A 63722-nucleotide genomic window follows, 5' to 3' on the forward strand; every position below is an offset into this window, starting at 1 on the left:
ATTTAAATGTTTTGATCATGTCCCCACTTTCCCTTCTGTCCTCCAGACCAGTGTTTCCCAACCTTGGCAACTTGAAGATATTTGGACTTCAACTCCCAGAATTCACAGAGAAAATTGGGGAATTCTGGGAATTGAAGTCCAAATATCTTCAAGTTGCCAAGGTTGGGAAACACTATACAGATGGAGTTGATGAAGTCTTTCCTGATCACTTTTATGCTTAAGACCTTCCACCATTCTTGTAGCCCGTCTTTGGACCCGTTCAATTTGATCAATCTTTCTTTGTAGGTGAGGTCTCCAGAACTGAACACAGTATTCCAAACGGGATCTCAGATAGGCCGTGGTATCAAATTCCACTCCCCCTTTTTAGATGAAAACATGTCCCCTTTACAGAGAGAATTGAGCACCTGACATGGGTCCAGACCTGCGCTCCGAGGCGTGCAACCTAATGCTGATGCTTCTCTTAAACTTTGCTCCGCGTCCCAAGAAATATAATCCTTACCTCCTCCGCGTCCCCCTCCCCTCCTCTTCACCCAGTTGACCTGGTGCCCCCTCTCATGTTTTAAATGCTCTCCTCCCCTCGCTTTCTACTTTCTTCCCAAATGGCTCTCCAAGACGTTGTCAGCAAGAGGGACTCTTCGCAGGCGCCTCCTTGGCTTCAGCCATCACCCGCTGGGATCGAGGTGCCCCGTCCCTTCCTGCTGTCCCACGGCACCACCACGCTAGCCTTCCGCTGCAACCACGGGGTGGTGGTGGCCGCAGACACTCGCTCTTCCTGCGGAGGTCTGGTGGCCGACCCATCTTCCCGCAAAGTCATCACCCTGCACCCACATCTTCTGGCCACCACGTCGGGGACTTCCGCGGACTGTGCTACCTGGCTGCGTCTCCTGCGTTGTGCGCTCCGCCTAAGGCACCTTTCGGAAGGGCGGCAGCCCAGCGTCGCCGGGGCAGCCAAGCTGCTCGCTTTCATGCTGCGGGGATGCGCCCAGAAGGATCTCTGCGTGGCCACTTTGCTCTGCGGTTGGGACCGCCAAGGGCCCGGCTTGCATTACGTCTACAGCGACGGGACCCGTTTCTCCGGGAATGTATTGGCTGTGGGGTCTGGATCGACTTACGCCTACGGTGTGCTGGATGGAACCTACCGGTACGATCTTCCCCAGGCGGAGGCGTTCTGGCTGGCTCGCCAAGCGGTGGCTCATGCCACCCACCGAGACGCCTATTCCGGCGGCAATGTGGATCTCTACCACGTCCGGCCCAACGGGTGGGTCTGCGTGTCGCGGGAAGATCTGAGCCAGGTTTTCCGTGGCTTGGTGTTCCGAGCTCAAGAGGATGGAGATGGTGGAGAGGACCCCCACGAAGAGACCAATTAGCACCCATTTTTCCTATTTGAGATGGGGGGTTGGGCTAGGTCTCCTCCAATTGTTATTCTGTAACCCTTTTAACAATCTGCAATCTATTTCGATCGAGAAACCCGCCGTTCTGCACGATTTTGAGCACGGAGAATTGCCACAGATTGATTGTCCGGTGGGAAAGGGAATTCGGGGTGCAAAATAAACCAGCTTGAGTGATATCCACCTGGTCTCTTTTGTTCGGTTCAAGATCAAAGCAGGATTCATTCAAAGGAATTGTGGAGGCCTCCAAAAAAATGAAATCATTAAGCAGCATGGTGGGGAATAATCGACAGGAGCCTCCGGCTTGAGCCAACGTAAACCAGCATGACCTCACATCAGCTAGACAATGTGTGAAAAGAACAGATAGAATTTCCATTACAGCAGTGGTTCTAAACTTGGGGGTCGGGACCCCTTTAGAGGGTTGAACAACCATTTCACAGGGGTCGCCTAAGGCCGCGGGAAAAGACCACTTTCCCCTATTAGGAATTAAAGCTTCTATTCTGGCGCCTTGGGACAAAAACAATGTCGGTTGGCGGGCCCCAGGGGAAGAGCCTTCTCTGTGGCGGCCCCGACTCTCTGGAACCAGCTCCCCCCAGAGATTAGAACTACTCCTACCCTCCTTGCCTTTCGTAAACTCCTTAAAACCCACCTTTGTCGTCAGGCATGGGGAAACTGAGATATCTCCCCCGGGCCTATACAATTTATGTATGGTATGCTTGTATGTATATCTGTTTAATAATGGGGTTTTTTTAAATATTTTAAATTGTAAATTATTAGATTTGTCATGAACGGTTTTTATTGTGTTGTGAGCCGCCCCAAGTCTACGGAAAGGGGCGGCATACAAATCTAATTAATAATAATAATAATAATAATAATAATAATAATAATAATAATAATAATAATAATATTTTTACCATCCGACCAATCAAGTATTTACAACGGGGTTGTCCCTCTGACCTTCCTGCCAATCAGCTTAAAGCTCTGTTGGGAGAACTGGCGGTAGTCTTAGGGTTGGGGGGGTCACCACAACAGGAGAAACTGTATTAAGGGGTCACAGCATTAGAAAGGTTGAGACCCACTGGTGGTGCAGTGGGTAGAGTACAGGCCACTAAAGCTGACTGTTAGATCTGCAGGTCAGCGGTTCAAATCTCATCACCGGCTCAAGGTTGACTCAGCCTTCCATCCTTCCGAGGTGGGTAAAATGAGGACCCGGATTGTGGGGGCAATAGGCTGGGTCTGTTCAAAAGTGCTGTTGCTAACATGTTTGTAAGCCGCCCTGAGTCTAAGGAGAAGGGCGGCATAAAAATCGAATTAATAAATATATAAAATTACAGGAAGCTGGATGCCAGTACAAACCAGGATGGAGGACTGGCCATGCTGCTTCCGAGTCCTTGTCATAAACTAAGGAAACTGAGTTGGGAGTGGGAGGCACTGTTCTTCAGTGGTTCTCCTTTTACCTCTCCAGTCAGTCACAGTCGGTGTTAGTGGGGGGTCATCTTTCAGCTGTGGCGAGGGGGGCGTTTGCCCAGGTTTGGACCGGGAGTCACTGCTCACAGTCACTCATGCCCTCATCACCTCGAGGCTTGACTACTGTAATGCTCTCTACATGGGGCTACCTTTGAAAAGTGTTTGGAAACTTCACATCGTGCAGAATGCAGTTGCGAGAGCAATCATGGGCTTTCCCAAAAATGCCCATGTAACACCAACACTCCGCAGTCTGCATTGGTTGCCGATCAGTTTCCAGTCACAATTCAAAGTGTTGGTCATCACCTATAAAGCCCTTCATGGCACCGGACCAGGGTATCTACGAGACCGCCTTCTGCCGCATGAATCCCAGCGACCGGTTAGGTCCCACAGAGTGGGCCTCCTCTGGGTCCCGTCAACAAAACAATGTCATTTGGCGGGACCCAGGGGAAAAACCTTCTCTGTGGCGGCCCCGGCCCTCTGGAACCAACTCCCCCCCGGAGATTAGAATTTCCCCCACCCTCCTTGCCTTTCGTAAACTCCTTAAAACCCACCTCTGCCGTCAGGCATGGGGGAACTGAGATATTCTTTCCCCCTAGGCCTTTGCAATTCATGTATGGTATGTTTGCATGTATGTTTGGTTTTACAATAATGGTTTTTAGTTGTTTTAGTATTGGATTTACATGCTGTTTTTTGTTACTGTTGTTAGCCGCCCAGAGTCTACAGAGAGGGGCAGCATACAAATCCAATAAATAAATAAATAAATAAACTTGGGACAAGCTCAGTCAGCCAAACCAGGTTATACAGTGCAAGTAAATCAGCTACCTCTGGATGCTGGTTGGAAAAGGATGGGCTCACGGGCGCTTCGTTTTGTACGAACCGGAGATGTTTTTAGATGCCCTCTGGCAAGGAACGTAAGATGCTGAGTGCTGCCACTCCAGACCATCGGCTGACTAACCAGCCCGGTTAGATTCACACAGTCAGTTCAGTTTTTGCTCATTATTTAGGAAGCTTGCACAAACTCAGACCTGTGCGTTGCAGGAATCGTGCAAATGTGACAAAACCGAAACCAGCCCTATGTTGGGGGGAGGGAGAGAAAAGAATGCTGTCCTATCCACCCACCCACCCCCGATGGGCTGGGCTTGGAGTGTTGTTGGGGGGGGGAGTTGTCTAACCTCGCCTGCCTGGAACTTATTGCTATTCTGGGTACACACCGCGTTTCAAGGCTGGCGCGCCACGGTCTGCCGCTATCTTAATTGGCATCTCTCGTGTGCAGCCAGGCTGGCTTTTTGGGGGGGGACCGGGGAGGTGGGGGTGGGTGACTCATCTGCCAACCTGACTGGCTTTTTCTCTAGCCCACCCACCCCTTCCCCCTTGTCCTGTGCCCCTTCTCTCCACTGCCCATCCGCTGCTGGCTTTGCAGCTCGCTCCTTTTTTCTTTTCATTCTTTCTTTCCTTTCTTTCTGTCTTCTCTTCCTTCTTCCTGTTTCTTCTTTCCTTTTCTCTCTTTCTATCTCTCTTCCTTTCCTTTCTTTTACTTCTCTTTCCTCCCACTTTCTTATCTTTCCTTCTTCTTTTCCTTCCCTTCCCTTTATCATAATTTTTCCTTTCCTTTTTTCTTTCCTCTTTTTCTCTCTTCCTTTCTTCCTTTCCTTCCCTTCCCCTTTCCTCTCTTCCTTACTTCCTTTTTCCTTTCCTTTCTTTTTCTCTCTTCCTTTCTTCCTTCCCTTCCCTTTTTCTCTCTTCCTTCCTTCCTTTTTCCTTTCCTTTTCTCTCTTCCTTTTTTCCTTTCCTTCCCTTTTTCTCTCTTCCTTTCTTCCTTCCCTTCCCTTTTTCTCCCTCCCTCCCTCCCTCCCTTTCCTTTTTTTCTCTCTGTTTATCCTCAAGTCCACCCACTGCATCTTATTTATGCCTCTCCCTGCCACAGGACAGGGGGTGTATATGCCTGCCGCCAAAACTGTCAATCAATACTGCAGAACAGCGGGAGGTCAGTCCATTAGCTTACGTGGCATGGGGGAGGAGGAGAGGCAGTTATTGGCTTTTTGGACATTTCACCTGGAGGCAGAGGGAGGGGGAGTGAAGAGCAAGTGAGGCCAACACAGGGGAGGCGGGGCAGAGAATGGAGCCAGTTGGCTTTTTAGGTCAGGGATGGAAGACTACCAGGAGATCCCAAGGATGGAGAAAAGCCTTGACAGGGAAGAAGCGAGCTGGTTGGGGTGTTGGTTTTTTAAATTTAAGCCAAGAATGAGAGACCACAAGGAGATGATGCAGGCAGGTCGGGACAGGGAAGCTGCAAGTTGGCCAGGGATGGGAGACCACAAGGAGATCTGAGAGAGGTAGGAATGTCTGGCAAGCTATCCCCCAAAACTGTCACATCTCTCCTCCCAAAAGAAAACCTCTAGTCCTCTCACCCAGCATTTCTCAACCTCGGCCAGTTCAAAACGCATTCCCAACGCCTTCAACCAGCCAAGATTGAGAAGCAGTGATCTAACCCTCCATCATCCCATCTCCAAAAGAGATGGGGAACCACGAGGAGAGCCCAAGACTGGTACTTGAGAATGGGAAATGGGAAGACAAAAGAAATCAGGAGAAAGGAAGGAAGGAAGAAGGAGGGAGAGGAGAGAGGGAGGGAGAGGGAGGAAGGAATGAGGAAAGGAAGGGGAAGGAGGAAATAAGGAGAAAGGAAATAGGGAGGGAGAAAGGAAAGAGGAAGGGAGGAAGGAAGGAAAGAGGGCAGGGAAGGGGGAGAGAGGAAGGAAAGAGGGCAGGGAAGGAGGAAGGGAGGAAAGAAAGAAGGAGGGCAGGGAGGTGAGAGAGAGGAAGGAAGGAAAGAAGGAAGAGGGAAGGAGGGAGGGAGGAAAGAAGGAAAGAAAGAGAGGAAGGAGGGGGGAGAGAGGAAGGAAGGGGAGAGGGATAGGAAGGAAGGAAGGAAGGAAGAAGGAGGGCAGGGAAGGAGGGAGGGGTAGGAAGGAAGAAAAGAAGGAAGGAGGAGGAAGATTGGGGAAAAGAGGATGGAAGGTTGTCGCACCTTCCTCTCCAGAGACCAAGTCGATCCCTGCATCTCCTGATCCCCAAAGCACTAGCAGAATAGGGATACAAGCCGGGGGAAGGGGAAGTTGCACAATCCCGAGAAACGGGCGCACGTGGGAACGCGACTCCCGGGACGCCCCCTCCCCCTCTCCCCTCCCCCGCAGAAAGGGAAAGTCCGCATTCATATGCCGGCCGAGGACCAGCAGCCCCGCCCTCCTCATTTGCATCTAAATTAAAACTCCAGACAAAGCCGCCGCAGCCGTCGGCCAGAAAAAGGCGCCGCAAAATGCCAGGCTTTCCAATTGCAGACCCACACACACACACACATACATACACACGCCGCCCCAGGCACCTTTACGCAATCCCCCCCCCTCCTCGGGCACCGTCTGAACCCAGACCGAAGCGGAGAATTTCCAGCCCGTGACGCGTGTCGAGCTGCAGGAAACCGAGGCTGGGATGCGAACTCCGTGGAAGACGCGCCTCCCTCCGCGAAAGCTCGGCTGGGTCGTCTGGAGGGGCGAAGGTCAGCGACGTTTCCTCAACGGGCCCGTGAAGAGAAGCTTCGTCCACTGGAAACTTTTCGAGGAGAGACCGGGCTGTCCCCTCCCCCCAGACAGGCTCTCTCCTGCTTGAGGTTGGGTGGGGCTGGACTAGATGGCCTCCAAGGTCCCCTCCAGTCTCTGTCTATTCTATTTTCTATTCTATTCCATATTTTCTAATTTATTCTATTCTATCTCCTCTCCTCCCCTCTCCTCCTCTTCCCTTCTTTCTTCTCTTCTATCTCCTATTCCTTCTCTTCCCTTCCCTGCTCTCTCCTCTCCTATTCTGTGCCATTATCCTATTCCTCCTCTTCTTTTCTTTTCTCTCTTCTATTCCCCTCTTCTCTTCTCTAATTTTCTCTTTTCTTTTCTCTTCTTTTCTCTTCTCTTCCCTTCCCTGCTCTCTCCTCTCCTATTCTCTTCCATTATCCTATTCCTCTTCTTCTTTTCTTTTCTCTCTTCTATTCCCCTCTTCTCTTCTCTTCTCTAATTTTCTCTTTTCTTTTCTCTTCTTTTCTCTTCCCTTCCCTGCTCTCTCCTCTCCTATTCTCTTCCATTATCCTATTCCTCTTCTTCTTTTCTTTTCTCTCTTCTATTCCCCTCTTCTCTTCTCTAATTTTCTCTTTTCTTTTCTCTTCTTTTCTCTTCTCTTCCCTTCCCTGCTCTCTCCTCTCCTATTCTCTTCCATTATCCTATTCCTCTTCTTCTTTTCTTTTCTACCTTCTATTCCCCTCTTCTCTTCTCTTCTCTAATTTTCTCTTTTCTTTTCTCTTCTTTTCTCTTCTCTTCCCTTCCCTGCTCTCTCCTCTCCTATTCTCTTCCATTATCCTATTCCTCTTCTTCTTTTCTTTTCTATCTTCTATTCCCCTCGTCTCTTCTCTTCTCTAATTTTCTCTTTTCTTTTCTCTTCTTTTCTCTTCTCTTCTCCAACACTCCCCTCCTTTCTATTCCATTATTTCCCATTGTCCCCTTCTCTTCTCTCCCCTCCCCTCCCTTTCATTTTATTCCTGATTCGAATTTACAATGGTTGCACATGATCCCCTTTTGTGGCCTTCTGACAAGCGAAGTCAATGGTGCAACTCATTTAACAACTTCAGTGATTCACTTAACAACTGAGGCAAGACACATCATAAAAACGGGGCAAATGTCACTTCACAAATGTCACATTAACAACAGAAACACTGGGCTCACTTGTGGTCGTAAATCAAGGACCAGCCATATATTAATTGCCATGTTTTCCCAGCCTGGGTAATTGGTAATGAAAGGATATTCTGTTGTTCTGTTGTGAACCGCTCTGAGTCCTTGGAGAGGGGCGGCATGCAAATCTAATAAATAATAATAATAATAATAATAATAATAATAATAACAACAACAATGACGACGACGATGATGATAATAATAGTAATAATAATAATAATAATGATAATAATAATAATAATAATAATAATAATAATAATAATAATAATAATTCAATCTTGTGTTTTCCAAGAAAACAGCATCGACATAGCAGAAATTTAAGAACTATATAACTGGGCTGGAAAATCAGGGATGGGAGACCATGAGGAAATCTCATGGTTTCAGATTAGACAGGGAAACTGGAAAGTGGCGTTCCCCAAGGCAGCGTACGAGGACCTACTCTTTTCATTCTCTACATCAACGACCTCTTTTCGCCAACGATATAAAACTTTTCAATACCATAGACAACACAGCTATTCTCCAAAAACACCTTGACTTCGTCTCAGATTGGTCTAACACTTGACAACTTCAAATATCATCTAGCAAATGCTCTGTTCTCCACACCGGCAAAAAGAATCCGAAACTTGTATACAAACTAAATAAACAAAATCTCACAAACAACCCCCGCTCAGTAAAAGACCTTGGAATACTAATATCAAATGACTTAAGTGCCAAAGCCCACTGCAACAATATCGCCAAAAAGGCTTCTAGAATTGTCAACCTGATCCTACGTAGCTTCTGCTCCGGCAATCTCACGCTACTCACCAGAGCTTACAAAACTTTTGCCAGACCCATCCTCAAATATAGCTCATCTGTCTGGAACCCACACCGCATTTTGGACATTAGCACCCTCAAAAATGTCCAACGATACTTCACCAGAAAAGTCCTTCATTCCACCACTTGAAACAGAATACCCTAAGAAACTAGATTTACAATCCTGGGTCTAGAAAGCCTAGAACTACGACGCCTTAAACATGATCTAAGTATTGCCCACAAGATCATATGCTGCAACATCCTGCCTGTCAAGGACTACTTCAGCTTCAACTGCAGTAACACAAGAGCACGCAACAGGTTCAAACTTAATATCAACCGCTCCAAACTTGACTGTAAAAAATATGACTTTAGCAATCAAACTTTAGTTGTTGAAGCATAGAACTCATTACCAGACTCCGTGGGGTCAACCCCCAATCCCCAACATTTTTCCCTTAGACTTTCCACTGTTGACCTCTCCAGATTCCTTAGAGGTCAGTAAGGGGCGAGGATGTGCACTAGTGTGCCTTCCGTCCCCTGTCCAATTGTCTCTCCTATATTTTATATATCTTTTATTCCATTCATCTATCCTTTCCTCTACTCTTCATTGACGTATTCTATTCTCATATCTTCTATCCTTTCCCTGATATTTACTACTACATGTTTTTATTCTCTTTGTTCAATTTGTATTGGACAAAATGAATGAATGAATGAATGAATGCCGAAGGAGGATTCAGAAAATCTTGGACTTTGCAGAGATGAATAGAATGACAATGAAAATTAAAGACAAGGAAGATTATTGCAATGTATGAGTGAAACTTTATGATTGGATAGAAAGTAAATAGATAAAAAAATTAAATTAGAATGACTGAAAGGTAAGAAAATGGAGAATAAATGGTGGTAGTGACAAAAATTAGATTTTTGAGGAGGCAGCGTTAGATTAACAATATATACCTAGAATAAAGAGTTACATGCATAGACAGCGTATGAAAAACAATGAGTTTAGAAGGACACTGATAATTTAAAGATGCACGGGAATATGTTATCAGTTGGTTAAATATAAAATGAATTAGGATTAGAATCACTGAGGGAAAGATTAAAGAGGGAGGAGGAGGAAGTACGAAGGAGAAGGGAGAACATGTGTGCTCTTGTGTTGTTGTGGTTGAAGCTGAAGTAGTCACCGGCAGGCAGAACGTTGCAGCATATAACCTGCCCTAGCTCAGCTCCAACGTGCATGTGTGTGCTGGCCAGCTGATTTTTGGGTTGCACAGAGGCTCTGAGAGGGCATTTTTGGCTTCCAGAACCATGGGGGGGGGGGGTGAGGGAGGGCGTTTTTATCCCCCTCGAGCTCTAGGGAAGCCTTTGGAGCCCAGGGAGGGTAAAACACAAGCCTACTAGGCCCACCAGAAGTTGGGAAACACTAAACAAACTGTTGTAAGTCAAGAGTTTACAGGGAGGAGTAGGAGATTTGATGTTTAATAAGGACTGGAGACTTAAACCAGTCGGTCTGGGGAATTCTGGGAGTTGAAGTCCACGCTACCTCTTCAACATGCCAAGAAACGGCACTCTGGATAATTCTGTGTTTGCCAGGGTAGCCTTGCCAGGAAAGCTGTTAGCGAGGAATTAGGGGGACACAAACCTTCATGTGTGAATGCGGTGTTTTTGGGTCGATGGCTGTAATGAACAACTGCTGTTGGGAGGGCACACACGGTTTGAGCGTTCAAGCGGACGGCGAAAAGGGCATTTTTTTTCTGGCTGATCAGCAGGCTGTGCAACACTGGATAAGGCTCAGCTATGCTGTTATAAGAGAGAGAGGGGAGAAATATTTAATTTCTTCCCTGATGGGCATGGGTTGTTGTTTTTTTGCATGATCTTTTAGATTTCCTTCTTTGTGTGCAAGCGAAAAAGAAAAAGAGAGAGAGAGAAAGAGAGGGAGAGAGAGGGAGAAGGGAGGGAAGCATTGAGTAAGGAAAAGAGAGAATGAGGAAAGTTGAAGAAGGGAGGGATGAAGGAAGGAAAGAATTGAGTAAGGGAGGGAGAGAAGGATGAAGGAAGGAAGGAAGGGAGATAGGAAAGGGAGGGGGATTGATGAGAGAGAGGATGGAAGAAAGGAAGGGATTGAGGAAGAGATTGTGAGAGGGAGAGAGGAAGACGGAAGGAAGGGATTGAGGAAGAAGGGAGGGATTGAGAAAGGATGAAGGAAAGAGTTGAGAAAAGAAGGAAGGAAAAGTAGGAAGAGAAGAAAGGTAGGGAACTATTGAGGAATGGAAGGCGAAGGAAGGGAGAGAGGGAGGGGAGAAGAAAGGGAGGGAGAGATGAGGGAAGGAAGGAAGATAGAAGGAAAGGGGGGAGGATTGTTGAGAGAAGATAAAAAAGGAAGGGATTGAGGAAGGAGAGATTAAGGAAGGGAGGGAGGAATTGAGGAAGGAAAGGGAGGGAGGGAAGAGTTGAGAAAAGAAGGAAGGAAAAGAAAAAAGGTAGGGAGCTATTGAGGAATGGAAGGCAAAGGAAGGCAGAGAGAGAGGGAGGGATGAAGAAAGGAAGGAAGGAAGAAATTGAGTAAGGAAGGAAGGGAAGGGAGATGGAAGGAAAGGGAGAAAGATTGACAAGAGAGAGGAGGGATCGAGGATGGGAGGGAAGAAAGAGGGAGGGAGGGATTAAGGAAGGAGGGAGAAAAGAAAGGGTTAAGAAAGGAAGGAAGGAAAGGAAGGAAGATAGGGAAGTATTGAGGAAGGAATGGCAAAGGGAGAAAGAGGGAAGGAAGGAAGGAAGGAACCCTACATCCCACTACCCCTGTTTTAAATACCGTTCCTCCTAAGGAGAGAGACAGAATGGTTTTGTCCAAAGGCCCCTTGGTCATGTGGTATTATTAGGCCTTGTCACTCTGCCAACCAGCCAACCATTCTTGAGTTTGGTGGGGTTGGGGCAGCCAAGCACAAGGAAGGGCTATGTCAGCGCTCCACATAGCATCTGAGAAATAAACAGGCCAAAGTCTCTAACTCCAAATGGTGGCTTCGGCCTGACAGGCTTTGAATTCCCCCTGGCCTAAAAAATTGAATTTGAGGAAAACAGTGTTGTGTTCCTACCAGGACGGTCCACTCTGCGGTTCCTGTAGCAACCCGCTGATTACGTCACTTGCTTCACGAATCCCAGCAGCCAATTAGGTCCCTCAGAGTCAGCCTTCTCCAGGTCCCGTCGACTAAACAATGTCGTCTGCTGGGACCTAGGGGAAGAGCCTTCTCTGTGGTGGCCCTGGCCCCCTGGAATCAACTCCCCCGGAGATTCGAATTGCCCACACCCTCTCCGTCTTCCGCAAGATGTTAAAGACTCACCTATGCCGCCAGGCATGGGGGGATTAACTCTCACCTCTGACTATAGTACTTGAGAATGGTATGATTGTGTCGCATTGATTGTTTTTAATATTAAGGGGTTTTAATTCTATTTTTATTAATTGGATTTGTATTATTGTTTACTGTATTTATTGTTGTTGTGAGCTGCCCCGAGTCTTCGGAGAGGGACGGCATACAAATCTAATAAATTAAATTAAATTCCTGCAGATGCGCAGAAGGAAAATCCCAGATTTTGGCGATTGTCACAATTGCCCCCCCCCCCCAAATCGGCAAAATCTCAAGTGTGTGAATGTCCCCGCAAGAGATTTTGCTTCCGCACATGCGCAGGAAGCAAAGTCACACGAGATGACGCACAAATGTGGGCATGCATAGCGAGCATGCGCACGCGAGGTAAGAGGAGCCAATCGCTAGAGAAAACCATGTGGCTGGTTACGATGGGGGCTGGAGGTGGGAGGAGTGAAGCAAGGAAATTGAACCGTGACTTTGAATCCCCTCAGAAATCGTTTCCCCCAGGAGCGTCTTCGTATTTCGGACTCATCTTTTCCCCACGGGATGCGCTACAACCAGCACAACAACACAAGAGCACACAACAGATTTAAATTTAATATTAACTACTCCAAACTTGAATGTAAAAAATATGACTTCAGTAACCGAGTTGTCGAAGCGTGGAACTCATTTATTTATTTATTTATTTATTCATTCATTCATTCATTCATCAATTTGATTCGATTCGATTCGATTTGATTTGATTTGATTTGTATGCCGCCCCTCTCCATAGACTCGGGGTGGCTAGCAACAATAATAAAAACAGCATATAACAAATCTAATATTTAAATTACTGGACTCCATAGTGTCATTCTCAAACCCCCAACACTTTACCCTTAGATTATCCACGGTTGACCTCTCCAGATTCCTAAGAGGTCAGTAAGGGGCGAGTACAAGTGCACTAAAGTGCCTTCCATCCCCTGTCCTATTGCTCTCCTATATCTCCTATACCTTTCTTCTATTCCTATATCTCTTCTTCTATTCTTTCATTGATATGTTCTATTACTATACCTTCTTTTCTATTTTTTCATAGATATATTTTACTATGAGTATCTCCTCTATAACCTTCATCATGTATTTTACTATGTGTATATATATATATATATATATATATATACACATCGGGCTACACAGCTGCACATCCATCCCAAAAATTGCTATCAGAACATAGCACCTAACCATTATGGTAGCAGGCCATCACTGCGTTAGTTTGATGCAATTGTTTGGGGTGCAACTAGGAAATATTGGGCATGAGCCATTGCTGTTTACAAAGATGGAGCCACATGTTTTTGCTTCGGCACATGCGCATGAAGGGAAATATTGTGAGGGGATGCGCCTACAATTTTTTTGCTTCGGCGCATGTGTGTGTGTGGGGAAAAAATCAGCAAAATCTCTTGTGCGAACACATCCCCACGCAAAATTTTACTTCCTGTGCACGCGCAGAAGCAAATACACACTGGGATGTATGTGTACACAAGACACCGGAAGCTGCACACGCAGTGCACAGTTAGCAGCAGTAGGAGCAATCTGCCCCTGGTTATGACTACAACCACCGTCCTGGAGGAAGGATGGGACTCATCCGCCCTTTGTATCTGGAGGTTGATTTGAAGCCAGGAGGCTCCAGAAAGACTCACCCCACCCTCACCCCACCTCCTTTTCTATCTCTGCAAAAAAAAATAATCAACGATTGACCTCTCCAGGTTCCCAAGAGGTCAGTAAGGGACGTGCATAAGTGCACTAGTGTGCCTTCCGTCCCCTGTCCAATTGTCTCCTATATCTTTTCTTCCTTTCATATATCTGCTCCTCTATTTTTATATCTTTTCTCCTATCCTTATATATATATATTATATCACTACTTGTCTATCTCTTCAATGTGTATTGTGTATTGGACAAAATAACTAAATAAAAATAAATAAATAAATAAATATTTCTGCAAATTTCATGTCAATTCTCCTGCTTCCATTTAACCCAGCAGTCGGGAGGAAGAGAGGGAGCCTTCCATGTCCCCCCCCCACTCCTTTTATTTGCCCAAAGTTAACTCTCTTTCCAAAGCTATTCTGGCCTTCCTGATTTGCAGGCTGCAGAGGAACGGCACGAATGCAGCCTCCGTGTTCACGCAAGCGTTTTTCCAGGCTGTTTAATATTGCATGCTGTTTTTAGGTGGGTTTTTTTCGGGGGTTGGCTGAGTGGAAAAACAATGATCTGTGTCTTTTCGGTGCCAGATTTCAACCTGTATGTGTTGCAATAAAACTCTGGAAAATCGATAGATGATAGAAATGGATGGAGGGAGGGAGGACAGAGGGAGGGAGAGAGAGAGAGAGAGAGAGAGAGAGAGAGAGAGAGAGAGAGAGAGAGAGAGAGATAGATGATAGATGATAGATGATAGATGATAGATGATATCGAGACAGAGATGGATAGATGATAAATAGAAATAGATAGATGATAGATAGATAGATAGATAGATAGATGATAGATGATAGATGATAGATAGATAGGATAGATAGATAGATAGATAGATAGATAGATAGATTGATAGATGATAGATGATATCGAGACAGAGATGGATAGATGATAAATAGAAATAGATAGATGATAGATAGATAGATAGATAGATAGATAGATAGATAGATGATAGATGATAGATGATAGGTGATATTGAGAGAGAGACAGAGATGGATAGATGATAAATAGGAATAGATAGATATAGATAGATTGATAGATGATAGATGATAGATGATATCGAGAGAGAGAAACAGAGATGGATAGATGATAAATAGAAATAGATAGATAGATAGATAGATAGATAGATGATAGATGATAGATGATATTGAGAGAGAGAGACAGAGATGGATAGATGACAAATAAAAATAGATAGATAGATAGATAGATAGATGATATATAATATTGAGAGAGAGAGACAGAGATGGATAGACGATAAATAAAAATAGATAGATAGATAGATAGATAGAGATAATATCGAAAGAGAGAAAGATGGATAGATGATAAACAGAAATAGATGATAGATATAGATAGATGATATCGAGAGAGAGAGAGACAGAGATGGATAGATGATAAATAGAAATAGATAGATAGGTAGGTAGGTAGGTGGGTAGGTAGATAGGTATATAGGTAGATATAGCTTTTCAGAGAAAGAAACATAGATATAAAATATATAGATTTATAGATATAGATATAAATAGTTATAGATATAAGCTCCAATGAGCAGAGAGGAAACCAATTTTGCCAATTTCCTGGAGAGGGAATGTGGTTAATTTTAAATGGCAGGAGGAAGAAATTAAGAATTTGGCATAGTGTGTGAGTGTGTGTGTGTGTGTTTGTGCATGCTCACGCTTCAGGTCACGGCGAGCAGGCGAGGGAATAAGAAAAATTGCACGGATATTTTTGGCAGCTGTTTTGCATGCCCCTTTGAAAGAGCCCGAGGAAGAACAAAGTGGAAAATAAAAAAGGATTTTTGTTTTTAAAAAGCAAAAATAATGCAGGGAGTCCTTGACTTACAACCTCAGCCGATCCCTAACATTTCTGTCGATAAGCAAGGCCTTTGTGAAGCGAGCTGGGCTCTGTTTTACTGCCTTTCTTTCTTGCCATGGTTGTTAAACAAATCATAGTGATCATTAAATCAATCATGTGGGTGTTAAGCGAATCTGGGCTTCCCCATTGGAATTGAGTTACTAGAAGGTCGCAAAAGGGGACAATATGACGGCAGGGATGCCTTGACCGTCATAAATTGGAGTCGGCAGCCATTTTGAATTTTGATCACGTGAAACGGTTGTAAGTGTGAAAAATGGATATACAGTGATCTCTCGATTAGCGCGGGGGTTACGTTCCAAGACCTCCCGCGCTAATCGATTTCCGCGTTATAGTGGTGCGGAAGTAAAAAGCACCATCTACGCATGCGCGCCATTTTTTTCATGGCCGCACATGCGCAGATGGTGGAGTTTGCGTGTGGGCGGCAGGGAAGACCAAGGGAAGGTTCCTTCAGCCGCCCAACAGCTGATCTGCTCCGCAGCGCGGAAGCAGCGAGGAGCCGAAGATGGGGTAAAGGCAAAGGGGAAACCCCATCTTCGGCTCCTCGCTGCTGCCGCGCTGCGGAGCAGATCAGGTGTTGGGCGGCTGAAGGAACCTTCCCTTGGTCTTCCCGCCGCCCAGGCAAAGGGGAAACCCCAAGATCGCTTGCCGCTTGCCGTATTGCAGCTTGGAGCCTTGCTTCGCCTCCTTCGCTGCAATACGGCAAGCGGCAAGCGATCTTGGGGTTTCCCCTTTGCCTGGGCGGCGCTGGGGCCATGCGGAGCCGCTCATCTAGGGGGGCGTGGACCGGCAAGGTGCCCTCCGCTCTCTCTCTTTCTCTCCCTGTTACCGGTGTGGTATAAGAGAGAGAAAGAAAGAGAAAGGAGGGCGACTTGCCAGTCCACGCCCCCCTGGATGAGCGGCCCCCATGGCCCCAGCGCCGGACTCCGCCGTTGCCTCCGCCCTTGTTCGGCTCTGCAGCTGAGAGGCCACGTCCACCCCCTCCTCGGTGTCCCCGGCACCCAGCGTCCCCACGCCGCCTCCACCTCCCGGTAATGCGCCCGACCTCTGCCTCTCTCTTTCTCTCTCATATACCACGCCGGCAACAGGGAAAGAAAGAGAGAGAGAACTAGCGCGGACTTATTTTTTAATTAATATTTTTTGAAAAACCGCGTTGCAGCGTTTCGCGCTAATCGAGACCGTGCTAATCGAGGGATCACTGTAAGTCACTTTTTTCAGCGCTGTTGTCATTCCAGTCGGACACTAAATGAAGTATTGTGAATTGAGGACTACCTGTATAAGATTTATAAGAGCCGGGGTGGCGCAGCAGGTAGAGTGCTGTACTGCAGGCCACTGAAGCTGACTTGTAGATCTGAAGGTCAGCGGTTCAAATCTCATCACCGGCTCAAGGTTGACTCAGCCTTCCATCCTTCCGAGGTGGGTAAAATGAGGACCCAGATTGTGGGGGCAATAGCCAAGCTGTGTTTAAAAAGTGCTATTGCTAACATGTTGTAAGCCCTCCTGAGTCTAAGGAGAAGGGCGGCATAAAAATAAATAAATAAATAAATTAATTAAATTAAATTAAATTAAATTAAATAAATAAATAAATAAATAAATAAATAAATAAATAAATAAATAAATAAATAAATTTGCCCTTTGAATAGGGGGTTGGACTAGAAGACCTTCAAAGTGCAGGCATGACCGAGTTAAACACCTCGCTTTATACAATGGAAATTCTGGACCCAATTGTGGCCATAAGTTGAGGACTTCCTCATATTGTAGGAAGGAGCTACCGATTTTTTGCTTTAAACCAAATTCCGCAGCTTTGAGTGGAAACGTTTTTTTCAGTTTCAACTTCTAAAAAAAATGTTCTTTTTTTTCTTCTTGACTATCCATTTTAATCAATCGCTTCTGCTTGCAATTATAAAGATCCTTGAGGGACCAGTATATTAGAAACCACTTATGTCCACTTTCTGGGAATTTCTGCAGCCTGATCAAATAAAACTCCTTACTCCAATTAGTTATGTCGGTGACAGATGTTTCTGTGCAAGGGGGGGATCTCCAGAAAATGCAGCCAACCGGAATGCTTTTTTTTGGACTGTAGCCGTATTTTTGGTAATAAGCCCTTCTTCTTAAAAGAGAATTTTAAAAAAACATTTTATTCCACGTGTATAAATCAGTAGGAGCCATTTAAATTTAATGAGCTGGTTGTAGTTAGCTGGATTTTTATTGGTGTGATATCTACATTATGGAAAGGAAGTTTTCATGTACTTTTTGAGTTTGCAAAGCGGCTTTGTTGTTCCCGCCTTTCTATATAAAATGCTTGAGTAACTTTTAAAAGTTGTAAAGTACTAACCAAAGCGAATTGTTAAAGCACATGTGTTAAGAGGAAGTTTTATTCCTTTTTAAAAAAAAGCAAAGTAAAAAAAAGAGATGTTTTAAAATATCAATTTTAGAAATGGTTTCCAAAAAAAAATTGGTTTTAAAATTTAGAAAAGGTGTTTCCCCCCACTTTTAGGGTTTAAAAATGGAATTTTATTAATATAAATTATGATAGTCTACAAAGATTAATGAGGAAACATAAATATATATTCTTTCCCACAGCAGAGATTGTTAAATTGATTCCTTTATCCAAATGAGAGGATATGGAGAGGGGCGGCATACAAATCTAATAAATTTAAAAAAAAAAATTATTTCTCTTTGGAAATTGCTTCTGGACCAGTGATGGTCTCCTACAAACTGCTAAAAGAAAATTGATTTTCCCCCCCCTTCTGGGTTCTGGGTATGTTTTCCTATCGCAGTAAATGAGGTTGAATGTGTATAATTTTAGAAAAGCTGTGCGTGTGTGTGTGTATATATACACATACAGTTTATATAGTAGACAATGTATATTTTTGTGTGCCTGCGTGTAACATGTATGTACACATATAGCATATATACAGAGAATTAAATAGTATTGTAAATAGATGGGGAAATTGTATCTCATTGAGGCGAGGAGAGGCCAGGCACCCCAACCCAAACCCTTGACGTGACCTTTAAGCCACTCCCCGTCTCATGATCATCAAGCCACTCCCACCTGGTCACATTAATGGCAAGCCACACCCACAAAATAAGCCATTCCCACCGTTCTGGACTTTATGGTTGTAGTGGGGAGAATAAAAAGTAAATTTTCATTATTTTTTATTGGTGATTTGTGGTTATGAAAATGGCTCGTATATACTATTGTATAAAAGGAAAACATTACATGAATCAGAATAGAGCTGGAAGGGGCCTTGGAGGTCTTCTAGTCCAGCCCCCTGCGCAAGCAGGCGACCCTTGACCAGTGATGGTGAACCATTGCTTGGGTGCTAAAAGAGGGCACTTATGTGAGATAGTGTGCACGTGTGTACCACACCCATAATGCAATGCCCTCCCCCCTGGGCATGTGTGCTGCCCCCTCCATGTGCACAATCCCTCCATGCTCCTCCCACCCCATGGATGCACACAGGCCTCACTGAAGCCTTCTGGAGTTCCGGTAGGCCTGCTGGGCTGTTTTTCACTCTCCCCAAGGTTCAGGAAAGCCTCCTGAAGCCTGGGGAGAGCAAAAAATAGCCCAACAGGCCAACCGGAAGTTTGGAAATAAACTTCCGGTTCGGCCATCGGGCTGTTTATCACTGTCCTCAGGCTTCAGGAAGCTTTCCTGAATCCTGGGGATGGTTAAAAACGGCCGACAAGGAGGCCAAAAATCAGCTGATATAGGGCAGTGCCTCACGTGCCTGCAGATACAGCTCCGTGTTCCACCTGTGTCACGCGTGCCATAAGTTCGCCATCACTGCAACCATCATAAATCGGAGTTGATTGTCCAGCATCGAAATATAAATGTAGGGAGGGGTAGTGTCTCCTGTTCAAGCAGGGGGTTGGACTAGAAGACCTCCAAGGTCCCTTCCAACTGTTGTTGTTGTTGTTGTTGTTGTTGTTGTTGTTAAATCATGAGAACGCAGCAACCGTCATAAGTTTGAAAAAGTCACATTATTCCATGCCGTTGTAACTTTGAACGGTTACTAAGTGAAGTATTGTAAATCAAGGGCTACCTGGACTTTTTATATTATTTTTTGTTTTATCATAATCTTCTTTTAAAGACCCCGTAATCCCTTGCGGGTGGAGTCTTGGGCAACTGAGTGTTTACAGGATGCCTTTCCTGTTGTCAATGTGGATTTCCATTCCGTAGATATATTTTTATTGTGCTTAAGAGAGAGAGAAATATCTGCCTCTATCTAGGATCGAACTGGGCAGCCTCCTGATTGTGAGGCTAGAGCACCACTTCTAGGCCACTGCACCATGCCTCTTTTTCCTATCATGTACAGTGGTACCTCATCTTACAAACGCCTCTTCTAACAAACTTTTTGAGATACGAAGCCGGTGTTTAAGATTTTTTTGCCTCTTCTTCCGAACTATTTTCACCTTACGAACCCAAGCCGCTGCTGCTGGGAAAGAGGGGTTTCTTTTTTTCCCCTTTTTTGAAGAAAGAAAAGGGAGGGGCGGCTTGGAGGGGGAAAGAGTTTGCATTAACAAAAGTAGGAGAACAGCGTGCTTGCACAGGCACTGAAAGAGTGTCTTTTGAAGAAAGAAAAGGGAGGGGCGCCCCCCTTGCCTTTCTTCCTTCCCACTCACCCTTTAGCCTAGCCTTGCTTCTTCCACCTGCCCCCTTTAGCTGCTCCTCCCTGCCCTCTGTTCGCCTCCCTTCTAAAGTTTGGGATTTTCCTGAAGGATTTGCACGCATTATTTGCTTTTACATTGATTCCTATGGGAAACATTGTTTCGTCTTACGAACTTTTCACCTTGCGAACCTCCTCCTAGAACCAATTAAGTTCGTATCATGAGGTACCACTCTATTTTGATAAATTAATGGATAAATTTTATACATTTGAAACTGGGAATTAAAAATAAGCCGGTTACAAGACGAAGGCTTTCCACCTCTCGTGCACACACAACTCAACCTGGCCATCATTTTTTTTTATTATATTTTTTTTTTTAGAAAATAAATCGTTTATTACGAAATTATAACATGGATGTTCCCACCTGACACCGATTTCGCCTGAACTCCCTATAGATTGTAGAACAATAGAGTCTCTGGAGACACGGCGTTTTCGCCACCCCCTCCCTTTGGTGTCAGAAAGGAGGAGGGGCACCCCCCCAAAAAAGATCCACATTTTTTTTTAGTCCTTCCACGGGGGCTGCAAAAACTCCACTCCAATGGTCATCCCGAGAGTGGGTTTGGTTCTGCTGTCAGGGCTTGGGCGATGCACTTTGAATGATAAGAGGTCAATCCATGCTGGCAAGACTGGATAAGTATAGGATCCAGGAAGGGGGGAGGGGTAATCTGGAACCGAGGGAATTTTTTTAAGGAGGGGGGAAAGATGAATGCATAGAATATTTTAGATAGGGATTGGGGAGGGGGGGAGGGGGGAGGAGACGTAAGAAAAACACAGTACGAATCGTGTCGGAAACGAAAAAGGGGGGACAGGACGGAACGAGAAAATTAGTCAAGACTGCGAGTTGGGGAAGGGGGGGAAAGAGGAGTTGAGCAATTGAAAAGAGGAAGAAGAGGCAAAGAAATGAGGATAAAGCAGACGGTGGACAGAGGAAGGACGAGAACCCTAAATAGTACAGGAAAGAAAAGAAAAAAAGGGAAGAAGGAAAAATAGGAAAGGAAAGGAGGAAAGGATAGGAAAGGAAGATAGAAAAAGGGAAGGAAGGAAAGGAAGATTGAAAAAGAAAAAGGAAAGACAGGGAAGGAAAAGAAAGGAGAAAGGAAAGGAAGATAGAAAAAGGAAAGGAAGTCAGAAGAAGAAAAGGGACAAAAGGAAAAGAAGATAGAAAAAGGAAAAGAAAGGAAGATAGAAAAAGGAAAGGAAAGGAAAATAAGAAAAGGAAAAGAGAAAAGAAAGGAACAGGATATACAGACATAAGAAATGGGAAAAAAACATTGGTGGTTAACAAACACAGCAAAACAAGAAGAGGTCAACAGGAAGGATTTGGGAATCCATGAGATGATGGTGCTTGTCATGGACAAATCCAAAACTGAGAACAAGGAAGCAGGTGGACGGAACGGAGAACAAGCAACCGAAAACAAAGGAAGGGGTTCGAGGTCCACACTCTTCCATGAGGCACCGGGCCCGAGAGGGCTCAGGTTGGAGGAGGGCCCTCTGGTGCACCATACAACTCGGCCAGCGTTCGGAAGAGGGGCCCCCATTCTTCCAGATACTCATAACCGCCAGCATCACTATCCCCAGCGCAGGAAGAGCCGGGGGAACTAAGAGAGCCGGCGGTGGAGCCCTGGCCTTCATAGCCGTACACCTGGATGGAGTCGTACGGAGGCACAGAAGGATCGGCGTCCACCTCGCTCAAGCGGACTGTCAGGAAACTGGCCACGTCATGAGGCTGCGGTGGCACCCGGGTGGACAGGGATGGTGGGAAGTGTGGACGGGGCAGGACGTCCCGCCGGAGGAGGCGCCGTTGCTGCGAGGGTGGGGGGGCAGCGTCCGGGTTCTGCAGGGCGGCCATGTCGAAGGCCTCGGTGTCTTCCTCTCCGCCGCCTTCATCGTCATATGTGATGATGTTCTCACGGACGTCTTCCTCCTCAAACGGCAACAACGCAGCCTGTTTCTGCCTCCGGAGGGCGACGAAAAGCAGCACCAGAGCTAGAAGCGAGCGGGAAGTTGATGCATTGGTGAAGTTGGATGGACCAAAGGAAGGAAAAGGCGAGAGGTTAATCACAATAACAATCCATTGCAAACACCCTGAATTGCTTCTTTCTGCATGTGGGAATGGCCTTGGAAAACAGGGAGAAGAGGGAACAACCGGATAAAATGTAGCTGAGCCTGCAGCGTATAGTGGGCAGGATAATTGGCTCAGAAGACACTCTCCCTTGTTTCATGGGCTGAAAAGGCGACGGGGACGAAATGTATTTTCAGACTTGCAAGATGATGTTGTGAGGTCGACCAGATAGGAAGCAAAGCCGCCCAAGCTAATTCTGCTTTATTTTAAGATCATATTATCAGAGGGTGGCGGTGGCTCAACGGTTAAGGCACTCAGCTTGTTGGTTGGAAAACCATCAGCCCAGGTTTGAGACCCAACCTCCGTGTCACAGGGTGAGTTCCCATCCTCACGCCAGCTCCTGTACCCTAGCAGTCAAAAGTGGCACGCAAAGCCATTGCGCCCAGCACACATGCCTGTTTGTCTTCTGAGTTTCTGGGGTGCATGTTTGCCCAACTATCAGCTGTCCTTTGCGAGCGGGGCAGTGCCGAAAACATGAGCTCCGGTCAGCTGATTGTCGTGTGTGCAGGCGTGTGAGAACCCGCAAGTTCAGCTTTTCCAGAGGACGATCCCTTTGTGCGTGTGGCAGTGATGAAAACTAGTGTGCGCATGCGCACACCAGCCAGCTGTCAGGCATGCATGTGGACTAGAACCTAGAAGTTTGGCTTTTCTGAACCGTGGCCCTAACGAGCGCATGTGATATTTTCACGTGAAGGTTCGCCATCACTGACCTAGAACATTGTTAGTTTGAAGGGACTTTTCTCCCACACTCTTGTCTCCTTTACAACCCATGAAACTTGTGGGGGGGGGGTCCCTCCTGAGATGCTTCCCCTGCCGTCATTCCTTCAGTAGACTCAGCTGCCTCTTATCCAACTCTTATCCGCCTCTTACCTGGTTTGCAGCTCTTCCTCCTGTTTCCAAGGTCGTTCGCACACACCATTGCACTGCTCACCCTCCTGGAGAAACCCAGCACAATGAGACGAACATCTCCCCCCCAAATTTCAGTGAATGTTTTCCCCATTGCAATGTTGATCCTCCTCCCTGCCCCCCGCGTACTGTTGGGTCACTTCTAGCGTCTTGTCTTCTCCACCAGAAGTTCTCCAGAGTTATTTCTAGAGCCTTACTTAGGATAAGTAGCCTTAACTTGCCCTGGCTGGAATTTTATTTATTTATTTACTTATTAATCAGATTTGTATGCTGCCCCTCTCCGCAGACTCGGGGCGGCTCACGGCAATAATAGTACAATGTAAACAAATCTAATATTTAAGTTTAAGTTAATTTAAAATCCCAATTTAGAAACCAATCATACATACTAGCATACCATGCATAAATTTTATAAGCTTAGGGGGAGGGAAAGTATCAATTCCCCCATGCATGACGACAGAGGTGAGTTTTAAGGAGCTTACAAAAGGCTAGGAGGGTGGGGGCAACTCTGATATCCGGGAGGAGTTGGTTCCAAAGGGTCGGGGCCACCACAGAAAAGTCTCTTCCCCTGGGTCCCGCCAAACGACATTGTTTAGTTGACGGGACCCGGAGAAGGCCAACTCTGTGGGACCTAACTGGTCGCTGGGATTCGTGCGGCAGAAATTTTACAACTTACAACCATTTGTTTAGTGACCCCTCGAAATTTATTTATTCATTCGTTCGTTCGTTCGTTCATTCATTCATTCATTCATTCATTCATTCATTCATTCGATTTTTATGCCGCCCTTCTCCTTAGACTCGGGGCAGCTTACAACATGTTAGCAATAGCACTTTTTAAAAACAGAACCAGCATATTGCCCCCACAATCCGGGTCTAGGGCATGGCACTGAAAAAAAGTGACTCCTGGCTGGTTTTTTTCACATGACTGTTGTCGATCTGCAATAAAAATAGCACTAAGACTTTAAAAAATAGCACTTAGACTTAAATACTGCTTCACAGTGCTTCACAGACCTCTCTAAGCAGTTTACAGAGTCGGCCTCTTGACCCCCAAAAAGCTGGATCCTAATTTTACAGACCTCGGAAGGATAGACGGATGAGTCAACCTTGAGCTGGTCAGGATCGAACTGCTAAACTTCCGGCAGACAGCAGAAATAGCCTGCAATGCTGCATTCTAACCACTGAGCGCCACTCCAGCTCTTATGAACTGGTATTATTCACCACATTTGCATCATTCTGGGGTCATGTGACCAGCTTTTGTATCCTTCCCAGCTGGCTTTCTGACAAGCAAAGTCAACGGGGGAGGCCAGATACATTTAACAGCGGCGTAATTCACAATTTGTAAAAGAGGGCACAATTTACTTAGCAACTGTCGTGCATGGCAGTAGATGCTGGGGTTGTAAGTTGAGGGCCGCCTATACTGTCCTTTCTCATAGAAACATAGAAGTCTGACGGCAGAAAAAGACCTCATGGTCCATCTAGTCTGCCCTTATACTATTTTCTATATTTTATCTTAGGATGGATATATGTTTATCCCAAGTATGTTTAAATTCAGTTACTGTGGATTTATCTACCACGTCTGCTGGAAGTTTGTTCCAAGGATCTACTACTCTTTCAGTAAAATAATATTTTGTCATGTTGCTTTTGATCTTTCCCCCAACTAACTTCAGATTGTGTCCCCTTGTCCTTGTGTTCACTTTCCTATTAAAAACACTTCCCTCCTGAACCTTATTTAACCCTTTAACATATTTAAATGTTTCGATCATGTCCCCCCTTTTCCTCCTGTCCTCCAGACTATACAGATGGAGTTCATTAAGTCTTTCCTGATACGTTTTATGCTTAAGACCTTCCACCATTCTTGTAGCCCGTCTTTGGACCCGTTCAATTTTGTCCATATCTTTTTGTAGGTGAGGTCTCCAGAACTGAACACAGTATTCCAAATGTGGTCTCACCAGCGCTCTATATAAGGGGATCATAATCTCCCTCTTCCTGCTTGTTATACCTCTAGCTATGCAGCCAAGCATCCTACTTGCTTTCCCTACCGCCTGACTGCACTGTTCACCCATTTTGAGACTGTCAGAAATCACGACCCCTAAATCCTTCTCTATCCACCCAGACCAACAGCATGCCAATTCGAAGTCTCACCAAGTAGGGTGCCAACGCAGGCGAGGATGGCAAGCAAAGCCCCGGTGCTGAGGCCAGCAGGAGATCCCAGGGCCTCCGGACTACAAGTTTGCATGGCCCCATCTCGCCGGCACCAGCAGATGCTGACCGTCAGTGTCGGGGAGCCCGTGCGAGTAGGGGAACCACCATCTACTAGTTCCAGGGGCACAAGCAGAAATCCACCTTGGGGTGGCAGACGGGTAGCCCGGAGCAACAAGGAAGCGGAATTGTCTGGAGATGAGAAAATTTGAAGGAGAAGAGTAGGCCGTTATATTTTTGCAATGTTTCCTTGTAGGTAGTGTTCTGTCGGGCTCTCTGATAGACTCCTCCCAAAAATTCACAGGTACAAATTTCAGACACACACACGTTTGAAAATTCAAAACAATGTTCTTTATCATGAAAATTCACTTAAACCAAGCCCTCTTTTGGTATAGCCAAGAGCACTGGTCTCCAAACAAACTGGTAATTTGTACAAGTCCCTTATCAGTTCTGTGATACTTAGCTTGCAGCTGTGAGGCAATTCACAGTCCTTCTTCTTTCAGAAAGCGAAACACACTTTGCTCTGGTTTAGTTTCAAAGCGGGGGAAAATCAGCACACAAAAGGTCAAACGCAGCAAAGCAGTCACGAAACACAACGATCAGATAATCCTCCACAATGGCCAAACCCACAGGCTGCTATTTATAACAGCCTCACTAATGACCACAGCCCCACCCAACCACAGGTGGCCTCCTTTTCTTTGATAATAATCTCTCAGTTGTTGTTGCCTATGCATCGCTCTCCGCATGCGTGGCTGTATCATTGACTCTTGTTCTGAATCCAAGGAGGAGCTAGAGAATTGATCTCCTTCTGAGCTGTCTGCCCCACTCTCCTCCTCCCTGTCACTCATGTCTTCTTGGTCAGAGGAGCCTTCATCAGCAGATTCCACCGGGGGCAAAACAGGCCTGCAGCATGTGGATGTCTCCCCCACATCCACAGTCCTTGGGGCAGGAGCTGGGCCAGAGCTAACCACAACAGGTAGTAATAACCCAAGAAGGGGTGAAATGCTACTGGTGCTGCTGGTGCGGGCGTACCAGTAATGGTGGTTGCCGGTGGTTTTGAGAACTGGTAGTGGCCGCATTGTGGGACTCCACCCTTGCACCCTGGATGTTGCATTTTTCTTTTTGTAACCCTAGAAACACCAAAGGGCCGGCTGGTTGTACCTCTGCCAGACAAAAGAATTGCGTGTGATCCTCCTGAGCCCGGTTTTTGCTGACAGAGAGTTGCAGGAGGCTTTCGCAGTTGAAACTGAAGCTTGGGAACCTGTTCTTGCTGGCTCATATATCAGGCTGCTGCAGGCGCTCCTGACATGAGTGACGTTGAGCTGGCCACACCCTGACACGGCCCTCAATGTAACCGAGTTTGACAACTAAGAGGTCAGTAAGGGGTGAGTACAAGTGCACTAGAGTGCCTCCCGTCCCCTGTCCTATTGGTCTCCTATATCTCTTCTTCTACTCTTTCATTGATATGTTCGATTCCTATATCTTCTTTTCTATTGTTTCTTAGATATATTTTACTATGAGTATCACCTCTATAACCATTGTTCTGAGTTCGGGTTTTGCCCCGTGTAATATTATGCATGTCTATGCAACATTTCGGTGAAATCACATTCACCATCGTCAGGCTGAAGTTGTAAGCTTCGTGCTGCTGTAAATACAGTAAATATAGTAAATATAACTATATTTACAGCAGCACGAAGCTTACAACTTCAGCCTGATGATGGTGAATGTGATTTCACTGAAACGTCGCATAGACATGCATAATATTACACGGGGCAAAACCCGAACTCAGAACAATCTACACACACACACATGTATGTATGTATATATATATATATCCACTAAAACCCTCATTGTGTATTGGACAAAATACATAAACAAACGAATAAAATAAAACTCTGCCTAACATTGTACATACGTACCGCCGTCTTCAAGGAACAATATCATCTTGGTTAATACTTTTTGTATAGATTTCTGAATGACTAGATTAGTGTTTCTCAACCTTGTAAACTTTAAGAGGTCCAGACTTCCTCTCCCAGAATCTCCCAGCCAGTTCTGGGAGCTGAAGTCCAGACCTCTTAATGTTTAGAGAAGCACTGCTTATATATTCCGTACATTGCTCGTGACGTGTTATTGAAAATGTCTACTATCCTTTTATCAACCGTGCAGCTTCCTAGTCCATAAGGAACATTATGAAAGGGAGGCAGAGTGTTGTTCTACATTTTAGGACAGGCATCCATGTCTCACCCTTGTTATCCCGCACAGTGACGTTTGGTTCTCGGATCCTGGATGGGGAACGGATGATGATACGGCTCGTGTTACCATCCTCATCTCGGTCAACCACTCGGATCAGCTGCACCAGCTAGCCAAAAAAAGAAAAGACCAAAATTCTTCTCAGCCAGTGCCTTCCTCTCCGGCCCCAACCTGCCCCATCAGTGTCCTAGGGTGCCCCTTATTTTACCTGTCCTGGGATGGCGTTATCACAGGCGAAAGGCTCGTAGTTCTGTTCCAGCTGAGGTGAGTTATCGTTGACATCCAGGATTTGAACGGCCACGTGAATCTGGGAACCTTGTGTGGGACTGTCTGAGAGTAAGAGTCAGGGATAAGGAGTGACATGGAACCACGTAACGCGATGTGTACGGCGATCCAGTCGAAAAATAGGAAAGACGGGGAGATAAACACCAAGAACGTTCCAACGAGTATATCGACCGATAAGGATATGCCATACAAAGTGGATGAATGATTCAGCCATGGGAGAAAGCCATTCAGGTCGTCCACGGGAAGCCAATGCGACCCGTGGTCCCAAGTCCGGTGGGGTGGGGTGGATCCCATTCATAACACACATACACACAAAATGAAAGAGTCCGCCGTCATACCACCGGCAGAACCAGACAGGCAAAAGTCACGTCAAGAGGTTGAAAGACGTGGGCAGATGTGCAGAGTTAAGGGGACGGAAGTGGGCAATGGTGCACGATGAAGCACATTTGCGCATGGGTGGGCGAACATAAAATGTCCAACGTGACCGACAAGCGAAATCACAGGCCCGCCGATATAAAACCATCCAGCCGACATAGGCAATCCATCCATCAATCAATCATAGGGAAAAACACGCAGAAAGCGCAGCCCCGCTCCACAATGTCGGAGTGCCAAAAAAATGCACCATTGACACGTTCGACGCAAAAGACAGAAACATTCCAAGAGAGCAGAAAGGAAGAAGGAAAAAGAAAGGGAGAAGAAAATTAATAAACAATTGCCATCGCCTTTTCTATTACAGAGAAGTCCTCGACGTACGACTACATTTAGAGCCAACATTTCTATTGCTAAGCAAGCAATTCTTCTGATTTTACGACCTTTTTTTTTTTTTGGCCACACCGGTTAAGCAAATCACTGTCATTATTAAGCGAATTGTGTGATCATTAAGTGAAGCCAGCTTCCCTCATTGATTTTATTTGTTGGAAGTCAGACAGGAAGGGGACCGTTTGACTCCAGTATGCTTTTTAATTTTTTAAATTTATTAATAGAGTTGAAAGGGACCGTTAGGTCATCGAGTCCAACCCCCTGCCTGAGCAGGAAACCCTACAGCACCCCAGCCAAATGGAAGTCCAATCTCCTCTTGAAAGTGTCCAGAGTTGGGAAGTTCACCACCTCCCCTGGCAGGCAGTTCCATTGGTTGATCGCTCTGACCGTCAGGAAGTTCTTCCTTATTTCCAGGTTGAATCTCTCCTTGGTCAGCTTCCAACCATTGTTCCTCGTCCGGCCCTCTGGTGCCCTGGGGAATAAAGAGACCCCCTCCTCACCGTGGAAACCCCTCAAGTATCTGTAAACTGCTATCATGTCCCCTCTAGACCTTCTTTTTTCTAGGCTGTCCATGCCCAGTTCTCTCAATCTCTCTTCGTAAGTCTTGGTTTCGAGTCCCCTAATCATTTTGGTTGCTCTTTTTTGCACCTTCTCCAGAGTTTCGATGTCTTTTTTGTAGTGAGGTGACCAAAATTGGATGCAGTACTCCAGGTGGGGTCTCACCAGGGCATAGTAGAGTGGTATTAGTACTTCCCTGGTCTTGGAGCGTATTCCTCTGTTGATGCAGCTTAGGATTGAGTTGGCTTTTTTGGCTGCTGCTGCACATTGCTGACTCATATTTAGTTGATTGTCCACCAAGACTCCAAGATCTCTTTCGCAGTCACTACTGCTGAGTGGGGTATCTCCCAGGCTGTATGTATGTCTAGGGTTCTTTTTGCCGAGGTGGAGGACTCTGCATTTGTCAGTGTTGAACCTCATTTTGTTGGTATGGGCCCACTGTGATAGTCTGTCTAGGTCTTCTTGTACTCTGAGCCTGTCCTCAAGGGTGTTGGCTACCCCCGCCAGCTTGGTGTCATCTGCAAATTTTATTAGTTCCCCTTTTATTCCCTCGTCCAGGTCGTTGATGAAGATGTTAAAGAGTACAGGACCCAGGACAGAGCCCTGTGGTACTCCACTGTCTACTTTTTTCCATGTGGATTTGGTGCCGTTGAGGACAACTCGTTGGGTGCGGTTGGTCAGCCAACTGTTTATCCATCTACATGTGTAGTAGTCTACTCCATTTTTTTCTAGTTTGTGGATTAGGAGATTGTGGTCGACTTTATCGAAAGCCTTACTGAAGTCCAAGTATATGAGGTCCGCTGAGTTGCGTTGGTCAACTGACTTGGTTATGGTGTTGAAAAATGATATGAGATTGGTTTGGCATGATTTGTTTCTGATGAATCCGTGCTGGCTATTGGATATGATCTTGTTTGTTTCTAGGAAGTGGGTAAGTTGTTTTTTGATTATTTTCTCCAGTATTTTTCCAGGTATAGAGGTCAGACTGATTGGTCTGTAGTTACCTGGGTCGGTCTTTTTGCCTTTTTTGTGGATGGGGACTACGTCAGCTCTACAACTACAACTGCTGTACAGTTGTACATGGATACCAGTTGCCAAGCACTCTGAATTTCGAGAAGGTGATAGTGGGGAATGCTGTGGCAGTCATAAGTCTGAGGACTGGTCGTAAGTCACTTTTTTCAGTGTTTTTGTGATTTTGAGCAAACAAATGGTTGCCGAGTCAAGTACTACAACCCTCGACTTATGACCACACTTGAGCCCCAAACCTGTTACTTTGTTAAGTGAGATTTGTTCAGTTTTATGACTTTTCTTGGTCACTGCGGTTGTTAACTAGTAACACAGTTGTTAAGTGAAACCAGCTTACCCATTTGACTTTGCTTGTCAAAAAGGTCGCAGAAAAGGAATCTAGCGATATCCCGGGATATTGCAACCGTTATAAATACGAACCAAGCATATAAATTACATGACCACGAGGATGGTGCAGTGGTCATTAAGTGGGGCAAATGGTCTGAACTCATTTTCTTCAGTGCTGTTGTAACTTCAAAGAGTCACTGAATGAACTGTTTTAAGCGTGCTTCATATGTTTCATTGTAAACGTATAGTTTGCAATGTCCTTAACGAATCTAAATCCACACGAAGAGAATTAAGCAGTGGGGTACCACAAGGTCCCATCGTAGGCCCAGTACTCTTTGATATTTATTTATTTATTTATTTGGATTTGTATGCCGCCCCTCTCCGAGGACTCACAGTATATATAAAAACAGAACAATAATATAAATCCAATTAATACTATTAATACTATAATTTAAAAGCAATTAAAAGAAAAACTTATCAATCAATCATTCAACAATCATACTTAAAACATTCAGTGGTCAGGAGGAAGATCTAAAAGTTCCAAGCGTGGTGGCATAAATGCGTCTTAAAACTCTTGCAGACAGCCAGGAGGGTGGGGGCAGTGCAAATATCTGGGGGGAGCTGATTCCAGAGGGTCGGGGCTCCCACAGAGAAGGCTCTTCCCCTAGGTCCCGCCAGCCGACATTGTTTGGTCGACGGGACCCTAAGGAGATCAACTCTGTGGGACCTCAACAATCGCTGGGATTCGTGCGGCAGAAGGCGGTCTTGGAGATAATCTTTATAAACCAGTTAAATACGAGCCAGCTGTGTACAGCGGCAGCCAAAAAATCCAATGCAATTCTAAATTGCATTAATATAGGCAAGGGTGGGTTCCTTCCAGTTCGGACCAGATCTCCTGAACCGTTAGCAACTCGCTGGTGACGTGACAATGATGTCACGTATCTCGTTTGGTCGGTGCTGGTCTGTGGGCATCACCATCTTTTTGGAGAAGGAATTTTTGGTGAATTTTCCCATGTTTGGGTGGCCTCTCCTCTTTCGCTGTTTGAAAAAGAGTCTTCCCGCTCCGCAGCTGTTTTTCGGGCCAAATCCTTCTATTTTTTATTTTATTTTATTTTATTTTTTTTTTTATTTTTTTTATTTTTTTATTTTTTTATTTTATTTTATTTTATTTTATTTTATTTTAATTTTAATTTTAATTTATTTAATTTTAATTTTAATTTTAATTTTAATTTTAATTTTAATTTTAATTTTAATTTTAATTTTAATTTTAATTTTAATTTTAATTTTAATTTTAATTTTAATTTATTTTATTTTATTTTATTTTATTATTTTATTTTATTTTATTTTATTTTATTTTAATTTTATTTTATTTTATTTTATTTTATTTTATTTTATTTTATTTTATTTTTTTATTTTATTTTATTTATTTTATTTAATTTTAATTTTAATTTTAATTTTAATTTTAATTTTAATTTTAATTTTAATTTTAATTTTAATTTTAATTTTAATTTTAATTTTAATTTTAATTTTAATTTTAATTTTAATTTTAATTTTAATTTTAATTTTAATTTTAATTTTAATTTTAATTTTAATTTTAATTTTAATTTTAATTTTAATTTTAATTTTAATTTTAATTTATTTTATTTTACTTTACTTTACTTTATTATTTTATTTTATTTTATTTTATTTTAATTTTAATTTAATTTAATTTAATTTAATTTTATTTTATTTTATTTTATTATTTACTTACTTACTTACTTACTTACTTACTTACTTACTTACTTACTTACTTACTTACTTACTTACTTACTTACTTACTTACTTACTTACTTATTTATTGGATTTGTATGCCGCCCCTCTCCATAGACTCGGGGCGGCTAACAACACTGATAAAAAACAGCATATATCAATCCAATACTAAAACAACTAAAAAACCCTTATTATAAACTAATCATACATACAAGCAAACATACCATCCATAAATTGTAAAGGCCTAGGGGGAAAGAATATCTCAGTTCCCCCATGCCTGATGGCAAAGGTGGGTTTTAAGAAGCTTACGAAAGGCGAGGAGGGTGGGGGAAATTCTAATCTCTGGGGGGAGTTGGTTCCAGAGGGCCGGGGCCGCCACAGAGCAGGCTCTTCCTCTGGGTCCTGCCAAACGACATTGTTTAGTTGACAGGACCCAGAGAAGGCCCACTCTGTGGGACCTAACTGGTCGTTGGGATTCATGCAGCAGAAGGCGGTCCCTGAGATAATCTGGTCCGGTGCCATGAAGGGCTTTAAAGGTCATAACCAACACTTTGAATTGTGACCGGAAACTGATCGGCAACCAATGCAGACTGCGGAGTGTTGGTGTAACATGGGCATACCTAGGGAAGCGCATGACTGCTCTCGCAGCTGCATTCTATTGAGCATGCATGGAAGTGAAATTTCATGAGGGAACGTGCGTGTGCAAGCAGACTAAGTACGTGCGCGTGAAACATTGGGATGCTAACCGGTGGCGAATGTAAGTGGAACCTACCCTTGAACAGAGGGATACAATCAAGATCAAGTGGGGTACTAACACCGCTCTATAAGGCCTTAGTAAGACCACACCTAGAGTACTGCATCCAGTTTTGGTCACCACATCATAAAAAAGATGTTGAGACTCTAAAAAAGTGCAGAGAAGAGCAACCAGTATGATGAGAGGACCGGAGGCTAAAATATACAACGAACAGTTGCAGGAACTGGGCATGGCTGGTCTAGTGAAGAGAAGGAACAGAGGAGACACAAGAGCAGTTTTCCAATATTTGAGGGGCGGCCACAGAGAGGAGGGGTGTCAAGCTATTTTCCAAAGCACCCAAGGCAGGGGTGGATTCTGGATTCTTCTACAGCCAGTTTGTTGAGGGATGTAACCCCTGCTGCATGCGCAATACTAAAAAAAAGAGCTTCCATAAGCAAAAAACAAGATGGCGTCATAAGCAAAAAACAAGATGGCGTCATAAGCAAAAAACAAGATGGCGTCATAAGCAAAAAACAAGATGGCGTCGTAAAACAAAAAACAAGAGAACGCAGCTGAGAACGTCCCTGAGAGTTACTAATGGCTCTATATAACTGGTTAGAACTGGTAAGAGCCCACCTCTGCCCCAAAGGCCAGACAAGGAATAGTGGATGGAAATTGAACAAGGAGAGATTTAACTTGGAAATAAGGAGGAACTTTCTGACAGTGAGAACCATCAACCAATGGAACAGAAGTTGCCTTCGGAAGTTGTGGGAGCTTTATCCCTGGGGGCTTTCAAGATGAGATTGGACTGCCATATGTCAGAAATGGCATAGAATCTCCTCCTTGAGTGGGGGAGATAGACTAAATGGCCTATAAGGTCCCTTCCAACTCTGTTAACCTGATCTGAGCAGTTTTTATATCTGTACTGTCATGATGAATCAAAATAGTACTACATGTTTTGCAATGAAATACTTCCCCCACCTTGGAGACTCCTGGATTCCCACCCACCGTATATCCAACCCCTGATCCACCCTGTCCCTTACCAAGTTCCGTTGCCAGGACTGTCATATTGTGCCAGGCCAAAATCTCTCGGTCGAGTGGCACCGAGGTCAGAATCGCGCCATCCTGCGGGTTGATGCTGAAATAGCGCTCAGGGTCCGTATGCTGCAGGATGGAGTATCTGGAAGATGGAGGGTGGGCACCTGGGGTATCAGGTTGTCACGGCAACGAAGTATAAATGGAGTAACTGAAACTTCACACACCACACAAAGACAACACACACCGGTTTCCCACCCTGCAGTATCCGTGTTCTCCCCAGCCATTACCGGATGACACTGCTGGGCGTATCCAGGTCCACCGCTGTGACTTTGCCCACCAGAGTCCCCGGCGGGCCGTTCTCATAAACGGCCAGATGGTACTCGGGACGGGAGAAGACCGGAGGCTCGTCAGCATCTTCTACTGTCACACGGACGGTGGCCACGTCCTTGAAAGGGCCCTTCCGGATGTACTGAGGGTCGATCTGTGTGTTGGTGGCTTCGACTCGGAAGGTGTAAGAGTGGCGGGACTCGAAATCCAGAGACTACACCGCCATCCAAGCAGAGAGAAAACGACAACGAGAGAAAAGCTCAGGACTGGAAGCGAGCAAAGGCAAGCAGTTCAACAGGTTGGTGAAAGATATACAAATGGGAGGAAGGAAGGAAGGAATAAAAACTGGAGGGAGAGAGGGAGGAAAGAAGCAGGAGGGAAAGGGGGTGGGGGAGGGGGAAAGAAGGAAGGGAGGGAGGGAGGAAAAAGTGGAGGGAGGGAGGGAGGAAGGAAGGAAAAAGGAGGAGGAGGAAGGAAGGAAGGAAGGAAGGAAGGAAGGAAGGAAGGAAGGAAGGAAGGAAGGAAGGAAGGAAGGATGGATAATGGCTCCTGGACCAAAGCTCCAAGAAGGAAAAGAGACAAAAGTCCATACTTCTGGGATGCTTCACCTACCTTTTTCAAAGTAATGATCCCATCCTGTCCCAACATGTCCGTGTGAATGGCAAAGGCTTCCGCTCCATCTCCTCCTTCCAGGATGCTGTAGGCAAGCAGGGCATTCTCCCCTTCGTCCGGATCGTGGGCCCGCAGTCTCCCCACTGCAGACCCCGGAGGTGCGGTTTCCACCACAGAAAACTGATAGGAACCTGGAGAGAAGTGGGGTGGAAAGACACGCGAGTTGCTACACCCTTTGTATATTGGCATCCTCCGGGTGCGTTGGACTAGAAGTCCCATCCTACAGTATTCGGCCAGGTTGTCAGCTGTAAACAAGACTGGAAACATGAACGGATCAGCTGATTCTACATTATTGCAAGGTTCATTAACAGAATCTTGCAAGTCTGAAAATACAAGTCTCTCACTGTCGGTTTTAGAGCCTAAGGAAGGTTCATTCTGAGCCCTTTTTTTCTTTTACCTGTTACGGAGCTCTGGACCTGGTCCGGTCTTACCTGACCATTCCCCAGGTAGCATTTCTTCGCCCTGTTGGCCATGGTCTACCTCACACACCATTTTTTTATTTTATTTTATTTTATTTTATTTTATTTTATTTTATTTTATTTATTTTATTTATTTTATTTATTTATTTTATTTATTTATTTTATTTATTTTATTTATTTTATTTATTTTATTTATTTTATTTATTTTATTTATTTTATTTATTTTATTTATTTTATTTATTTTATTTATTTTATTTATTTTATTTATTTTATTTATTTTATTTATTTTATTTATTTTATTTATTTTATTTATTTTATTTATTTTATTTATTTTATTTATTTTATTTATTTTATTTTATTTTATTTTATTTTATTTTATTTTATTTATTTTGTCCAATACACAATGAGGGCTTTACTGGGTATATATCTATATACACATAGTAAAATACATGATGAAGGTTATAGAGGAGATACTCATAGTAAAATATATCTAAGAAAGAATAGAAAAGAAGATATAGTAATAGAACATATCAATGAAAGAATAGAAGAAGAGATATAGGAATAGAAGAAAGGTATAGGAGATATAGGAGAGCAATAGGACAGGGGACGGAAGGCACTCTAGTGCACTTGTACTTGCCCCTTACTGACCTCTTAGGAATCTGGATAGGTCAACCGTATATAATCTAAGGGTAAAGTGTTGGGGGTTTGGGGATGACACTATGGAGTCCGGTAATGAGTTCCACACTTCGACAGCTCGGTTACTGAAGTCATATTTTTTACAGTCAAGTTTGGAGCGGTTAATATTAAGTTTAAATCTGTTGTGTGCTCTTGTGCTGTTGTAGTTGAAGCTGAAGTAGTTGCCGACAGGCAGGACGTTGCAGCATATGATCTTGCGGGCAATACTTAGATCTTGTTTAAGGCGTCTTAGTTCTAAACTTTCTAGGCCCAGGATTGAAAGTCTAATTTCGTAGGGTATTCTGTTTCGAGTGGAGGAGTGAAGGGCTCTTCTGGTGAAGTATCTTTGAACATTTTCAAGGGTGTTAATGTCTGAGATGCGATATGGGTTCCAAACAGATGAGCTGTATTCGAGGATGGGTCTTGCAAAAGTTTTGTAAGCTCTGGTAAGTAGTGTGAGATTGCCAGAGCAGAAGCTACATAGGATTAGGATAGGATTTACAACTCTTGAAGCCTTCTTGGCTATATTGTTGCAGTGTGCTTTGGCACTTAAATTTATACATGCTCCGGCGACAGAATGGGACAACATACAGCAGAACAACTGCACGATTCAACATCTCAATTTAAGGGGAGTCCTTGACTTACCAACAATTCATTTAGTGCCCGTTCGAAGTTACAAAGGCACTGAAAAAAAGTGACAGGATCTCTTTTCTCACTTACGACCATTACAGCATCCCCACTGCATGATCGAAATCCAGACGCTTGGCCACCAACCCGCATTTATGATGGTGTCTCACAATTATGTCCTCATATTTTCAGACCTTTGGGTCAGCAAAGTCAACGGGGAAGCCAGATTCACTTAACAACCATGTTACTAACCTAACAGCTGCGGTGATTCACTTTAACAACTGTGTTGAGAAAGGTCGCAAAATGGGCCAAAATTTACTTGGGCGATGTCTCGCTTAGCAATAAAAATTGGGGGCTCTATGGCGGTCTTACGTCAAAAACTACCTGTAATGATTTAAAATTAAAAATAATTATTTTAATTTTTGCCACCCATGTTTCGTGTTGTCCCTTCTTTTACATCCTAACTGTAATGATTTTGTTCCAACCTTTCTTTGATATTACCGTAACTGCGTCCTGCGTCAAATTGGCCCTGACCAGTTGGCCATAGCAAGTTAGCCGCGGCGATTTGTCCTAGATCAGGGGTGTCAAATTCAAGGCCTGTGGGCCAGATATATGGTTGGATCCATCCTGCAGTACTGTCCTGGTCTACCCAATGAGAAGAGGAAAGATCGGGTCAACGTAGGTTCAGCCCAGTCTACCCAGTGTGAAGAGGAAACGTGGCAGCAGTTTGGGGAGTGGCATCAATCTGGCCACGCCCACCCAGTCGGCCATACCTAGCGCCCCACCCCACCCCTGTGGTCAACCACAGCTCTGATGCGGCCCTCAATGAAATTGATTTTGACCCTCCTCATCCTAGACTGCCTCTGATGAGACATACTTTAACAACATACGATTGGAGGGACTTCAAATCCATATTTGACAAAGACAAATTCCTTGTCAACATTTGGTCAATATTCTGTTCTGTTCTGTTCTATTCTATTCCATTCCATATTTCTTTCCCATTCCCTTTCCCCATCCCATCCCATTCTATTCCTATTCTATTCCTATTCTATTCTATTCCTATTCTATTCCCATTCTATTCTATTCCTATTCTATTCCCATTCTATTCTATTCCTATTCTATTCCCATTCTATTCTATTCCCATTCTATTCTATTCTATTCTATTCCTATTCTATTCCCATTCTATTCTATTCCTATTCTATTCCTATTCTATTCTATTCCTATTCTATTCCTATTCTATTCTTATTCTATTCTATTCCTATTCTATTCCCATTCTATTCCCGTTCCTATTGTATTCCTATTCTATTCCTATTCTATTCTATTTTATCCCATTCCATTCTATCCATTTTTTCTATTCCATTCCATTCCATTCTGCTCCGATCCAATCCGATCCGATCTGATCCAATCCAATTCTATTCTTCCTTCACCATTCTCTGCCCTGCTACAAAGCTGGAAAATTTCCAGGGCATTGTTTGCCAGACATAATTATTCCAGATGTTGGGGCTACTTCCTCTGATCGTTAGTTCCCACCTCTCTGGCCAATCAATTTCGCATGTTGTGAAGATGAACCTGTCAGGGAGCTGTTAAACTTGATGGATGGCTCGGCTGCCTGGCCGGCTGAGCGTATTTATAGGTATCTTCCCCCCCTCCAACTTCGCCCCCTTCCTCCCCCCCATTTTCCAGATCATCTAGCGATGGGTTGCAAACCGTAACAACAATCTCACGATGTAAATATCTATCCGAGGCAGCCCAGTAACCTCCGAGAGACATGTCTGAGGGACGCTGTGTCCCAGATACCTGAACGAAAAAAGGCAGGCGTTGAAAGACAGGTGAATGTCATGCTTGATCTTGCTTGACATACAAGGACGGTTTTCCAAGAAGCCAGAAGCTTTTTTTTTTGCTTCCATGCTCAGCACTCATGGAGTCCTCTGTCCTTGTACACCAAGAGATTAGATTAGATTAGTTTATTTTATTTTTTTAATGATTTTTATTGAGTTTGTAAATATTAAAAAAGACATTACATAATTTATCATGTGTTTACTTATTTTGACTATACATATGTCTTGAAGTACAAAACATCACAAACCGACAGAACATAGCCCTAACCCTCCCCCCACCCAAACTGAAACTCAAGTCAATTCTTTCTTAGTATGTATTTGTGGCCTGTAACAGCAGCCATCAGGTTCTGTCCTTATATTTAAGCAGTGTAGTGACAGATCATATGCTGCCACGTCCTACCAGTCAATGACTACTTCAGCTTCAACCGCAACAACACAAGAGCACGCAACAGATTCAAACTGAATATTAACCGCTCCAAACTTGACTGTAAAAAATATGACTTTAACAATCGAGTTGTCGAAGCGTGGAACTCATTACCGGACTCAGTAGTGTCAATCCCTAACCCCCAACATTTCTCCCTTAGACTATCTACGATTGACCTCTCCAGGTTCCTAAGAGGTCAGTAAGGAACGTGCATAAGTGCACCAGTGTGCCTTTCGTCCCCTGTCCAATTGTCTTTCCTTTATCTCATATATCATATATATTTTCTTCCTGTCATATATCTTCTCCTCTATTTTTACATATTATCTTTGTATATATTACTTCATGTCTATTCTCTTCCATATGTGTTGTGTATGGGACAAATGAATAAATAAATAAAAATAAAGTTAGGATTATAATAAACTCTGAATCTTAATTTATAAAAAATTCTAAGATGTAATAAACATACTACTGTGTTTCCCCGAAAGTAAGACAGTGTCTTACTTTCTTTTTACCCCCAAAAGCCCCACTACGTCTTACTTTCGGGGTATGTCTTACATTGGAAAAAAATTGAAAGGGTCGCGTTCCCGAAGGCATCTCCCCAGAGTCCAGAAGGGCACGCGTGGAGCCGCAGACGCGTGTCGGGGAAGCGTGTGTCTGGAGGGGAGGAGCCGCTCTGCGCAGTTGGGCAGCCCCACCTGCCTGACGGAAAGGAGGCGGGTGAAGGAGGGCGCAGCTCCGGCCGCTCGCCTCGGAGCCGGTCGGCCTCGCTGGCCGCTTGCAGCCGAGCCTTGGCAGGGGAAGAGGCGGTGGCGCCGCGGCGAGGCGAAGGGCGCGCGGGGAGCTTGGAACCGACCCCCCTGAAACCCCCGATACGTCTTACAATCGGGGGTGTCTTACTATCGGGGAAACAGGGTATATATTATTTACAGCTATTATTTCTTCTACTGTCAACCCGTATGTAAAATTATTTCCAAGTATCGTAATAGCCTGACTCGTCTTTATTTTTAAGTTCTTGTGTTAATTTATCCAGTTTTGCACAGTCGAGTATTTTTTAATCATGTCTCTCTCCGTTGGTATATCTTCTTTTTTCCAATTTTGTGCGATACATATTTATTTATTTATTTTATTTATTTATTTATTATTTAGATTTGTATGCCGCCCCTCTCCGCAGACTCGGGGCGGCTCACAACAAAGTTGTGATTATTCTAATTGCTGTGTTTATATGTTGGATCAAATAATATATATTTTTTATTCTTAGATCTGTTATACCTAAAAGAAAAGTCTCTGGTTTTAATTTAAGTTTTATTTTAGTAATTTCGTAAATCCATAACTTAATTTTGTCCCAAATTTTCTTGATTTCAGGGCATGTCCACCACATGTGGAAGAAAGTTCCATTTTTGTTTAGATTAGTTTATTATTAGAGATGGAAGGGACCTTCTAGGTCAACTAGTCCAACCCCACCCCCGGCTCAAGCAGAAGTCCCTACATCCGTGATAGCGAACCTATGGCATGTGTGCCACTGCTGGCACATGGAGTCATATTGGAGGGCCCGCGGGATTTTGTCATGTTTCAGCTCCAGTGTGCATGCACGGGCTGGCCAGCTGATTTTCAGCTTTGAGGAAGGTCGTTTCGCTTTCCTGAAGCCCCAGAGGCAAAAAATTCACTCTTCTCTTTCTGCTCAAGATCCCGATGGACAATTGGTGGGCCACTGTGTGACACAGAATGCTGGACTTGATGGGCTTTTGCCTGATTCAGCATGACTCTTCTTATGTTCTTATGTACACACTACATATATATGTAATCATAATATGAAAGTGATAAAAAAGAGCCAAAAGACAAAAACATAGGGAGAAAAAAAAGAAATCCCAGAACCACAAAAAAAATAAAATAAAATAAAAATCAGCCGAAAACAGTAATCACTTATAAGACCCCTTTATGAAGATTAGTTCAAATAAGAATATACAGTATAAATGATATATATACCTTTTTCATATTTTTACGACCTTTTTCTCCTTCTTTTTTCCTTATCTCTTTTCTCTCTGTCACATATATAGTAACTTGATTGTTATTAATAGGAAAGTAAGATATATAAAATATGATTCTGAAATGGGCAATGATCTGCCCTTTTTAATGCAACTGAAAATTTAAAATAAAACATTTAATGAAAGTGATAAAAAAGAGCCAAAAGACAAAAACATAGGGAAAAAACAACAAAATTTCCAGAACAAGGAAAAAGAAAAACAAAAATAAAAAACAAAAAAATTATAAGGGAAAAAAAAGAAAAGAAAGGGTTTGATTAAAAACTAGAGAAACAATCCATTTCTCTTCAAACTTCCAAATCTTCAACATAAATTATTGAAACTCTTATGTAGGTTTACATATCATTATTTAATCTATCCTTGTACTATGTCTTATTGCTTTGTCTATCCTGAAAATCGCAGGTCAAATTTAGCATGTTAATATGCGCTTGTTCTAAGTGGCTCTTTCTCACTTACTCTGTGGGAAGCGGGGAGGGTTATCGTTGACGTCACTAAGTGTAACAGTGACCGTTGTGCTCCCAGAAAGTCCACCAGTGTGGCCTCCCATGTCCTTGGCCTGCACCACAACAAGGAATTCCTGTTGAGTCTCCCGGTCCATGTTGGGAGTGGCTGTCCGAATCACACCTAAAATCACGGGGGGAGGAAGAAAGAGAAGACTCAGAGAAGGAGAATTGGCCGATAGGAAAAGGGCATTTGAGTCCCATCCCATGATGGAGAAAGGGTGGAAGCTAAGATCTTGGAGGAGACAACCTGGCTGAGCACGCCAGGTGCACATCAGTTATATGGGGAGAACATGGGCGGCTGAACCAAAACTTTCACTGGCTCAGGTGATGAGTAGGATGGAGATGGAAAGATGGAGGGTGGGAGGGATGAAAAGAATGGATAGAGGGAAAGGGATGGATAGAAGAGTTGAAGGAAGGAAGGAAGGAAGGAAGGAAGGAAGGAAGGAAGGCTTGAGAAAGAGATGGGAAGAATGGATAGATGGAAAGGGATGGATGGAAGAGAGGAAGGAAGGAAGGAAGGGTGGATGGATGGATGAATGGCTGAGGAAGAGATGGGAAGAATGGATAGACAGAAAGGGATGGATGAAAGAGTGGAAGTGAGGGAGGAAGAAAGGATGGATGGATAGATAGATATGAAGGGAGGGAGGGATGGGAAGGATGTATACATGGAAAGATGATGGGTGGATTGATCACTGGATGGGAAGAATGGATGGAAGGGTGGTTGGTTGGATGGAAGGATGGATCAACAGATGGTTGGGTGTGGATGGATCGGTGGATGGAACGATGAAAGGATGGATGGAACGATGGGTGGGCAGAAAGCTGATTGAATAAATGTAGATGGATGAATGCTCTAAGAAGGAGCTTCTTTTTCTACTACGTCAACAGTTCCAACAGAGAAGAAAAGAAGGCATCTTCTCCAGCCAGTGGCACCTATCCAGTAACCCCCAGGAGCTCCATTAAGCCTTGGTCTCAAAAAATCAGGAGATGTCTACCCAGAGCTAAGAAAGTGAAGAGCGCATGTTGCCAGCTCCTCCACATCTGTAAAGTTCAGAGCATCTGCTCCTGTCCCACCAGGCCAGGGTAGGCAAAGTTGGCTCTTCCATGACTTGTGGACTTCAACTCCCAGAATTCCTGAGCCAATCATGCTAGCTCAGGAATTCTGGGAGTTGAAGTCCACATGTCATAGAAGAGCCAACTTTGCCTACCCCTGCACCAGGCCATCCCCACCGACTTAGTTTCCCTCAACCCTCACTTCTTTTCCCCCTACAATGGGGTGGTTGTGACATTTGCAGCCCTTCCTTCCTCCCCAAAGCTATCGCCCCCTTCCTATTGTGTACCCGTCTGGGGGTCGACGGAGAAGAACGGCAAGCCCTCGAGTACCGTATAGACCAGCCTGGCGCTGTTCCCGTAGGTCGGGTCGTCGGCATCATGGGCTGTCACCTGGATCACGGACGTACCTGAGGGGGACGAAGTGGGAGAAGAAGAAGAGGGGGCTAGTTGTGTGAAGGGTAGCAGGAAAGAGAATCCAGGATCGTTCCGAGCAGTGGTTCTCAACCTGTGGGTCGCGAGCCCTTTGGGGGTCAAACGAACCTTTCACGGGAGCCACCTAAGACTATCGGAAAAGTGATATTTTTGATGGTCTTAGCAATTGAGACACCACTCCTCTATCTGTCTCCAGGTGGGTCCACCCAGATTTGTTTGTTTGTTTGTTTGTTTGTTTGTTTATTTATCCATTTATCCATTCATTTATCCATTCATTTATCCATTCATTTATCCATTCATTTATCCATCCATTTATCCATTTATTTATCTATTTATTGATTGATTTGATTTGATTTGATTTGTATGCCACCCCTCTCCATGGACTCGGGGCGGCTAACAACAGTGATAAAAACAGCATGTAACAATCCAATACTAAAACAACTAAAAAACCCTTATTATAAAACCAAACATACATACAAACATACCATGCATAAATTGTAGAGGCCTAGGGGGAAAGAATATCTCAGTTCCCCCATGCCTGACGGCAGAGGTGGGTTTTAAGGAGCTTACGAAAGGCGAGGAGGGTGGGGGCAATTCTAATCTCTGGGGGGAGTTGGTTCCAGAGGGCCAGGGCCACCACAGAGAAGGCTCTTCCCCTGGGTCCTGCCAAACGACATTGTTTAGTTGACGGGACCCAGAGAAGGCCAACTCTGTGGGATCTAACTGGTTGCTGGGATTCGTGTGGCAGAAGGCGGTCCCGGAGATAATCTGGTCCGGTGCCATGAAGGGCTTTATAGGTCATAACGAACACTTTGAATTGTGACCGGAAACTGATTGGCAACCAATGCAGACAGATGCAAATAGACTACTCCTAAAAAAATATCTGTAGCATGGGAACTTCTGAGCATGCGCAGAAACTGAGTTTCTGGCACTGCAAGTGCATCGCCACCTTGTTTTTTATATTTGTTTTGACTTTGTAAAAAAAATTTCCACTGAACACGATGTGCATGCAAAGCACTTGCATGACCATCAGGCACAGCCATGTAGCACACGAGGAAAGAACCAGCCGCAAAGTAAGTTAGAACCCAACCCTGAGTTTCCTAATAATTTATTATTTTATGGTTGGGGGTCACCACAATATGAAGACACCTGATAAAGTGGACATCTGTTTTTATGTTGTGGCAATTAAAATAGATGTAACATTCCAAGTATGCTCTTTACACATGTAGAATAAGAGAAGAAATAAAGAAGAGAAGAGAATAAAAGAGGATAGGAGAGAATAAAGAATAGAAGAAGAGAAGAGAAGCTGGAAGGGATCTTGGAGGTCTTCTCGTCCAGCCTTGCTCAAGTAGGAAAGCCTACACCATTTCAGACAAGACTGTTCAGTCTCTTCTTACCAGTGATGGTAGCGCTCACAATTTCTGGTGGCAAGCTGTTCCACTGATTAATTGTCCCCCCGATAGGAAGTCTGGTCACCACACTTCAAAAAAGACATTGAAACTCTGGAGAAGGTGCAGAAAAGAGCAACCAAAATGATCAGGGGTCTAGAAACCAAGACTTACGAAGAGAGACTGCGGGAACTGGGCATGGATAGCCTAGAGAAAAGGAGGGCCAGAGCGGACATGATAGCAGTCTACAGGTATACGAGGGGTTGCCACAGAGAGGAGGGGATCACTTTATTCTCCAGGGCACCAGAGGGCCGGACGAATAACAACGGCTGGAAGCTGACCAAGGAGAGATTCAACCTGGAAATAAGGAAGAACTTCCTGGTGGTCAGAATGATAAACCAGTGGAACAACCTACCAGCGGACGTTATGAACTCCAACACTCTGAACATTTTAAAGAGGAAATTGGACTGCCATTTGGCTGGGATGCTGTAGGGTTCCTGCTTAGACAGGGGGTTGGACTTGATGACCCACATGGTCCCTTCCAACTCTAACAATAAAGAAATAAAGTTTCTCTTTCATTCCAGCCTACTTTTATGCAACAGTTTACAGCTGACCTGGACAAGGGGCGGCCCGCAGGCTGCATCCAGCCCACCAGCTATCTGTGACTGGTCCACGGAGGGCGGGGTCCGCTCCAGTGCAAGGATGAAAGAGCCCACCGCGTCTGCTGATGAATCACGAGGAAAGCAGGAACCAGAGGAGTCCCGGCAGACGCGGTGAGCTCTTTCATCCTCGCGCTGGAGCGGATCCCGACCTCCTACCGAGAGCAGCCGAGCACAGAAACCATGCAAACACTCCAGCGCAGTGATTGTGGTGTACCATGTTGCCGTAAAGCAAACAATTAGGGGTCTGTAGAATGGATCTGGGTGTTTAGGTCAGGCCAGGGAGTGGGTCTCTAGAGTGGTCAGCGCCGAAAAAATCCCCCCTAACTGTGAGCAGTACAGGAGTGGTACACAGATATACAGTATTGGGTAGAACTGAGTTAATTATATTAGTCCGGCCCTCTAAAACCATCCCAATTTCTCATGCGGCCCCATGGCAAAATTAATTGCCCACCCCTGGTTTACAGTATAGCATTCAGCAGACACTGACAGCCCACAACACGGGGTTCACGTCAAAAATCCAGCAGCCCCGTCATACAAGCACAAAAGTAATTTTGGAAAGGAACCTTAGAGGTTCCCAGCCCAAAATCTACAACATCTCTTTAGCAAATTCAACAGCCAATGTTTGGAATTCGGGAGGGGAAAAAAATAGCCCCAAGCAAACAAAAGGTTTCACCCACTCTGGAAAAGCCAAAATTCCGCTGCTAAATCCATTCATTCCATTAGGGAAGGACTGGTTTATTTTCTTTTTTCTGGCAACCTGCGGCCAGCCTGTGCTCTATTATTCCTAGGGAACAGTTAAGTTCTTAAAAAATATAACACCTGGTCTGCCCAGAGGCTTACAACAGAAAAACAGTTCAAAAAGATCTCCCATAGCAACATAGATCAAAACCTCCAGAAACAATCAAACGTGCAACAATCTCAATTTAAAAAGAAGCCGAGAACAGTTAGATCTACAAAGAGAAGGCTGGGGAGGGAATTGAGATCATCCCCAACTCAATGCAGGTTGTTTGCTAAACAACTGTAAAATAAATAGATTTTAGATCAGTGTGTTTCTCAAACCTGGAATACTTTTAGATTGGCAGACTTCAACTCCCAGAATTCCCCAGCCAGTATGTGTGGACTTATAATAATTAATAATTTATTAGACTTGTATGCCACCCCTCCCCGAAGACACGGAGCGGCTCACAATTCTGGGACTTCAACTCCCAGAATTCCCCAGCCAGCATGTGTGGACTGAATAGAATACCTTGAAACTGGTGAAGTAATTTCCATTAGTTAAATTAGTATTTCTCAGAGCAATTCAAAGTCAGAACAACAACTTAAATATGCAGTATTTCTCAAAACTTGGCCACTTTAGCCTAGGTGGACTTCAACTCCCAGAATCCTCCAGCCAAATTGCTGTTTTGAGAGTTCTGGGAGTTGAAGTCCACACACACTGGCTGGTGAATTCTAGGAGTTGAAGTTAACATATCTTCAAATTGCGAGTGTGAAGAACAATGGACTAAGGCTAAGCCAACATTTTGGGTTGTTAAGAATCCTTGTGCATTCTTCAATTATAATTCAGGAAGGAAACCCATTCCAGCTCAATAATATCATAATGTTGACAGATAATGTCAACACGCCTCACTATAAATTGGCTTTTTTAATTAAGTCTCTGTTCACACAATATATTTAAGGGGGTGGCAGAATTAGCCTGGAAGCTGGGTGTCAAAACACACCTTGAATCAGAAATAATTCAACTGGCTGGATTGGAATCTACCTTTAGCCAGAAAAAGACACAATACAGGTAGTCCTCGAGTGACAACAATTCACTTAGTGACTATTTGAAGTTACAATACCGCTAAAAAAAATTGACTTAGGACCGTTTTTAAGACTTACAACCATTGAATGTGATCGAAAATTCAGACCCTTGGCCTCCTGACAACCGACAGGGAAGCAATATTCACTTAACAACTGTGTTCCTAATATAACAACTGTTAAGAATTCATTTAACAACTGTGTCGAGAAAGGTCATTTGTGAGCTCTGTAATATTCCAAAGACTTAAACACTGACACCCAACATCCAAAACGTCATCGAAAAAGCACAACAAAGAATGTTCTTTGTGTGCCAGCTCAGGAAGCTCAAACTGCCCAAGGAGCTGCTGATCCAGTTCTACAGAGGAATCACTGAGTCTGTCATCTGCACCTCTGTTACTGTCTGGTTCAGTTCTGCAACCCAACAAGACCAACACAGGCTTCAATGGATAGTTAAGACCGCAGAAGAAACCAGTTGCAACCCACCTGCCTTTCATTGAGGACCTGTGTATTCCATGGGTCAGAAAGAGGGCTGTGACAATATCTATATTCCTCCCACATTCTGGACATAAATCATAGCAACTCCTTCCCAGCCGTCACTCTGCTAGACAACCTATTCTCACAACAATGTCAAAATATCTAGAAAGCTTTTATTACTATTATTCTTCGCCCCTTTTCCCATGACCTATTTCCTTCTCTTCTTATGACTATGCTTGTATCTTTGAATTGTTTCATTGAGAATCCCAGGGTGATTTATGTTGATTGCTTATTTAGTATCCTATGATTCTATGACTATCACTTATGATTATGTTGAATGCATTTTATTATGATGATCACGATTTATCATTAGTTACTTGTACGCACACTGAGAGCTTATGCACAAATTCCTTGTGTCCAATCACACTTGGCCAATGAAGAATTCTGTTCTGTTCTCTATTATATTGCATTGCATTCCATTGTATTCCATTGCGTGCCATCAACTATTCTATTCTATTCTATTCCTTTCCATTCAACTCCACCCCACTCTATTCTAATTCTATTCTATTCCATTCCATTCTATCTGTCTATTCTATTCTATTCTTATTGTATCCTTTTTATTGTATTGTATCCCATTCCATTTCATTCCATCTATTCTATTCTACTCTATTCTATAAATCCACAGTAACTGAATTGAAACATGCCTGGGATAAACATAGATCCATCCTAAGATAAAATACAGAAAATAGTATAAGGGCAGACTAGATGGACCATGAGGTCTTTTTCTGCCGTCAGACTTCTATGTTTCTATGATTTACCAACCACGTCTGCTGGAAGTTTGTTCCAAGGATCTACTACTCTTTCAGTAAAATAATATTTTCTCATGTTGCCTTTGATCTTTCCCTCAACTAACTTCAGATTGTGTCCCCTTGTTCTTGTGTTCACTTTCCTATTAAAAACACTTCCCTCCTGAACCTTATTTAACCCTTTAACATATTTAAATGTTTCGATCATGTCCCCCCCTTTTCCTTCTGTCCTCCAGACTATACACATGGAGTTCATGAAGTCTTTCCTGATACGCTTTATGCTTCAGACCTTCCATCATTCTTGTAGCCCGTCTTTGGACCCGTTCAATTTTGTCCATATCTTTTTGTAGGTGAGGTCTCCAGAACTGAACACAGTATTCCAAATGTGGTTTCACTAGTGCTCTATATAGCGGGATCACAATCTCCCTCTTCCTGCTTGTTATACCTCTAGCTATGCAGCCAAGCATCCTACTTGCTTTTCCTACGAATACAGTCCAATTTCCCATTGGGAAAAGAAATTAGAAGTCCCTTCCTGTTGTGATAAAGAATAAAGGTGGCATTCTACCAGTGCAGATCAGTTAAAGCGAACTGGTTGCAGCGACGGCAAAGTGGGCCCGCCCTGACGTAATTGCCATCCTATTTAGCCACGTTTTTAAGGCAGGACATGGAAGGCATGTCCACAAGTAAAGCACATGCCTGGGAGCCTGTGTTGACATTTGTGATCTGGTAGGGAAGGGAAGGGATACCCCTCTTGGGAATTCCGCGGGAATTGCATGGGTCATCTGCAGAGGTTCTCCTGACTTTCATCGCAACCAACTCACCGACATTGCTCATTTCTGGCACAGTGGCATGATAGGGGCCCTGCAGGAAGACCGGTGGATTGTCATTAATGTCCTGGACTTTGATAATGAACTCGGAGGGGGGTTCCAGAGGCCGGTTGGAGGCCCGGTCCACCGCTTGGGCCAGTAACGTGTACTGCGCCTTCTCCTCTCGATCCAACGTCTTGGTGACATGGATGTTGCCCGTCTTCTCATCGATGACAAAGACCGTGCCGGCCCCTTCTCCGGTCAAGACGTACTTGATGCGTCCCTCCCCATGATCGACGTCCGTGTGCAACTGCCAAAGAGAAGGAAGAGAGGTACGAGCATGGACGTTGGCCAACATGATCGGTAGAGTAAGATCAGATTGGCCAGTCTTCTTGAGATGAGTACAGAATAATAGTGTTGGAAGGGACCATTATTATTATTATTATTATTATTATTATTATTATTAATTCAATTTTTATGCCGCCCTTCTCCTTAGACTCAGGGTGGCTTACATGTTCACAATACACTATTTAACAGACCCAGCCTATTGCCCCCACAATCCGGGTCCTCATTTTACCCACCTTGGAAGGATGGAAGGCTGAGTCAACCTTGAGCCGGTGATGAGATTTGAACCGCTGACCTACAGATCTACAGTCACCTTCAGTGGCCTGCAGTACAGCACTCTACCTGCTGCGCCACCCCGACTCTCTACCTTGGTAGTCTTCTAGTCCAATTCTCTGCTCTATGGACAAATGGCTGTCCAATTACTTAGAACATAAAATAGAGATGGAAGGGACTTTGGAGGTTCTCTAATCCAACCCTCTGTTAAGCAGGAAACCCTACACCACCACTTATCCAACCTCTTCCTAAAAACTTCCAGTGTTGGAGCATTTACAACTTCTGGATTAATTGTTCTAACTATCAGGAAATGTATCCTTACTTCCAGGTTGCTTCTCTCCTGGATTAGTTTTCACCCATTGCTTCTTGTCCTACCCTCAGGTGTTTTGGAGAAGAGTTTGATTCCCTCTTCTTCAATCCCTGAGAAAGCACCTGAGGATAGGACAAGAAGCAATGGGTGGAAACTAATCAAGGAGAGAAGCAACTTAGAGCTATGGAGAAATTTCCCAACAGAACAATTCATCCGTGGAACAGCTTGCCTAAAGATGTGGCTGCTCCAACACTGGAAGTTTTTAAGAAGATGTTGGATAACCATTTGTCTGAAGTGGTGTAAGGGAGTTGGACTAGAAGACCTCCAAGATCCCTTCCAACTCTGTTATTCTATTCTATTCAAGGGAATGGACCTAGAATGACAATTCCTTAAATTCAGGTATTGAAAGTCTGCTGTCATGTGTCTCTTAGTCCTTCTTTTCATTAAACTGGACATACCCAGTCCCTGCAATCATACATTACATGTTTTAGCATCCAGTCCCCTAATTATCTTTGTTGCTCTTCTCTGCACTCTTCCCAGAGACTCCACGTATTTTTTACATCACGGCAAACATACTTCTTGAAAACTTCCAGTGATTGAGCACCCACAACATCTGAAGGCAACTCATTCCACTAATTCAATTGTCCTCATAGTCAGGAAATTTCCTGATGATGAAATTTCCTGAAATTTCCAATCCTCTCCAGCTGAGGGCTTCCTATGACTTGAAGTTGCAATAGACCACATTACAAGAAGGTCATCCAAACCCAAGGACTCCAGGTAGAAGAATCAGTTGGTACTCAAGAGAGGTGTGGAATCAAGATCATGTGAAGCATTATGACCACTTTATGATGCTTGGATTAAGACCACTCTTGGAGCATTGCACCCAGTTTTAGTCGCCACGATATAAAAAAAGATGTTGAGAGTGCAGAGAAAAGCAACCAAGATGATTAGGGGAGGCTAAAGCTTTTTATTTTATTTTATTTTATTTTATTTTATTATTTATTTTATTTATTTATTATTATTTTTTATTATTTCATTTTATTTTATTTTTTATTATTTTATTTTATTTTATTTTATTTTTTATTATTTTATTTTATTTTATTATTTTATTTTATTTTATTATTTTATTTTATTTTTTGTTGGTTTGTTTTGTCCAATGCACAATACACATTGAAGAGAATAGACATGTAGTAATATATATAAAGAAAAGGATAGAAGAAAAGATATAAAAATAGAGGAGAAGATATATGAAAGGAAGAAAAGATAAAGGAGATAAGGAGAGACAACTGGACAGGGGACGGAAGGCACACTAGTGCACTTATGCACGCCACTTAGATTCAGATTACTAGTAGAGATTACTAGTAGAGACTGGTAGAGATTACTTAGATTTAGATTAGATTACTTAGTAGAGTTGGAAGGGACCTTGTAGCTCATCTAGTCCAACCCCCAGCTCAAGCAGGAGGTTCTACACCAGTGATGGTGAACCTATGGCACGGGTGCCACAAGTGGCACATGGAGCCATATCTGCTGGTACACGAGCCGTTGCCCTAGCTCAGCTCTAAAATGCACATGCGTGCTGGCCAGCTGATTTTTGCCTCGTACAGAGGCTCTGGGAGGGCGTTTTTAGCTTCTATCACTGGCGGTTTCAAGAAGAGACTGGACTACTCTTTGTCAGAAATGGTGTAGGGTCCTCTGCTTGGGGTTGGACTAGATGACCTACCAACTACCTTCCAACTCTTATTAATCTGAATTAATTAAGGAGAGTAGCCTCTTTTAAGGAGAAATTTCCTGACCATGAGAACAATTAATCAGTAGAATGACCTGCCACTGGAAATCATGGGCGTGCCAACACCGGAAGTTTTAAAGGAACGTTTTATCTGAAATGGGATAAGGTTTCCCACTCAAGTAGGGGGCTGGACTAGAAGACCTCCAAGGTCTCTTCCAACTCTGCTATTCTGTTAAGACATTAGGTGTGAGTGTGGGTTTTTTGCTTTTATTCTGCCTGCCACCCTTGGCCAATCATTGCTCTGTATTAAACTGCCTTTGAAGGCCAGCAACTGTTGTTGTAATGAATTCACAGCTCAGGCAAGGATTGACCTCAGGATTTCTAGACCAAGAACAAGTTTGAATTAAGACTGTCTATTACACAGTATATATTTTCATCTGTATTCAGCATCCAATTAGTGGACCGTTTATTGATTCTGAGCTGGCCTTTGATTGAATACGGAATTTTAAATATTTCCTCCCCCTCCCCCGGGAGGATAATTCCAGGAAGATAAGATCAGAATGAAAAGTTTGGGAAAGTTTGCATCCACTTCTAAAAATGCAAGATCCGTGGTAGAATTGACCGGGAGAATTTCAGCGGAAAATTCAAACATAGAAACATAGAAGTCTGACGGCAGAAAAAGACCTCATGGTCCATCTAGTCTGCCCTTATACTATTTTTTGTATTTTATCATAGGATGGATCTATGTTTATCCCAGGCATGTTTCAATTCAGTTACTGTGGATTTATCTACCACGTCTGCTGGAAGTTTGTTCCAAGGATCTACTACTCTTTCAGTAAAATAATATTTTCTCATGTTGCTTTTGATCTTTCCCCCAACTAACTTCAGATTGTGTCCCCTTGTTCTTGTGTTCACTTTCCTATTAAAAACACTTCCCTCCTGAACCTTATTTGACCCTTAAACCTATTTAAATCTTTCGATCATTTCCCCCCTTTTCCTTCTGTCCTCCAGACTATACAGATTGAGTTCATGAAGTCTTTCCTGATACGTTTTATGCTTAAGACCTTCCACCATTCTTGTAGCCCGTCTTTGGACCCGTTCAATTTTGTCAATATCTTTTTGTAGGTGAGGTCTCCAGAACTGAACACAGTACTGTACTCCAAATGTGGTCTCACCAGCATTCTATATAAAGAGCAAGAAGGAAGAATCTCCAAAGAAAGAAAAACTTCATAAAGGATTTGAATCCAGACAGTAATGGGTTCCAGCTTACATTATTTGGTGCTCCGTCCCGGTAGGGAAACCTGGGATGTGCATGCAGCTGCGCATCCCTGACGCGCACATGTGCAGCCCTGTGCAAGATTTTGCTTCTGCGCATGCGCAGCAAGCAAAATTTCGCATGAAGATGTTTGCACGAGGGACATTTTAGTGATTTTTGCTGGGTTTTTTTGTTTTTTTGCATGCACGGAAGCAAAAATATCGGTGAAAATTGGCAAAACCTTGCTTGTGCGCATGTCCTTGCATGAGATTTCTCTTGCTGCGCATGCGCAGAAGCGAAATCTCACACCGACGGGTGGTGAGCGCCCGTGACGGCCTCAGAGAGCACACCAGTAACGCCGAAGACAAAGCCGCCTTCACTGAATCCTGGACCCTGAAAGTGGGGTAAATCCAACCTGGGTCAAAATTTGCAGAAAACGAGGATACCTGAAAACTACAAATTCTATGTCTCCCCCCCTCAAAGGCCGAGGGTTCAAGGGCTCACCCTTCCGATTAGGACAGGTTCGGGACCGGAATACTCCTCAATGACGAAGAACTGGTTCCACACCCAACTGCGACGGGTCCTGAAGAGAGGCCGCTCCCAACGCTGAGACAGGTTTCCCCGGAAGGATCCGTTCTTAGCTCCTTGGTTGGGGGGCATCAGACGGCCTGCGCAACCGCAACCTCCCAGCCAAGCGAGGAGAAGCTGTAAGAAGCTGACCATGGCTCGTCCCTAAGGTTCAATCTTCTTGCGAGAGGACGTTCATTTCTTCTGCATGGCCCATGAGGATCGGTTACCCCATCGAGGGGGGGATGGACCTGGACACAAGGAAGAAGATTGGAGATCAAACATAGCCCCCAACCATGATCGATCCTCACAAGAACACACCGTCAGACCATCTGCTGGTCTCCAAACACAATTTAAAGTACAGTGGTACCTCTACTTAATGTTCTGTCGGGCTCTCTGGTAGAATCCTCCCAAAAATTCACAGGTACAAATTTCAGACACACACACATTTGAAAATTCAAAACAATGTTCTTTTTAATGAAAATTATAATTAAACCAAGCCCCCTTTTGGTATAGCCAAGAGCACTCGTCTGTCTCCAAACAAACTGGTAATTTGTACAAGTCCCTTATCAGTTCTGTGATACTTAGCTTGCAGCTGTGAGGCAATTCACAATCCTTCTTTCACAAAGTGACACACACTTTGCCTCTGGTTTAGTTTCAAAGCGGGGAAAAATCAGTATACAAAAGGTCAAAGTCAGTAAAGCAGTCACGAAACACAATGATCAGATAATCCTCCACAATGGCCAAACCCACAGGCTGCTCTTTATAGCAGCCTCACTAATCACCACAGCCCCACCCAACCACAGGTGGCCTCATTTTCTTTGATAATAATCTCTCAATTGTTGCTGCCTATGCATCGCTCTCCTCATGCGTGGCTGTATCATTAACTCTTGTTCTGAATCCAAGGAGGAGCTAGATAATTGATCTCCTTCTGAGCTGTCTGCCACACTCTCCTCCTCCCTGTCACTCATGTCTTCTTGGTCAGAGGAGCCTTCCTCAGCAGATTCCACTGGGGGCAAAACAGGCCTGCAGCATGTGGATGTCTCCCCTACATCCACAGTCCTTGGGGCAGGAGCAGGGCCAGAGCTAACCACAACACTTAAGAACTTAATTCGTTCCGTGACCAGTTTCTTAAGTAGAAACGTTGGTAAGTAGAAGCAATTTTTCCCATAGGAATCAATGTAAAGGCAATTAATGCGTGCAAACCTATTAGGAAAGAAATAAAAGCTCAGAATTTGTGTGGGAGGTGGAGGAGGAGGAGGAAGAAGAGGAGGAGGACAGTCACTGCTGAAGGAAGAAGGGGAGGGGAGGGGAATCAAAAAAATCCAAAACTTTAAGGCTTAAAGTTTGACTCTGAGGTGGCGAGGAGGAGTATGCACCTCCCATACACCTGGAACGAGGCTGCCTCCCATGCACTGCACCAGAGAGAGAAACCCAGGGGGAATGGCAGGAAACTGGCCGGGCCTTCATGCCGCTCTCAAATTTCCTGGGAAATTTTTCTGGGCTCAGGTTCTTAAGTAGAAAATGGTTCTTAAGAAGAGGCAAAAAAAATCTTGAACACCCGGTTCTTATCTAGAAACGTTCTCAAGTAGAGGCATTCTTAAGTAGAGGTACCACTGTATTGGTTATTAGCTATAAAGGCCCACATGACTTAGAATTATTTACTGGATTATTTACGGGATTGTCTACTGCCTCATGTAGCCCAGCAGCAGAGTCGGCCTTCTCCAGCTCCCATCAGCCAGACAATGCTGCCTGGCGGGGCCTAGTGGAAGGGCCTTTTCTGTGGCAGCCCCAGCCCTTTGGAATCCACTCTCCCCAGAGAGTCGCACTGCCCCCACCCTCCTGGCCTTTCACAAGGCTCTAATAAAAAAACTGTGCCAGCAGGCCTGGGGCCTTTTAGTGTTGCCACCGTGCTCCGGCTGGCAGTATGAGTGAATGATTGTGATGGATTTTAGATGAATGTTGCATTGAATTGTATTGTATTGTATTGTATTTATTTATTTAGATTTCTATGCCGCTCTTCTCAACTGGGGACAGCTTACAACATTTTAATTGTTTTAATTGTTTGGGGTTTTTAGATTAGATTTTATATTGGGTTTCTTATATTTTGTACTTTTGTATTGATTTTGTTATGTAATCCGCCCTGAGTCCGCTGGAGAAGGACGGCCTAGAAATCCAATAAACGAGTGAATAAATAAATCTGGCTGACTTTGGGTTTCCGTATTTCCAGCCATTGATTTAACCAAAGAGCCATTTTTAATTGGTGAGTCAGACGTCTGTCTGACCCACCAGAGCAATGAAACGCTATCGGTGATGGGATTTAACCGGTTCATACCGGTTCGTGTGAACCAGTTGTTAAATCATACATACACACACATACACACACCTGCAGTCAAAAGAGGTGGGGCAGGGCAGAGTAGTGGGGTGGGCCATGAGATGCGCGTCCTACCTGGGGCTTGTAGCTCCATCGCATTCCTCAGTGTTGTGTCCAAGGAAGCCCGCTGTAAAAGAAAGCTTCTCGCAAGAAGATTGATTGAACTCGCAAGAAAGTTTTCTTTTTCAACAGGCTTCTCTGGACACAACACAGGAAAACGCGATGGAACCGCTGCAACGGAGAAACGGGAAACGGAGCTTCTGCTTTATTCTCCATGCTTCTCCTCCTTCCCTCATGCCGGCTGCTTCAGTGCCCATGTCTCCATTGCAGCGCAGCATCTGGGATCCATTTTGATAATGGGGGTGTGGGGGAGTAATAATAATAATAATAATAATAATAATAATAATAATAATAATAATAATAATAATAATTTATTGCAGTGTTTTTCAACCAGTGTGCCGTGGCACACTAGTGTGCCGCGAGACACGGTCAGGTGTGCCGCGAAGAAGGAAGCTCAGGTTTCAGTCTCACAACTTTTTGCTGAGAGAGAGAGAAAGAAAGCAAGAGAGAGAGAAAAAGAGAGAAAGAGAGAGCGAGAAAGCAAGAGAGAAAGAAAGCAAGAGAGAGAGAAAGAGAGAGAAAGCAAGAGAGAGAGAAAGCAAGAGAGAAAGAAAAGAGAGAAAGCAAGAGTGTGAGAGAAAGAAAGCGAGAGAGAGAGAAAGAAAGCAAGAAAGAAAGCAAGAGAGAGTGTGTGTGAGAGAGAAAGAGTGAGAGAGAAAAAAATCAAGAGAGAAAGAAAGCAACAGAGAAAGAAAGAGAGAAAATCAGAGGAAGGAAAGGAGAGAGAGAGAAATGAGCAAAAAGGGGAGGGAAAAAAGAGAAATGAGAAAATGATTGAGACAGAATGAGAGGAAAGAGAGAGAAACAAAAGAAAGAGAGAAGTGACTCTTGATTTAAAGCATATGATAAAAAGCACCCAAAGAATAAGAGAGAAAAAAAACCCCCCAGCCCTCACCTGTTTTTGGAAATGGTTCAAGAATGTGTACACACACACACACACAAAATGGGGGGAGGAGACAGGGATGGAAAAAGAGAGGAGAGTGTCTTAGGGTGTCATTTTGTGTCATTTTGGTTGGTGGTGTGCCCCAGGATTTTGTAAATGTAAAAAATGTGCCGCGGCTCAAAAAAGGTTGAAAATCACTGATTTATTGGATTTGTATGCCGCCCCTCTCCGCAGACTTGGGGCGGCTAACAACAACGATAAAAACAGCATGTGACAATCCAATAATAAAACAACTAAAAAACCTTATTATAAAAACCAAACATACACACAGACATACCATGCATAACTTGTAAGGGGGAAGGAATATCTCAACTCCCCCATGCCTGGCGGTATAAATGAGTCTTGAGTAGTTTACGAAAGACAGGGAGGGTGGGGGCAATTTTAATCTCCGGGGGGAGTTGGTTCCAGAGGCCCGGGGCTGCCAAAGAGAAGGCTCTTCCCCTGGGGCCCGCCAAACGACAACTGGTACACCCAGGGTTGGGTTGGCTGTCGTGGCAGGCTCATCCCGGTGACTGGCGTGAATGTGCAGGCTTCCGGCAAGTGGGCACGTGCACATTGGCATGAGATTTAGCTTTTGCGCATGCGCCGGAACCCAAATTTTGTGAGGATGTGCACACGAGCAAGATTTTGGCAATTTTCGCCAACATTTTTGCTTACACACGTGTGGAAGCAAAGAATCGGTGAAAATTGCCGAAATCTCACTCACATGCACATCCTCATGTGAGATTTGGCTTCCAGTGCGTGCGCAAAAGCTGGATCTTGCGCCGATGCGCGCGCCCACCCACTGGCCAGCTTTAATTGACAATGTCTGTCTGACCCACCAGAGCAAGGAAATGTTATCGGTGACGGGATTTAGCCAGTTCGCACCGGTTCATGTGAACTGGTTGTTATATTAAACACACACACACACACAAATGCATAGCTTGATTTTCGCTACCGGGATGTTTTATTGGCCCATATTGGCTGCAGCCCATAACTGCTTCCACAATAGCCAACCTGACTCTGGGCCGAACTAGTGGTTAAATAATTTAAATCCCACTGACAAGTCAAAGTCCACAAAAAGTTGACAGGTTTGGAGAGGCCTGCTCTAGTGGGAGTGAGGAGAAGGGCCTTCACTATTATTATTATTATTATTATTATTATTATTAGTAGTAGTAGTAGTAGTAGTAGTAGTAGTAGTAGTAGTAGTAGTGGTAGTAGTAGTAGTAGTATGCCACCCCTCTCTGAAGATGACTATGCTGACTCCCTCTCTGGGGGACATCAACCTTGTAGAAATAAGCTTGGCCTCCATCTTGATACTGTTTTCAAAGGCTCCAAAGGCCTAGTTTTGCCTATAGGCCTGGGGGCCTCATGTGGTATGGAGCCCACGAGATATCGGTTTGTTCGTTGCCACCCATGTGGTGGGAATGATTTGGGGTTTATATTGAGGTTTTATTTCAGTAAACCGCCTGGGGGAGCTGGGCAGCCCCATAATTTTTCCACAGAAATAAACATTAGCATTTGCAAATGGAGGCAACAATGAAAAGGATCTTTGGATTCTGTGGTGAACTTGTGCCACAAGGTCGCACCCCAGCGCTAAGCGCGTCTCTCTCCACATATGTGTTCCTGCTCAGCGCCTGAACTGCTCTATCTGTGGGGCTCAGCTGTTTCTCCTACAATGAGGTGCCCTGATGAGGTAATTTCTAGCAAGATTGATTTCCCAGAAGTTGGCTCTCCTCTAGCCAGATGGATCCCTGGACGTTTTCCCTCTGTTTCTTTTCCAACTGACAACTCAGGGCAAGGCCCCTGTGCTCTCTCTGAAAAGTTGCAACCAAGAGCCTTTGGTTCTGGATTGGCAGCCAGCGAGGCTCTGGCTGCCCAACAGAAAAATAAAACGGTGATGGATAGATGACAGATGAGAGATGAGAGAGAGAGAGAGAGAGAGAGAGAGAGAGAGGCACACAGAGAGAAAAAGAGAGAAACACACAGAGAAAGAGGAAGAAAGACACAGAGAAAGAGAGAGGCAGAGAGGCAGACATACAGAGAGAGAGAGAGAGACAGAGAGAGAGAGAGGCAGAGAGGCAGACACACAGACAGACTGAGAGACAGAGAGAGAAAGAAAGAAAGAAAGAGAGAAAGAGGGAGACACACAGAGAGAAAGAGAGGCAGAGAGGCAGACAGAGAGAGAGAGAGACAGAGAGAGAGAAAGAAAGAGAGAAAGAAAGAAAGAGGGAGACACACACAGAGAGAAAGAGAGAGAGGCAGAGAGGCAGACACAGAGAGAGAGACAGAGAGAGAGAAAGAAAGAAAGAGATAAAGAGGGAGACACACACAGAGAAAGAGAGAGGCAGAGAGGCAGACACAGAGAGAGAGAAAGAAAGAGAGAAAGGAGACACACACAGAGAAACAGAGAGAGGAAGACACAGAGAGAGAGACAGAGATAGAGAAAGAAAGAGAGAAAGAGGGAGACACACAGAGAGAGAAAGAGAGAAAGGCAGAGAGGCAGACACAGAGAGAAAGAGAGCGACAGAGAGAGAGAGAGAAAGAGAGAAAGAGGGAGACACACAGAGAGAGAAAGAGAGAGAGGCAGAGAGGCAGACAGAGAGAGAGACACAGAGAGAGAGAGAGAGAGAAAGAGGGAGACACACACAGAGAAACAGAGAGAGAGGCAGAGAGAGAGAAAGAGAGAAAGAGAGAAAGAGGGAGACACACACAGAGAGAAAGAGAGAGACAAAGCCAGAGAAAGAGACACACACAGAGAGAGACTGAGCGAGACAGACACACTGGTTCACGTGCACGCTTTCACATGTGCAGAAGTGTCCCGGGTGAGTGGGTGGAGCTTACTGCCACTGGTGCTACTGGTTGTTAGAACCGGTCCGGGAGCAAACCACTGCGGATGGAAGAATGGATGGCGATTTACATTCTATATATCGAAAGAAAGAGACAGACAGAAAGAAAGAAAGAAAGGAGGGATGAAGATAGATAGATATAGATAGACAGATGATATAGATATTATTATTATTATTATTATTATTATTATTTATTAGATTTGTAGATAGATGATACACAGATAAATATGGGCAGATATGTGGATGGATGGATGGATGGATGGATGGATGGATGGATGGATGGATGGATGGATGGAAAGATGGGCAGATGGATATATATGTTTGTATGTGAAAGAGAGAGAGAAAATAGAGGGATCGCTGGAGATAGAAATAGATAAGAGATAGTAGATAGCTAGCTAGAGAGAGAAAGAAAGACAGAAAGATACAAAAATGCAATATAGACAGGCAAATGCTAGACAGATTCATAGACACTCAAAACATTACACAAGGTAAAACCCGAACTCAGAACTATCTACATATATATACCCGTGAAAATGTGTGTGTGTGTGTGTGTGTGTGGTATATAAAGAGAGAGAACAGAGAATGGATAGATGGATGGATGGATGTAGATAGATGCTACATGATGCATATAGTCTGGAGGACAGAAGGAAAAGGGGGGACATGATCGAAACATTTAAATATATTAAAGGGTTAAATAAGGTCCAGGAGGGAAGTGTTTTTAATAGGAAAGTGAACACAAGAACAAGGGGACACAATCTGAGGTTAGTTGGGGGAAAGATCAAAAGCAACATGAGAAAATATTATTTTACTGAAAGAGTAGTAGATCCTTGGAACAAACTTCCAGCAGACGTGGTAGATAAATCCACAGTAACTGAATTTAAACATGCCTGGGATAAACATATATCCATCCTAAGATAAAATACAGAAAATAGTATAAGGGCAGACTAGATGGACCATGGGGTCTTTTTCTGCCGTCAGACTTCTATGTTTCTATGTTTCTATGATCCATCGTGGGGCTTCCTAGATTCGCCCACGTTTCTGCAACACTCCGCGGCCAGCACTGGCTGCCGATCGGTTTCCGGTCACAATTCAAAGTGTTGGTAATGACCTTTAAAGCCCTACATGGCATTGGGTCAGAATACATCCGGAACCGCCTTCTACCGCACGAATCTCAGTGGCCGATAATGTCCCACATAGTTGGCCTTCTCCAGGTCCCGTCGACCAAACAATGTCGTTTGGTGGGCCCCAGGGGAAGAGCCTTCTCTGTGGCGGCCCCAGCCCTCTGGAATCAACTCCCCCCGGAGATTAGAATTGCCCTCACCCTCCTTGTCTTTTGCAAACTACTCAAGACCCACCTTTGTCGCCAGGCATAGGGGAGTTAAGATATTCCTTCCCCATGGCCATTACAAGTTATGCATGGTATGTTTGTGTGTATGTTTGGTTTTTATAAAGAAGGGTTTTTAGTTGTTTTATTAAATTGGATTGTTACATGTTGTTTTTATCATTGTTGTTAGCTGTCCCGAGTCTGCGGAGAGGGGCGGCATACAAATCCAATAAATAAATGAATGAATGAATGAATGAATGAATGAATGAATGAATGAATGAATAAATAAATAAATAAATGATACGTGTGAGAGAGAGAGATGGAGAGATAAAAAATACAATGGATGGATGGGTCGATGGATGGATAGATAGACAGATGGAAAGAAAGAAAGAAAGAAAGAAAGAAAGAAAGAGAGAGAGAGAGAGAGATACAATGGATGGCTGGATGCAGATGGATGATAGGCAGGCAGGCAGACCCCTGACATCACCCTGGAACAGACCAGATCTCATTGAAATTAGAATAAGTAGGAATAATGGCTGAATATTAGAATTACTGGGCAGGGTGTGTGTGGAGTATAGATGCTATTTGAATGCACCTGAAATGCCAATGTAATCCATATCTAAATCCCTGACTGAGGGGCTTGAAAGCACCCAACCCTAACCTTCCAATGCATGTCAATATTTTGCACTGTAAGCAGCCAAGTCCGCCTTGAAGCATCATGTGAACCGGCCCGTCAAATGAAGCCATGAGAAACTAACGTTCCTCAACCAACTCAGCGCCTTTAAGCTGGGCAGACTCCAACTCCCAGAATGTCCCAGCACGCATAGACACTCTACCTCCCCACAGAGTGCTGACTGGGGTAATTCTGGGAGCTGAAGTCCACGCATCCCATTATATACCTTTGGGACATCGCTAGTTAGGTGAACTCAGCACTCCAATACCTTAATCCAGTGTTTCCCAACCTTGGCAACTTGAAGATATTTGGACTTCAACTCCCAGAATTCCCCAGCCAGCAAATGCTGGCTGGGGAATTCTGGGAGTTGAAGTCCAGATATCTTCAAGTTGCCAAGGTTGGGAAACACTGCCTTAATCGCCCACTAGAACCTCTAATTCTCCCTCCTTTCCAATGCCCAACGTAAGCCACCTGACAACAAACATCCCAGTGGCCTTCTCCAGGTGCCATCAGCTAGACAATGTCACCTGGCGGGGCCTAGGGGAAGAGCCTTCTCTGTGGTGGCCCCAGCCCTATGGAACAAGCTTCCCCCAGGGCATTCGTACAGCCCCCACTGTTCTGTCTGAGGAAATATGCATACTGGCCGCTGATTGGATAACAGCGTCCATTTGAATACCAGCCGCTGATTGGATAACAGCGGCTGCTGTCAGTTTTAAATGGCTGTCAAAGCCACACCTACCCTGTTGAACCCTATTTATATAAAGTGCCATTATTTTAAGGGTTTTCTTTTTGCTACCCAGCCTGTTAGCAATCACTTGCTGCCATTCCAGTTAATTGTTAATAAAACCAATTTAACTACAACTTGTACAGCCTGGTGTGCCCAATCTAACACCCACCCTCCCTGCCTTCCGTAAAGTTTTAAAGACCCATCTCTGCCGGCAGGCTTGGGGCCATTGAAACCTGGACATCTTGCCCTGCCCGATGAATGAATGTTGGATATATGACGTATGAATCCAGTTATCTGCTTTCTAATTGTGGGGATATTTAGAATGTATTTTATTTAGATTTCTAAACATGTTGTAAGTCACCCTGAGTCTCAGGAGAAAGGTTATTGGTTGGTTATTACCTATAAAGCCCTTCATGGCACTGGACCAGGATATCTGCGAGACCGCCTTCTGCCGCACGAATCCCAGCGGCTGGTTAGGTCCCACAGAGTTGGTCTTCTCCGGGTCCCGTCGACTAAACAATGTTGTCTGGTGGGACCCAGGGGAAGAGCCTTCTCCGTGGTGGCTCCGACCCTCTGGAATCAGCTCCCTCCAGAGATTAGAACTGCCCCCACCCTCCTTGCCTTTCGTAAACTCCTTAAAACCCACCTCTAGTCGTCAAGCGTGGGGGAACTGAGACATCTCCCCCTGCCTATGTAGCTTTTGTGCATGATATGACTGTATGTTTTTTATATTGGGGTTCCTTGCTTTTAGATTTTTAAATGTACAAGTGTTATTTTAGATTCTAATTATTAGATTTGTCATTATATATTGTTTTTATCACTGTTGTGAGCCGCCCCGAGTCTGCGGAGAGGGGCGGCATTCAAATCAAATCAAATCAAATCAAATCAAATCAATAAACAAATAAATAAACAAACAAATAAATAAATGTGGCATAGAAATCAAACAATCAAACAAAGCCCCCAGTCCTCATTGAGGCCCTGTCTAGCAACCCTCCCCAGCTGGGTTGAATCCTGATTTCCCTATTTCTGACCCTCCACCGATTTCAATCCAAGCCACTCAACATCCATTCTGTGCATCCACAGGGACCCCCGACACCCCCCCTGCTACTTGCACCTGTCCATCACCCGCCCGTTCCACCGAGAGCCCTTTCACGATTCATCGGAAGCCACCGCCTGCCCACCTGCTTATCCATCCATCCATCCGTGAGGATTATTTATCTCTCCCTCCGCCGGTCTGTGCGACTCTCCCGCGCCCACCTTGAAACCCCCCCCCCTTGCCCAAACCCGTCCTCTCTCCCACCTTCCTTGCCTGTCTGTGAATTCGTCTCAGGTTCCCACCCCTCACCTTCGC

The 63722-nt window shown here is 44.3% G+C and overlaps 2 protein-coding genes across 2 annotated transcripts; one reads left to right on the forward strand and one right to left on the reverse strand.

Moving 5' to 3' along the window:
- Positions 1 to 599: 599 nt before the first annotated feature.
- Positions 600 to 1367, forward strand: PSMB11 (proteasome subunit beta 11). Its single transcript, XM_070728718.1, has one exon. It carries the CDS (start codon positions 600 to 602, stop codon positions 1365 to 1367), a length of 768 nt encoding a protein of 255 aa, XP_070584819.1.
- A 20125-nt stretch (positions 1368 to 21492) lies between these two features.
- CDH24 (cadherin 24) lies at positions 21493 to 53538 on the reverse strand. The gene is made up of 11 exons (XM_070728943.1): positions 53320 to 53538; positions 48922 to 49216; positions 42829 to 42948; positions 41445 to 41612; positions 34907 to 35097; positions 34255 to 34508; positions 33973 to 34109; positions 27704 to 27825; positions 27490 to 27604; positions 25189 to 25437; positions 21493 to 22007 (listed from the first exon to the last, which is right to left on the reverse strand). Exons 1-11 carry the CDS (start codon positions 53536 to 53538, stop codon positions 21493 to 21495), a joined length of 2385 nt encoding a protein of 794 aa, XP_070585044.1.
- Positions 53539 to 63722: the final 10184 nt, after the last annotated feature.

The sequence above is a fragment of the Erythrolamprus reginae genome, chromosome Z (assembly GCF_031021105.1).
Source record: "Erythrolamprus reginae isolate rEryReg1 chromosome Z, rEryReg1.hap1, whole genome shotgun sequence".
NCBI lineage: Eukaryota > Metazoa > Chordata > Lepidosauria > Squamata > Dipsadidae > Erythrolamprus > Erythrolamprus reginae.

Coding starts and splice junctions, on each gene's coding strand:
- CDH24 (XM_070728943.1), bottom strand. CDS start 53,538: ATGGTCAGCTTCTTACAGCTTCTCCTCGCTTGGCTGGGAGGTTGCGGT. Junction 49,217..53,319: donor AACCTGTCCTAATCGGAAGG/GTGAGCCCTTGA, acceptor TCTCTTTGGCAG/TTGCACACGGACGTCGATCA. Junction 27,826..33,972: donor AGTCCTGGCAACGGAACTTG/GTAAGGGACAGG, acceptor TCTTACTCTCAG/ACAGTCCCACACAAGGTTCC.
- PSMB11 (XM_070728718.1), top strand. CDS start 600: ATGGCTCTCCAAGACGTTGTCAGCAAGAGGGACTCTTCGCAGGCGCCT.